This window comes from Elephas maximus, chromosome 3, assembly GCF_024166365.1.
Source record: "Elephas maximus indicus isolate mEleMax1 chromosome 3, mEleMax1 primary haplotype, whole genome shotgun sequence".
Classification (NCBI taxonomy): domain Eukaryota; kingdom Metazoa; phylum Chordata; class Mammalia; order Proboscidea; family Elephantidae; genus Elephas; species Elephas maximus.
The window spans coordinates 189,414,908-189,485,329 of record NC_064821.1 but is presented as its reverse complement, the minus strand read 5'-3'; the positions used below and the strand labels follow the sequence as shown (position 1 = coordinate 189,485,329).

Sequence of the window (70,422 nt, the reverse complement as noted above, 5' to 3'; positions counted from 1 at the left end):
CAAGGGGTGGGACACTGGTTGGTTGCAATCTGAGCTGCCTGTGTATGTTGCATTCAAAGCCACAGGTTAGAAGCTTCTCTTGAGCAAGAGATCATGCCCAGTAATTGCCTCAAGATGAATCAGAGAGAAGATTTCTTCACCCATGGTCAAATGTGAGTCCTGGAGTGCCTTATATAAACCTTCCTGGCCCAGCATGCCTCACCAGTGTTCCTCCTTCCTACAGCTCCGGTGTAGCCTGTGCATTGAGGGGTAAGTGCCCTTTCCTTGGTTGAGTCCACAGGGTAGTGATTGCAGGTGGCCACTTTGCAGACTTTTGGAAGCCACAACCCCACATTTGCCTGAGCACCTCTGGGTTGACTGCATTTTGTTCCAAGTAGAGCAGCTCTTGATGTGCTACGCAGACCCAGCCTTAGGATTTAGGGACAGTGGGAGCCCTGGTGGTGCAGTGTTTAAGATCATGGCTGCTAATCAAAATGATGGCAGTTAAAATCTACCAGCCATTCCTTGGAAACCGTATGGGGTCCTATGACTTAGAATCGACTCCACGTCATCGGGTTTGGTTTTTTGGTTTTAAGGTGGGGTGTGATGGTGAAGGTCTGTTAGGGGTGTGACACAGAGACCGTCACCTGGGACCGTAAAGAGCCAGATCAACCAGAGCTCTTCCCAGGTTAACTTGAGTGAGCTATGCCCTCCTTATAATCCTCCTTCTTGAATGGGGTGGCATGAAACACCGTGGGCCACCAGCCTGATTCTTTTAGATTTTAGTTGGTATTATATGTCCTTCTCCCCATCTTATCCACAAATGAAAAATTCAGCACCACTCAAACACAGAGCCAAGAGAGCACAATACAGAGCTGGGGAAGACATGCTTTCCTCTAAATCCTTGATGCAGAAAGAAAGGAGAGGGCGCATATGGGGTAGAGGGCAGGGCTGGACTTCCTGCGTTTCTTCACAGGTCAACTCAAGGCCAGGAAGATGTCTACGACGCTGGAAGAATACATGGAGGGAGTCATTAACGTCTTCCACCGGTACTCCGTGAGGGTGGGGGATTTTGACACCCTAACTAAGGGTGAACTGAAGCAGCTGATCACAAGGGAACTTCCAAAAACCCTCCAGGTAGGTGATGGCCTCTCTCCTCTCAAGCTGCCCCCCTCTTCTCTACTGAGGACAGTGTCAAAGCTGGAAGAATGATGGTGGGACAAGGACTAGGGAAGAGGGCAGCCCAGGTTACAGCCCCAAGGATGTCCTCTGCTGGCTGTGAGTCAGGTGCTCCTCTTCCTTCTCTCCATGGCTCACCTATCACCTTAGACTCCTCGTACTTCCTCTCTCTGGAATCTGTTTCCTTAAACATGAAGCGGGGAGACACAGGGGAGGGGCTGGATTAGGTGAGCTCTGGAGTACCTTCCAGGTCGAGCCTTGTGTGATTCCTGGATGATTCTCCACAGTTTCTTCTTTCCTTCCTTTGTTTACTCACATGAGATTCTCCCCCACAGTTTTGGCTAATGAGTTAATGTTCCTGGGTCCCCCTAAGCTGAGCTTCGAGGGATAGGGGGCCTGAGAAAGGAGGGGAAGGGTCTTGTTTGAAGGTTCTGAGCTCACAAACTCTGCTACCCCTTTCTCCTAGAACTCCAAAGATAAAGCTTCCATTGAGAAATTGTTCCAAGAGCTGGATACTGATCGTGATGGACAGATCAGCTTTGGGGAGTTTATGAAGCTGTTGGTCCAAGTGCTGGTGACAGCCCATAACCATATCCACCAAGAATAGGAAGCTCTCTGAGGGTTTCTTTCCTAGAAACATCTCCAAGAGGCTCCTCACTTCATCACCAAAGACTAGCCTTGCCTGAGGGGGAAAAAAAATTTGGAAGTGATAGATAATAAATGTACTTTTAAAACATTCTTAACAGTCTCTGAATCCTTTTTTTCTTTTCATGCCCATAGTCCTCAGGCTTGATCATGCTCAGCCCTCTAGAAGTTTTCATTTAGATCCCTTAGATCCTTCTTCCCCGTTTGTTCATCAAATATTTATTGATTTTCTACCATTTGTTCCTTCATTTATTCACTCTTTCAACTAATATTCACTGAGCATCTATGATAGTCAGAGACAAAAGAGACAAAGCCCCTGTCCTGTTGGAGCATGGATTCTATTGAAGCTTGCATTTTATCTCATTCTAATCCAGCCCCTCTCCTGCCTGTCCCCACTTTCCATACAAGGAAACAAATTCCAGAAACAAATCCAACTCTATTGAATTCTACTGGAAAGGAGCACTGATGGCTAAGTGGTTAAGTGCCACAGTGGTTTGAATCCACCAGTCGATCTGGAAATCTGCTTCCATAGAGATTACAGCCTTAGAAGCCCTATGGGGTAGTTCTATCCTGTCCTATTCCATTGGAATTGACTTGATGGCAACGGGTTTCATTTTCTATCAGAAAATGAAAAGATAAGTGAAAAGATAAAAATCACTGGTAGGTGGTGACAAGTGACATGAAGAAAACTACAGTAGGGGAGTGGGGCTGGGGGAGAAGTGGTGGAGGAGGGGGTGCTGGTTTTGATGGGATGATCAAGGAATGCATTTAAGCAGAAATCTGAAAAAGATGAAGGAGGGTGGCTTGCAGATATCAGGGGACCAAGAGTTCCCAGCAGATGGAGACTAAGATCTTGAGCTGGGCAATGCTTGACCTGCTTAGAGAACAGTACCAAAGCCAACATTCCTAGGCTGGAGTGACTGAGGCAGGAGTGGTGGGAGAAAAGGCATAAAGATAATAGGGAGCAGATAAGCAGGGGCTTATAAACCGTGGATGGCATAAACTATTAAGTTCTTGACTACTAGACCAAAGATTGGCAGTTTGAACTCACCCAGAGGCACCTTGGAAGAAAGACCTGGAGATCCACTCTGAAAAATTAGCCATTAAAAACTCTATGAATCTACATGACACTGCAAAAACTCAGCAACAAAAAGACAAATAACCCAATGAAAAAATGGGCAAAGGATATGAACAGACACTTCACTAAAGATGACATTCAGGTAGCTAACAGATACATGATGAAATGCCCATGATCATTAGCCATTCCAAACCAAAAAAACTCAGCGCCATTGAGTCAATTCCAACTCAGAGTGACCCTATAGGACAGAGTACAACTGCCCCATAGAGTTTCCAAGGAGCACCTGGCGGATTCGAACAGCCGGCCCTTTGGTTAGCAGCTGTAGCACTTAACCATTAGAGAAATGCAAATCAAAATTATAATGAGATTCCATCTCTCTTCAACAACAACAACAACAAAAAAAAAAAACAAGGCTGCCATTAATCGAAAAAACACAAAATAATAAATGTTGGAGAGGTTGTGGAGAGACTGGAACACATATACACTGCTGGTGGGAATGTAAAATGGTACAATCACTTCGGAAATTGATTTGTTTCTTCCTTAAAAAGCTAGAAATAGAACTACCATACTATCCAGCAATTCCACTCCTTGGAATATATCCTAGAGAAATAAGAGCCTTCACATGAACAGATATATGCACACCAATGTTTGTTGCAGCACTGTTTACAATAGCAAAAAATGGAAGCAACCAAGGTGCCCATTGACAGATGAATGGATAAATTATGGTATATTCACACAATGGAATACTACTCATTGATAAAGAACAGTGATGAATCTGTGAAACATTTCGTAACATGGAGGAATCTGGAAGGCATTATGCTGAGTGAAAATAGTTGCAGAAGGACAAATATTGTATAAGACCACTACTATAAGAACTGGAGAAATAGTTTAAACAGAAAAGAAAATATTCTTTGATGGTTATGAGAGTGGGGAGGGAAGGAAGGAGAAGGGTATTCACTAATTAGATAGCAGACAAGAACTAATTTAGGTGAAGGGAAAGACCACACACAATACAGGAGAGGTCAGCACAACTGGACTAAACCAAAAGCAAAGAAGTTTCCTGAATAAACCGTACACTTCAAAGGCCAGTGTAGCGAGGGTGGGGGTTTGGGGACCATGGTTTCAGGGGACCTCTAGGTCAATCGGCATAACAAAATCTATTAAGAAAATTTTCTGAGTCCCACTTTCGAGAGTGGCGGTTGGGGCCTTAAACGCTAGCAAGCGGCCATCTGAGATGCATCAATTGGTCTCAATCCCCTTGGAACAAAGGAGAATAAAGAACACCAAAGACACAAGGTCATTATGAGCCCAAGAGACAGAAAGGGCCACATAAATCAGAGACTACATCATCCTGAGACCAGAAGAACTAGATGGTGCCTGGCTACAACCGATGACAGCCCTGACAGGGAACACAACAGAGAACCCCTGAGGGAGCAGGAGAGCAGTGGGATGCAGACCTAAAATTCTTGTAAAAAGACCAGATTTAATGGTCTGACTGAGACTAGAAGGGCCCCAGAGGTCATGGTCCCCAGACCTTCTGTTAGCCCAAGATAAGAACCATTCCCAAAGCCAACCCTTCAGATATGGATTGGACTGGGCTATAAGAAAGAAAATGATATTGGTGAGGAGTGAGCTTCTTGGATCAAGTAGCCACATGAGACTATGTGGGCAGCTCCTGTCTGGAAGGGAGACGAGAAGGCAGAGGGGGACAGAAGCTGGCTGAATGGACACGGAAATAGAGGGTGGAGAGAAGGAGTGTGCTGTCTCATTAGGGGGAGAGCAACTAGGATTATATAGCAAGGTGTACATAAATTTTGTATGAGAGACTGACGTGATTTGTAAACTTTCACTTAAAACACAATAAAAATTAAAAAAATAAAAACTTACTGAAGAAGGGGAAAAAAAAAAGCGCTATGAAGCACAGTTCTACCCTGCACACCATGGGTCGCCATGAGTCAAAATCTACTGGACAGCAAATAACAATATAGACAGTGGGGAGGACTTTCCGTGCTAGGGAGCTGCTGGGAGTTTTGGGCAGGGAAATAAGATGACTCAATTTATGTTTCAAATAAATCACTTTGGCTGCCTTTGTGGAGAACAGATCTTAGGAGGCAGGCAAGAGTGGAAATAAGGAGACCAGCTAGGGAAGGGCTCCCCAGACCAGGGCTGTCCAGTACAAATACAGTGTGAGACACATATGTAGTTTTAAATTTACTATTAGCTGCCTTAAAAAAGTGAAAAGAAACAAATTAAGCTAATTTTAATAACATTTTATTTAATCCAAAATATTATTTCAACAATAAAAAATATTGAGTTTTTTTTACAGTCTTTCCTTTTAGTCTAAGTCTTTGAAATCTGATGGGTATTTTATACCATGCATAGCAGAAATGACTACAGAGTTATGTGAGTGGGCTACATGAAGCCCCAGTCTGCAGAACAACAAGGTCAGTCTACTCTAAAGGCCTATGTTGAAAGATACGGTCTGACTGCCTGCCCTTGGTTACTTGTTTAATACTGAGCAACTTTATCTAAAAAACCAAAACCACACCCATTATTACCATGGAGTCAATTCTGACTCATAGTATCACTATAGGACAGGGTAGAACTGCCCCATAGGGTTTCCAAGGAGAAGCTGATGCATTGGAACTGCCAACCTTTTTGGTTAGCAGCTGTTGCTCACCGTAGCTCTTAACCACTGTGCCGCCAGGGCTCCTTAACTATCTTAAAAAAAACAAAACAAAACAAAACTATCTAAGCTGCTCTTAAAAATATTTGCGGTCTTGGCTTTGGTTTAAAATAGCTTCTGATACGCATAGTCTATTTAAAAAAAGTCAGTTGCCTTTGAGTCAACCCTGACTCGTGGCGAATTTGACTCATGGTGATCCCATATGTGTTAGAGTAGAACCGTGCTCCACAGAATTTTTTTTTTTTTCAAATAATTTTTATTGAGCTTTAAGTGAACTCTTACAAATCAAGTCAGTCTGTCACATATAAGCTTATATACACCTTACTCCATACTCCCACTTACTCTCCCCCTAATGAGTCAGCCCTTCCAGTCTCTCCTTTAGTGACAATTTTGCCAGTTTCTAACCCTTTCTACCCTCCTATCTCCCCTCCAGACAAGAGATGCGAACACAGTCTCAAGTGTCCACCTGATACAAGTAGCTCACTCTTCATCAGCATCTCTCTCCAACCCATTGTCCAGTCCCTTCCATGTCTGATGAGTTGTCTTCAGGAATGGTTCTTGTCCTGGGCCAACAGAAGGTTTGGTGACCATGACTGCTGGGATTCTTCTAGTCTCAGTCAGACCATTAAGTCTGGTCTTTTTATGAGAATTTGGGATCTGCATCCCACTATTCTCCTGCTCCCTCGGGGGTTCTCTGTTATTCTCCCTGTAAGGGCAGTCATCGGCTGTGGCCAGGCACCATCTAGTTCTTCTGGTCTCAGGATGATGTAAGTCTCTAGTTCATCTGGCCGTTTCTGTCTCTTGGGCTCATAGTTGTCATGTGATCTTGGTGTTCTTCATTCTCCTTTGATCCAGGTGAGTTGAGACCAATGGATGCATCTTAGATGGCCACTTGTTAGCATTTAAGACCCCAGACGCCACATTTCAAAGTGGGATGCAGAATGTTTTCATAAATAGAATTATTTTGCCAATTGACTTAGAAGTCCCCTTAAGCCATAGTCCCCAAACCCCCGCCCTTGCTCCGCTGACCTTTGAAGCATTCAGTTTATCCCAGAAACTTATTTGCTTTTGGTCCAGTTCATTTGAGCTGACCTTCCGTGTATTGGGTATTGACCTTCCCTTCACCTAAAGTAGTTCTTATCTGCTAACTAATCAGTAAATAACCCTCTCCCACCCTCCCTCCTCCCCGCCTCGTAACCACAAAAGTATGTGTTCTTCTCAGTTTATACTAGTTCTCAAGATCTTATAATAGTGCTTTTATACAGTATTTGTCCTTTTGCCTCTGACTAATTTCACTCAGCATAATGCCTTCCAGGTTCCTCCATGTTATGAAACGTTTCACAGATTCATCACTGTTCTTTTTCGATGCGTAGTATTCCATTGTGTGAATATACCACAATTTATTTACCCATTCATCCATTGATGGACACCTTGGTTGCTTCCAGCTTTTTGCTATTGTAAACAGAGCTGCAATAAACATGGGTGTGCACATATCTGTTTGTGTGAAGGCTCTTATTTCTCTAGGGTATATTCCGAAGAGTGGGATTTCTGGGTTGTATGGTAGTTCTATTTCTAACTTATTAAGAAAACGCCAGATAGATTTCCAAAGTGGTTGTACCATTTTACATTCCCACCAGCAAGTGTATAAGAGTTCCAATCTCTCTGCAGCCTCTCCAACATTTATTATTTTGTGTTTTTTGGATTAATGCCAGCCTTGTTGGAGTGAGATGGAATCTCATTGTAGGTTTTATTTGCATTTCTCTAATGGCTAATGATTGAGAGCATTTTCTCATGTATTTGTTAGCTGCCTGAGTATCTTCTTTAGTGAAGTGCGTGTTCATATCTTTTGCCCACTTTTTGATTGGGTTGTTTGTCTTTTTGTGGTTGAGTTTTGACAGAATCATATAGATTTTAGAGATCAGGCGCTGGTCAGAGACGTCATAGCTGAAAATTCTTTCCCAATCTGCAGGTGGTCTTTTTACTCTTTTGGTGAAGTCTTTATATGAGCATAGGTGTTTGATTTTTAGGAGCTCCCAGTTATCTGGTTTCTCTTCGTCATTTTTGGCAATATTTTGTATTCTGTTTATGCCTTGTATTAGGGCTCCTAACATTTTCCCTATTTTTTCTTCCATGATCTTTATCGTTTTAGTCTTTGTGTTTAGGTCTTTGATTCACTTGGAGTTAGTTTTTGTGCATGCTGTGAGGTATGGGTCCTGTTTCATTTTTTTTGCAAATGGATATCCAGTTATGCCAGCACCGTTTGTTAAAAAGACTATCTTTTCCCCAATTAACTGACACTGGGCCTTTGTCAAATATCAGCTGCTCATATGTGGATGGATTTCTGTCTGGGTTCTCAGTTCTTTTCCATTGGTCTATGTGCCTGTTGTTGTACCAGTACCAGGCTGTTTTGACTACTGTGGCTGTATAATAGGTTCTAAAATCAGGCAGGGTGAGGCCTCCCACTTTCTTCTTCTTTTTCAGTAATGCTTTACTTATCCGGGGCTTCTTACCCTTCCATATGAAGTTGGTGATTTCTTTCTCCATCACATTAAAAAATGTCATTGGAATTTGGATCGGAAGTGCATTGTATGTATAGATGGCTTTTGGTAGAATAAACATTTTTACTATGTTAAGTCTTCCTATCTAGGAGCAAGGTATGTTTTTCCACTTAAGTAGGTCCTTTTTAGTTTCTTGCAGTAGTACTTTGTAGTTTTCTTTGTGTAGGTCTTTTACATCTTTGGTAAGATTTATTCCTAAGTATTTTATCTTCTCGGGGGCTACTGTGAATGGTATTGATTTGGTGATTTCCTCTTCGATGTTCTTTTTGCTGATGTAGAAGAATCCAAGTGATTTTTGTATGTTTATCTTATAACCTGAGACTCTGCCAAACTCTTCTATTAGTTTCAGTAGTTTCCTGGAGGATTCCTTAGGGTTTTCTGTGTAGAAGATCATGTCATCTGCAAATAGAGATCATTTTACTTCCTCCTTGCCAATCTGGATGCCCATTATTTCTTTGTCTAGCCTAATTGCTCTGGCTAGGACCTCTAGCACAATGTTGAATAAGAGGGGTGATAAAGGGCATCCTTGTCTGGGTCCTGTTCTCAAGGGAAATGCTTTCAGGCTCTCTCCATTTAGAGTGATATTGGCTGTTGGCTATAGATGCCCTTTATTATGTCGAGGAATTTTCCTTCAATTCCTATTTTGCTGAGAGTTTTTATCATGAATGGTGTTGGACTTTGTCAAATGCGTTTTCTGCATCATTTGATAAGATCATGTGGTTTTTGTCTTTTGTTTTATTTCTATGGTGGATTATAATGGTTTTTCTGATATTAAACCAGCCTTGCATACCTGGTATAAATCCCACTTGGTGGATTATTTTTTTGATATGTTGTTGAATTCTATTGGCTAGAATTTTGTTGAGGATTTTGGCATCTATGTTCATGAGGGATATAGGTCTCTAATTTTCTTTTTTTGTGATGTCTTTACCTGGTTTTGGTATCAGGGAGATGGTGGCTTCATAGAATGAGTTAGGTAGTATTCCGTCATTTTCTGTGCTTTGAAATACCTTTGGTAGTAGTGGTGTTAACTCTTCTCTGAAAGTTTGGTAGAACTCTGCAGTGAAGCCGTCCGGGCCAGGGCTTTTTTTTTTTTTTTGGGAGTTTTTTGATTACCGTTTCAATCTCTTTTTTTGTTATGGGTCTATTTAGTTGTTCTACTTCTGATTGTGTTAGTTTAGGTAGGTAGTGTTTTTCTAGGATTTCATCCATTTCTTCTAGGTTTGCAAATTTGTTAGAGTACAATTTTTTGTAATAATCTGATATGATTCTTTTAATTTCAGTTGGGTCTGTTGTGATGTGGCCCTTCTTGGTTCTTATTCTGGTTATTTGTTTCCTTTCCTGTATTTCTTTAGTCAGTTTGGCCAATGCGTTATCAATTTTGTTAATTTTTTCAAAGAATCAGCTTTTGACTTTGTTAATTCTTTCAACTGTTTTTCTGTTCTCTAATTCATTTAGTTCAGCTCTAATTTTTATTATTTGTTTTCTTCTGGTGCCTGATGGATTCTTTTGTTGCTCATTTTCTATTTGTTCAAGTTGTCGGGACAGTTCTCTGAGTTTGGCTCTTTCTTCTTTTTGTATGTGTGCATTTATTGATATAAATTGACCTCTGAGCACTGCTTTTGCTGTGTCCCAGAGGTTTTGATAGGAAATATTTTCATTCTCGTTGCATTCTGTGAATTTCTTTATTCCCTCCTTAATGTCTTCTATAACCCAGTCTTTTTTTCAGTAGGGTATTGTTCAGTTTCCAAGTATTTGATTTCTTTTCCTAATTTTTCTGTTATTGGTTTCCACTTATATGTCCTTATGGTCTGAGAAGATGCTTTCTAAGATTTCGATGTTTTGGATTCTGCAAAGGTTTGTTTTCTGACCTAATATGTGGTGTATTCCAGAGAATGTTCCATGTGTGCTAGAAAAAAAAAGTATACTTTGCAGCAGTTGGGTGGAGAGTTCCGTATAAGTCAATGAGGTCAGGTTGGTTGATTGTAGCAATTAGGTTTTCCGTGTCTCTGTTGAGCTTCTTACTGGATGTCCAGTCCTTCTCCGAAAGTGGTGTGTTGAATTCTCCTACTATAATTGTGGAGGTGTCTATCTCACTTTTCAGCTCTGTTAAAATTTGTTTTATGTATCTTGCAGCCCTGTCATTGGGTGCATAAATATTTAGTATGGTTATATCTTCGTGGTCAATTGTCCCTTTAATCATTATGTAGTGTCCTTCTTTATCCTTTGTGGTGGATTTAAGTTTAAAGTGTATTTTGTCAGAAATTAATATTGATACTCCTGCTCTTTTATGCTTATTGTTTGCTTGATATATTTTTTTCCATCCTTTGAGTTTTAGTTTGTTTGTGTCTCTAAGTGTAAGGTGTGTCTCTTGTAGGCAGCATATAGACGGATTGTGTTTCTTTATCCAGTCTGAGACTCTCTGTCTCTTTATTGGTGCGTTTAGTCCATTTACATTCACCGTAATTATAGGTAAGTATGCGTTTAGTGCTGTCATTTTGATGCCTTTTTATGTGTGTTGTTGGCAACTTCATTTTTCCACTTACTTTTTTGTGCTGAGATGTTTTTCTTTGTAAATTGTGTGTTCCTCATTTTCATAGTAGTTGACTTTATATTTGCTGAGTCGTTATGTTTTTCTTGGGTTTTATTTTGAGTTATGGAGTTGTTATACCTCTTTGTGGTTACCTTAATATTTACCCCCATTTTTCTAAGTAAAAACCTAACTTGTATTGTCCTGTATGGCCTTGTATCCCTCTCCATATGGCAGTTCTATGCCACCCGTATTTAGTCCCTCTTTTTGATTATTGTGATCTTTTACATATTGACTTCAATGATTTCCTGTTTTGAGCGTTTTTTTCTTTTTAAAATTAATCTTCATTTGTTTTTGTGATTTCCCTATTTGAGTTGATATCAGGATGTTCTGTTCTGTGACCTTGTGTTGTGCTGTTATCTGATATTATTGGTTTTCTGACCAATTTCCTTTAGTATTTCTTATAGCTTTGGATTGCTTTTTGCAAATTCTCTAAGCTTGTGTTTATCTGTAAATGTTTTAATTTCGCCTTCATATTTTAGAGAGAGTTGTGCTGGATATATGATCCTTGGCTGGCAATTTTTCTCCTTCAGTGCTCTATATATGTCATCCCATTGCCTTCTTGACTGCATGCTTTCTGCTGTGTGGTCTGAACTTATTCTTATTGATTCTCCTTTGTAGGGGACCTTTCTTTTATCCCTGGCTCCTTTTAATATTTTCTCTTTATCTTTGGTTTTGGCAAGTTTGATGATAATATGTCTTGGTGATTTTCTTTTTGGATCAATCTTAAATGGGGTTCAATGAGCATCTTGGGTAGATATCCTTTCGTCTTTCATGATGTCAGGGAAGTTTTCTGCCAACAGGTCTTCAACTATTCTCTCTGTGTTTTCTGATATCCCTCCCTGTTCTGGGACTCCAATCACACGCAAGTTATTCTTCTTGATAGAGTCCCACATGATTCTTAGGGTTTCTTCATTTTTTAAAATTCTTTTGTCTGATTTTTCTTTAGCTATATTGGTGTCAATTCCCTGGCCCACCAGATTTCCCACTTTGCATTCCAACTGCTCAAGTCTGCTCCTCTGACTTCCTATTGCGTTGTCTAATTCTGTAATTTTATTGTTAATCTTTTGGATTTCTGAATGCTGTCTCTCTATGGATTCTTGCAACTTATTAATTTTTCCACTATGTTCTTGAATAATCTTTTTGATTTCTTCAACTGCTTTATCAGTGTGTTCCTTGGCTTTTTCTGTAGATTGCCTTATTTCATTTCTGAGGCCATCCCTGATGTCTTGAAGCATTCTGTAAATTAGTTTTTTATATTCTGCATCTGGCAATTCTAAAATTGTATCTTCTTTTGGGAAAGATTTTGATTCTTTAGTTTGGGGAGTTGTAGAGGCAATCATGGTCTGCTTCTTTATGTGGTTTGATATCGACTGCTGTCTCCAAGCCATCACTAAGATATTGTAGTGATTTATTCTATATTTTCTCACTGAGTCTTATTTTGTTTTGTTTTCTTTCAATATACATAGATGGGCTACTAGATTGTGGTGTCTTGATTGTTGTAGGCTTTGAATCACTTATTTCCTATTACCAGCTGGTTTGGGCCGGTACCAGAAATATAAGCCTAAGAGTTCAGTCACTATTCTTGTGTAGAATCTGAATTTGGGTCACCAAGTGTGTGGTGTAGACTGTCACCTATTCACTTAGAGGAATAGTGGTGATAGTTGTGTGCACCAGATTCTAGTAGCAGCAGGGGGTCATATTCTGGGGTGCAGGATGCTGACAGGCTTCCCCCAAGTGCCAGTTGGGGAGGTGTGTCTCTATTCCTAAAGCCCTTTTGTGGGTGGGCTCTGCAGCTGTACCTTAGGCACCCAGTGCATGTACCTCTACAGATTGGTAGTAGTCACTATCCTCAGACCCCTATGGTAGGAGGTGAGGTGGTTTGGGTGGAGCGTCAGCCCTCAGTTCCCTGTTGTGGGTCAGTGAGGGCTCTGTCGAATTCGCAGAGATATCAGACCTGGGAAACTTGTCTTTCCAGTAATCTGCTAAAACAATTACAGTCAGATCACTATCAGAATTGCCTTTGCATTATAATAGCCACCTTGTTCCCTGTAGGGATGAAAGCCCAAGACTGTGGATCGCAAATGCTTGGCTGGAGCTGGTTCTGTATTTTTAGTCCAATTTCAGGAAGTCAGGGGAGGATTCTTAGTCCCTGGGTTTTTTGTAGCTGCTTCTCTCAGGCCAGGAGAATGGGTTGGGAAAAGACAAAACAAACCAACAAAGAAAAAAAAAAACCCACAGAGCACTTCACTCTCTGGCCCAGGAAATTCCAATGTTAATGAAGCCGCCTGGCAAGGGGATGGGAGGGTTCAGATAAACAGGAGAGAGTAGCACCCCGGAATATAGACAAAGTTACTTATCTTGCTTGAGATGACTGTTTTATCTGAGATTCCTGAGGGGCATGTCGACTGTGTGCGCTGGCTGGGTAGAGATTGCCCCCGAGGGTCAGGCCCGCATCCCGTGCTTGTACTGTCTCAGAAGCCACGGTTAGTTCCTCCGCTCCCAGTCCAAAGCCCAGTGCCAGGGTTCCCCGGATGGGACGCCGCACTCGCGGCTCCAAACCAGTTGCTGCCTCCCGACTACTTCTCCTCCTGTCAGCTGTGTTGCTGTGCTGCCTGTGTGCACTGGCTGAGCTTCCCCTGAGGTCAGTTCAGGGGGCTAGGGCTGCATCCCATGTTTGTGCCATCTCAGGATGCCCTGCTCAGCTCCCCTGCGCCTAGTCCAAAGCCCGGCGTCAAGGTTTCCTGACTGGGACACTGGCTCCAGGCTCCGAAAACAGTTGCTGCTTCCCCGTGGTTGTTCGTTCTCAGTCTCTGTCACTCAGGTCAACTCTTTAGATCTGTGTTTGATGGTCAGGGTTCGTAGATTGTCATGTATGTGATCGATTCACTTGTTTTTCCGAGTCTTTGTTGCAAGAGGGATCCAAGGTAGCTTCTACCTAGTCAGCCATCTTGGCCCCTGTCCCCACAGAATTTTTAATTGCTGATTTTTTTGGAAGTAGATTGCCAGCCTTTTCTTCTGAGGTGCTTGTGGATGGGCTCAAACCTACAACTTTTTGGTTAGCAGCTGTGCGATGTTAACTGTTTGTACCACCCAGGTACTCCATACTAAAAAACGCATTGCCTTTGAGGCGATTCCGACTCATAGTGACCCTGTAGCACAGAGTAGAACTGCCTATAGCGTTTCCAAGGCTGTAAATCTTTATTTTTATTAAAAAATAAAATTATTTTGCTTTAGGTAAAAAAAAAAAAAAGTTTACAGAGCATTTTATTTTCTTACTCAATAGTTTGTACACAAAGTGTTTCATGACATTGGTTTCGTTCCCCACAATGTGCCAGCACTCTCCCCCATTTCCACCATGGGCCCCCTGTTTCCTTTGCTCCTGAACTGTTACCCCTTCCTGCCTTCTCATCTTTGCTTTTGGGCAAAGGTTGCCCTTTCTATCTCTTATAGCTGACTGTTCTAAGGAACACTTTCCTCTCAGGTGTTATCATTTGTTTTTCGGACCTGTATATGGTTTGGCTGAAGGGTGGTCTCTGGGAATGGCTTCAGATCCAGTTCAGAAGATTGTTTAGGGCCATAGTCTCTCAGGTGGAGGCTCAAATCTTTACAGAAGCAGACTGCCACATCTTTCTCCCTTGGAGCTGCTGGTGGTTTAGAACCACCGATGTTTCGGTTAGCAGTCGAAAGTTTAACCACTGACCACTAGAGCTCCTAGGGACTCTATTTAAAAAAAAAAAGAAACCAAACCCGTCACTGTCAAGTCTATTTCGACTCATAGCGACTCTATAGGACAGAGTAGAACTGTCCCATAGAGTTTCCAAGGAACACCAGGTGGATTTGAATTGTTGCCCCTTTGGTTAGCAGCTGTAGCACTTAAACACTACACCACCAGGGTTTCCAGGTACTCCATAGTAGAATTAAAATCTGTTAAAAACAAACAAGCAAATAAACAAACAACTAGCAAAACAAAACAACCAACCTACAAGAAAAAAACCCAGTGTATTTGCCAAAGTGAAAACATTCACCAACCATGACTTTGTTTCAAAATAGCCAATCAAACCATGAATTGGGCCTAAAGCATACTTAAAAAAAAATTTGAAGGCCACCAAATGTGGTCAAAATCTGTCAGTCAGGGGCACCTAAGAACAATGAAGAGAGTCCTAAACTTGGAATCCAATGAGCTAGATTAGGTTCTCAGAAACCCTGGTGGCGTAGTAGTTAAGTGCTATGGCTGCTAACCAAAAGGTCAGCAGTTCAAATCCTCCAGGCGCTCCTTGGAAACTCTATGGGAGAGTTCCACTCTGCCCTATAGGGTTGCTATGAGTCAGAATCGACTCTATGGCAGCAGGTTTGGTTTTTTTTTTTTTTAGATTAGATTCTCAGCTCAGTTGCTTCCTGTCTCTGAGTTTGGGTAAGTGACTTCCTTCTCTGAGCCTCAGAGACAACCTCTAGTCCCTTCATGCAAATACAGAGACTGGATTCCATGACCATGGCATGTGTCATGAAACAAGCAGATGAACATGAGGACTGTCAGAACCACAGAACCTCAGAGAACAGACCTGACCTCTCCAGCATCTCACCATCCCCCTCCTGTCCACACCTCTCCTGCCCACCCCCATGAGCCCTAGACTCCAGGCACTCTGGGACTTTCAGACTTCTTGGATTTTACTCTTGCTGTTCTATTGTTCTCTTTGTCTGAAGTGCCTTTCTTCCCTTCATTCACAAACTTTAAAAAAAAATTTTTTAAATAGCTTTAACAATTTATTGTTTGAAATTTGCCCCTAAACATACTTTTTTTTCATAAACTGTAATGTGACCTTACATCTTTTCAATTATACTTTTTTTTTTTTTGCTGGCTATTTTGTTTATTTTATTTTCTATGGACTTTTATTTTAAATTGAAAAAGTATAGATAACACAACATTTGCCAGTTCAACACATTTCACAAGTACAATTCAGTGAGACCAATTAAGTGTCTACTCTGTTCTAGGCATCGGGCTATGTGGGCCCTTCTCTATCTCTAGAATTCCTACATATCCACCAAAGCCCAACTCAAATGTCACATCCTCCAGGGAGCCCATCCCCTCTTATCTCCCTCTCACATTTCCACGCTCCAACTGAAAGTAGATTTTACGCCCCTTCCAAATGGGAATTCTGTGCTTTTGGGGTTGACCTGCCTGTGTTGTGCCCTCTTGGGCTTCTGCTTGGATGATTAGTCTGACAGCACTCTCTGGGCAAAGGTGTTACTGTAAGACAAAAGACTCCAATGCCACTCTCCTGGGCACTGTGTGTGTAATACCTTTCCCTGTCAGGAGGACATTTTAGGCAGACTGCTGGCACACCACAAGCTAAGCCTATCTTAGTTTGCTAGAGCTGCCATAATAAAATACCACAAAGCTGGTGACTTGAAAGAGCAGAAATTTACTTTCTCACAGTTCTGGAGTCTAAATGTCCAAATCAGAGTCTTGGCCGTGTTGAGTCCATCTGTGGGCCTCTCTCCTAGTTTCTGGCAATGGTTGGCAATCCTTGGGGTTCCTTTGTGCTTGTAGATACATCTGCCTGCCTCCATTGTCTCATGGCATTTCCCCCATTTATCTGTCTGTCTGACTGTTTTCCATTTTTATAAGACTCCACTCAGAAAGGACTAGGTTTAGGACCCACCTTGCTCTGGTATGATCTCATCAACATAACAAAAGAAAACTTCTATTTCCAAACAGGGTCATATTTACTTGTATGGGGATTAGGACTTTAGCATAACTTTTTGGGGGACACAACGCAATCCATAACACTGCATATCAGGGCTTCGGAATCAGGTAAAGGAGCTGGATTCAATGGGTGGTCAACAGAAGTGCCTGATACAAGAGAATGGCTAGGACTCTCCAGTTTGACTTGGTCAACATAAAAAGCCTTCAAAGTTCAAAGAAAGCAAACTAGGCTGTAGAAATCTGGAGGACAAGGACCCTGGCTTCCTATGCTTCTCTGATTTCTTCCATTGCCTAATGCAGTGCTGGGCAAGCGGAAGTTCAACTCTTGCTTTTTAAAAACTCAACTCATGCATTAACCTGACAAAACTGTCCTTAACTCTCCTTTCCTCTACCCTCTCAGAAAAAAGGCAACTCTCCTGTGCTCCCAGGGCACCTTGCTACCTTGCTTTTCTTTTGCCTACCACATTATATTGAAAATATCTATTTTGGTGTCCACCACCACACTAGACCAGGGGTTCTTTGAGGCAGGGAACTTGGCACCGTATCTGACACAAAGATCAGGCTCAATAAATTCCCGCAACAGCCTCCCAACTGGCCCCTATGCTTCTACTCTGTTGTTGTTATCTGCTGTCAAGTCGGCTCCAACTCGTGGCAACACCATGCACAACAGAACAAAATGTTGCCTGGTCCTACACCATTTTTATCATCTACTTTGGGGAGGCAGCTATTCCCCAGTTGTATTATGAGTGTCTTTCAACCTAAAGTGCCCATTTTCTAGGACAATACTAGACAATGTTCTGTTGTGATCCATAGGGTTTTCATTGGCTGATTTTTGAAAGTAGATTGCCAGGCCTTTCTTCCTAGTCCATCTTAGTCTGGAAGCTCTGCTGAAACCTGTCCACCATGGGTAAACCTGCTAGTATTTGAAATACTGGTGACATAACTTCCAGCATCATAGCAACACATAAGCCACCATTGTTGTTCTTAGGTGCCGTCAAGTTGGTTTCCATTCATAATGACCTTACGTACAGCAGAACAAAACACTGCTGGGTCCTTTGCCATCCTTACAACTGTTGCTATGCTTGAGCCTATCGTTGCAACCACTGTGTCAATCCATCTCGTTGAGTTTCTTCCTCTTTTTCACTGACCCTCTCCTTTACCGAGCATGGTATCCTTCTCCAGGGACAGATCCCTCCTGATAACACGTCCAAAGTATGTGAGACATAGTCTGGCCATCTGTAATGGATTGAATTTTGTCCCCCCCAAATATGTGTCAACTTGGCTAGGTCATGATTCCCTTGCATGATTGTCTACCATTTTATCAATTAATGTGATTTCCCTATGTGTTGTAAATCCCATCACTATGATGTAATAAGATAGCTTAATGGCAGTTATATTGATGAGGTCTACAAGTTTAGGTAGTGTCTTAAGCCAGTCTGTTCTGGGATATAAAAGAAAGAAGCAAGCAGAGAGACATGGGGACCTGAAACCATCAAGAAAGCAAACCATCAAGAAAGCAGTGCCAGGAGCACAGTGCTTCCTTTGGACCTGAGGTTCCTGTGCTGAGATACTCCCAGACGAAGGGAAGACTGATGCATCACAAGGACCTTCCTCCAGAGCTGACAGAGGGAAAGCCTTTCCCTGGAGCTGGAGCCCTGAATTCTGACTTCAAGACTACATGACTGTGATAGAATAAACTTCTCTTTGTTAAAGCATTCCACTTGTGGTATTTTCATTATAGCAGCAATAGATTACTAAGACACCATCCTTGCTTCTAAGGAACATTCTGGTTGTACTTCTTCCAAGACAGACTTGTTCTTTTGGCGGTCCATGGTGTATTAAATATTCTTAGCCAATGCCACAATTCAAAGGCAACAATTCTTCTTCAGTGTTCCTTATTTATTGCCCAGCTTTTGCATGCATATGAGGCGATTGAAAATATCATGGCTTAGGTCAGGCGCACCTTAGTCTTCAAGGTGGCATTTTTGCTTTTCAACACCTTAAAGAGGTCTTTTGCAGCAGACTTGCCCAATACCATGTGTCCTTTAATTTCTTGACTGTTGCTTCCATGGGTGTTGATTGTGGATCCAAGTAAAATGAAATCCTTGACAACTTCAATTTTTTCTTCATTTATCATGATGTTGCTTATTGCTCCAGTTGAGAATTTTTGTTCTCTTTATGCTGAGCCACCCTAGTAGGACAGAATGACAGACAGATGGTGGAATTTTACTCTAGATGCCCCCAATCCGTCCTCCACCCAGCAGCCAGAATGATCTCCTTCAACCATAAATCATATCAAGTCACTCACCTGATTAAAACCCTCCAATGGTTTTCCAGTGCATGTAGGATAAAATCTTTGTAGAGATGGCTTCCTGTCATTCAGATCTCATTTCCATTGCTACCTCCTTAGGGAGGCCTTGCTGGTTCCCCACCTCACCTAGTAGTCACCTTATCCTGATATCCTCTCTTCTTTTCTTTGTTAAACTCATCATCATCTGAAATTATCTAGGTTACTTATTCCTTGACTTGTTTATTGACTAATTCTTCCCGAGATGAGCAAGAGAGCAGGGGTCTTACCTGTCTTGTTTACCCAGCACCTTTAGCAGTGCCTTGTGCATAGTTACTATTCAATGATTATTTGCTGGATGAATGAATAAACAAATGAATGTTGGGTTAGTTGAATTGAATTACTATTTTCTAATGGAGAGAAATGAATAGGTGATACAGAACACAAGTAGATGCTATTGGTGGTAGTCATGGTGGGGGTCTGGCAGCAAATAAGCCACACCACCAAGGGTTTTGGATTTCTTGCTATGGGGTCAAATCTTCTCCCCAGACCTCGGTAATATTCGATGGCAGTTATCATGACCACAGAGCTCTGGTGGTGCAGTGGTTAAGAACTCAGGCTTCTAACCAAAAGGTCAGCAGTTTGAATCCACCAGCTGCTGCTTGGAAATCCTATGGGGGCAGTTCTACTGTGTCCTATAGGGTCACTATGAGTCGAAATCAACTCAACGGCAGCAGGTTTGGTTGGTTTTGGTATCATGACCACCTGCTCCTCTTTTCCAGGCTCAATACCCCAATCCCTTCAACTGTTCCCCTTGTGATTTTCTCTTTTCATTATTAAGGGGAGCCTTAGAAGCTGAGAATCTTCTGTTCTGAGGGAAGCCTCCATGAGTGGATATGACATCTACTTATTTTCAAAGGCATTTCTTTCCCTGAAAGCGCCCCAGTTCCTTGGGTCTGCACCCCACAGAGAACAGGAGGGTGAAAAGTAGCAAGTGAGAAAAGGCTTAGAGAGAAAATGTTGAAAGAGTAGAAGGAAAAAGAGAGAGGCAAATCAAGAAGGAAGTGGGAGAGGCGGGGGAGAGAAACAGACTCCAACTGAGGCTGGGGCTGCCCCCTGCCACATGTCAGAACCCTGATACCCCTCACATTCCTGCCCCAGGGGAGCCCCATTCCTCTTCTTTCCTCATCTCAGGTCTTGGAAACAGTGTCTTTCCTCACTGTGCAATTTACATGTGATAATTTTGGGTACATGGGACAATCTCAGAGAGAAAAGGGAAAACTCAGAGGGACTCACAGAAAGAGGCCAGTTCGCTGTCCTTTTCTTGAGTCTGGAAGGGATCTCTGAAGATGAGGAGTATGAATCTAGCATGGTCAGGGAGCTGAGGGGAGTCTTGGAAGAGAGGACAGTGGTAGACCTGAGCCTCAAGAAGGAACAGAACTTGAGCAACCAGTTGTTTCAGCCCTGTTGTCACTTTGGCAATTGAAATGTCAAAATCTATGACACAGGGCTTTCTAAAATATAAGTTTTCAGCAACTGTTGTGATGGGCAGGGTGTTGAAGTTGGATTCTGGAGTTTACTTCAGAGCAGGGCTTGTGTCAGGGTTGTGTAAGATTGCCTCACTGGGTTGGTGAAAGCTGAGACCTTTCTTCCTGCAGGACCTTGGGAAACAGCACGAAATTCTCTTACTTATCTTACAGGGGCTGCAGACCTGCCCTGCATAGTTGACATGGAGCTGTGGTAGTGTGAGACCGTGGCTGGATTCATCCTTTCTGAGAAGTGCCACTTCAGGCTGTTTTTACCTCTCCCCTGAACAATTGAGGCAGCCTCCTAATGGGCCTGGGGTCTGCAGTCTGACCTCCCACCTCAAATCCAGCTCATAAACCACAGGTAGACTTTTCTGACATACAAATATGATCATATCACCCAAATATGACCATATCATTTCCCTCCCTAAAACCCTCACTGCTTCTACCCTCTGTTCTCTTACTGAATAAAGTGTAAGCTCCTGGGCCTAGAATCTAGCCATTGCCCCACTCTCCATATCACCCACCTCTCCCCCTCACATCCCCAGTGCTCCTCATTTCTGGACAAACTTTCATCTGCCCATTTCCAGGCCATTGGCCACATGGTCTCATCTTTCTGAACATCTTCATGTCCATCCTGGCAAGCCTACAGCTCCAAACCTTGGGACACTCCCCCTCCAAAGAGATGTGCCCAGTGAAGGACATTCCTCCGACATCAAAGTTCCACTGGCCTGTATACCCCTCTTGCCTTTCAGTTTCTATATTAGAATCATTTCAAGCACTGTCTTGTCTCTCCTGCAGGCCTAGGAGCTCCTCGATGACTGGGTCAAGCCTTATTTATCACTGGGGCCCCTCTGAGCATGATACAGTGTCTGACATACAGTGAGTTCTCAGTGCCTGTTGAATGAAGGAGTGGACAAAATGAATGACAGGATAAGTGAATTAATTTCTCCCCCAAATTCTGGAGCCAACTCACATCACCCAGGCCTCAGAAGCACATTAGAGAGCTGTTAGGTATCTGGGCAGAGTCTAGCAGTTCAGGTCACTGATGGTTCTTCCTTGTTCCTTCCAGAAAGATATCCAGAAGTTCAGGTTTCACTTACTACCCCAGGCTGGAGGGCAACTCCCTTTTATAGAAACTGGGGGTAGAGTCATCTGATGACAGGTCCTGTCTTGTCCTTCAGTCACTAAGATGCTGGGAAAACCCCTGAAGTGAGTTTCAATAAAAGTACTCATTAATCATAGAGGTAGCCACAAATTCTCAAATGGGAATGGGACTAATCTTAACTTTGAGATTGAAATTCTGTCTCTCTTAGCTAAGGAGATAGGTCTACTTCCCTCTACTCAACAGAACCAGTGTTTTGAATAGAAGGGGTTAATAGGATGGAAGGTATTAAGTTGCCTTGACCAGCTCTGTTAAATGCTATTTAAGGAAAATCCCACAGGGCCCTGTAAAAGTGGCTTGCTGTCAAACCTTCCCCTGGGGTCTAGAACAAGCCTCCTAAAATCAGGCTGAGTTGGCAGATGATAAGGCAAAAGGGAGAACTCTCGGCATCTAAGGTCTGCCCTCCCTGCCATCTTTCTGCTTGGCTGCTCTACACTGTCCTGATTCCAGGTCACCAGACAGCAGGAAACTGCCCGTTCCTCTAAGCCATCCCTAACTCACACACTGCCACCCTCCCTGCAGAGGACCCACTCTGCTCCAACCTCAGCTCCACAGGGTCCTAGGACCATCCTACCTTCACTTGTTCACCTATAGATTCTCACTGAGACCCCTTCCCACACAGGGACCTGGGGATGGGAAACAATCAGCCATAGTTCCTACCTCAGAAGCTCACAGTCCAGAGTACAGACAAGGGATTATAATTCCATATATGAAGTGCAATAGTAGAAGTATTAGAGAGTTACAGGGAGCCTGGAGGAGGCGGCTCCTGTATTCTTGAGAAGGATGGGTGGTTGAGGAAGTCCTCATGGGGGCAGTGGCACTGGCTCTGAGCCTTAGTGGATCACAGGGACTTTCTAGAGACACCAGGATGGGGAAGACCATTCCTGATGAAAAGGTGCAGAGGCTGGAGAAAGCTATGATATAATTGTTTTGAATAAATAGATAGATATATAGGTGGACGGGCGGGTGAAAGGACGGATAATAAAGGATTTGGCTTATTCTGTGTCTCTAAGGGTGTGGGAGGGAAACTAGGATTAATACCTGGAAGTCACAAGGAGACTGATTTTGACTCAGTGAAATGAAGGACTTTCTAAGAGTCAGTGCAATGGAGGAAGTTCCCTTTTCCTGAGGAATTAGACCACTTATCAGGTGTTGGGGAGATTGACTCAAGAATGGAGTTGGAACAGGTTGGGTTAAATTAGTAATTAAAAAAAAAAAAATTCTTTTTATTTTTTAGGACTGATCATTTTCTTCAAATGGAAGCTTCCAGAGTGTGGCAGATAATGCCAGAACTAGTCTGAATGAACAAATTGTGGGAGGGGGCTTTAGATTCTTGTAAACTTGCTTCCCACTTCCTTCCTGTTTGAGAGTCTATGCTGATAACCCAGAAACTTTCTGTTTGCTAGTTTCAATCCCACTCTCCTGCTCCCCCATTCCCCACACCTTCCCCTGAGAAGAGAGCATGGAACGCATAGGAAATTGTGAAACATTTATTCATTTAATATTTGTTGAGCACCTACTGTGCATCAGGCAGTATTTGAGATGCTGGGAATAAAGCAGAGAGCAAGACAGATGCCATGGACTTTGCCCTCATGGAGCTTACAGTCCAGTGGAGGAGGCAGAGTCATAAGCAGGCATTTCCTGCACATAATGATAAGTAGTGGTGGCAGAGGGGAGTCGGGGGTACACTTGCCAAAAGCATCTAGTTCTGGCAAAGCCAGTAATAGATCCCAGGCTTCTCAGTTCTCAGGTGTGTTCCCTTTCTCCTGTACCCAGCTGCACTGAGAAGGGGATAAAGATGGTGGCTGCTCTCTGGACATGTGGGGAGAGGTAGAAGGGCTGAAAGGAGGTGGGTGCCCCCAGGTGTTAGGTCCCCAAGGCAGGCATAGAAGGGACTGCTCAGGGTTTCTAAACTCTGCTACCCAAGCTCACAGCCTGGACTCATTCCTGGAAACATTCTCATGCCCTCTAGTGTGAGCCCTTAAATCCTCCTACCCATAGCAAAGCCCTCTGAGCCCTTGGAGAAGGGACCTTGCCCAGGTCAACTGCAGGCAGGTTGGGACCTGGTTACAGCCAGGCAGTGGGGAGGGCTGAAATCTGATCCTCCATTTCTTCATTCTCAGCAATGGGGAAGGAGCTGGGAGATGCACATGGTGGAGAAGATGGGATTCAAGCACCTTTTTCTCACTGCGCTCTTTTGACCAACTCTACCACTGTATGACCTCGGACTAGTCCCTTTTCCACTCTATGCTCATCTCCTTCCTCTATAAAATGGGGGAATAAATGCCTACGAATCTTTGTCCAGATCCTCAAATTCTATTTTCTATTTGAGTCTTCTCTGTGCTGGAAAGACAGGGCAGGGCAGAGAGCCATGATTTGGGCTCTGGTCTATGCAAGGCCCACTCTGGCCTGGCTGTGACTTGGGAAGGGACTCTATGGTGACACTGTCAGGCCAGAGGACAGGGAGAGATGGCAGAGGAGTCACTGGATGCGCTGGAGGTAGCCTGACACAGTGAGCAGCAGCTGCAGCCCCAAGGAGCTGGGGCATCAGGTTGGCTGCAGGTTCTGCAGTGAGGAATGAGAGGCCTTGCTGTCTTGAGTGCTCAGCTACTGACCAGAGACTAAAGGAATCTCTGGTCCTGTCAGGTTGGTCAGCTTGCTTTCGAGGCTTACAATCAGAATCTTCAGGCCTGAAAAGCTTTCTGGATCCAAAGTGCAATCTCCTCATTGTAATCTTCTAGCCTTTTAGCTGCAGAACTGGGATTGGAACTCTAGACTGCTGACTAGCAGGCGGCTGCTCTTTTCACTCATTTTTTTCATCCAGAGGCACATTGGAAGAAAGGCCTGGTGACCTACTTCCAAAAAATCAGCCATTGAAAGCCCTATGGAATACAGTTCTATTTTGACACACTTGGAGTTGCCATGAGTTGGAATTGACTCTGTGACAACTGGTTGTTTTTCTTTTTTTTTAATCCTTCTGCCCTTGTGAACTCTTTCCTTCACTTCAACCCCCTTGTAGCCACAGTTTGGATACTAGGTCTGTGCACCCCCAATGGCTCTCTTAGCTCCAGAATGAGTTTGTGGGTAAGCACACCTAATTTGTCCTTGTTCCCACTGCCGAGTCCCCACGCCAGCATTCCTCTCCAGACACAACACTGTCTAGGTCCATTTCTGGAAGCTTCCAGAAGGAAGGGTTGGTTGTACAGATAGCACTAGGTGAAGAGGGGGCTGGGGCTGAGTGATGAGGTGGCTGGAACGTTGAAGGAAGGGAGGCCTCCTTTTGCTTTTGTGGTGACAAGGGCCAATTTGGCAGGCTAGATCAGGGAGGTCCTGAGCTGAGGTGGGGTGACTAGGATCTGAGCAGTGGGGTCTAAAGTCAGAGGTGTGGAATGGTCAGAGAGGTGAGCCCAAGGTGAACTTTCATTGCTGCTATTTCTCATTTTGTTATTACCAAATGAAGCAGTTGGGCCGTAGCTAAGATGCAGGGCTGTGCAGTGCTCAGACCCCTGGGTAGGACAGGTCGGGATGAGGGTGGGTAGAAGAAGCAAGCAGAGCACTGGTTTAGAGGTAGGCTTTATTGTTCACCCCCAGGCCCCGAACCCACAGCTAAGGCTGTGTGGCTCGACTACTCTGTGGGAGTGAAGCCATTTCCCCTTCCCTATAATGCAGAACCCTGGCTGGTCCCAGGGAAGGGTGCCTCCTGATTAGTGGCTGTGGCCGTGGCCGTGGCTGTGGCCGTGGCCGTGGCTGTGGCCGTGGCCTTGGCCAGGACCAGACCCTTTTTGCTTGTCATCCCCTTTGCACTTTCTATCCTCTCCAAGCCCTTCCCCGTGGCTGTGGTGATGCCCTCTTGGGTGGCCCTCATGCATCTTTTCGTGCGAAGCTTCAGTCAGCTTTGCCACCAGGACGATGTACTCCTCGAAGCTCAGCTCCTTGTCTTCGTTGGTGTCCAGGTCCTCCATGATGTCGTTGATGACTGCATCATCCTTTTTCTCTTTCTGTGGGTGGGGCAGAGAGGGTGGTCAGGGCAGGGTGTGGCCACTAGTGGGGACTGGGCCCGTAGCAAATGACAAAAGGCAAATGCACAAGGAAACTTGGCCTCTGTGGCTCAATTTAAATATTAAAAATGTGGACTGAGTGCCCACGGTGTTGTGGATGCTAAGCATGTGCTAGACACTTCCCAGTTTCTTCCCCATACAACCTACAACTTAGGTTCCCTTGTTATCTCCATTTACAGAAGAGGACGCCAGGTTCCAGTGATTTGTTCAATGTCACACAATAGAAAGAACATCTCACTGGGTCTTTATAACAACTTGCATAGGTAGAATTCGTATCTTCCTTGAGGAAGACTTGAGGAAACTACGTCTCAGAGAAGCTGATTTTTTTCAGATTGACAAGGCTTGGAAGCAGAAGAATGGAATTTCTGGACTTCACAACCTGATCTTGTCTCATGCCCTCCACTCTTCTCTGTTTTCTCCTTTCCCTTCTCTCCTTTCCCCTCCCTCTTGAGGTAACTAATTAGTGAAACAATTTCCTTCTCCTAACAAAAGGGAAGCACCTTAGGAAACAAGATGGTGGGGGATCTTGTGTGGGGGCAGAAAGCAGTGTGGATGCTCTGCTGACCCCAAAGTGTGTACTACAGTACACCAGGGGAGACAAGAGGTGAGGTGCAGTATCCAGGTGTGGTAGGAAAGAGGTGGTGTCAGAAGAACCAGGTTCTATTTCCAACTCTGCCACCTACTGGCTGGGGCACCTCAGGTAAGTCTCTGGCCATCTCTGGGCCCAATTCCCTCACCTGTGAGCTGTGGGGGTGCCTAGCTGATCTCCCAGGCTCCCTCCTGCTCTGGCAGTGCTTCAGTGTGCTGGACTTTTTTGGACTTTAGCCATTGCCTGATCAGAGTACTAAACCCTCAACATGCATCCACCAAGTCTCTGCTTCCCTTCCAGGCTTTCTGCAGGGGCGGGTCAAGCTGGGGGAGCAAGTGTGGGGTCATATGTGGGAGAACTTTGCCCAGTAAATCTGAGGGACACATGACGTCTTGGTCATACCCTCTCTCATCTACCCTGACATGCACTTCTTGCCAGAGATCCTCTGTCAGCATCTCTCACATCTCTTACTGCTGCGATTCTCCACCTCACCAAGGCAGGCGGGGCAGAAAAGGGCTGGTGACCTCACGCAGGACATCCTGCTCCAGACATGGAAATGGCACTAGGACTCAGGTGTCCCATCTCTCTTAGTCCAGGCCTTTGTTTTGCCCAAATTCATAGGGTGAAAAGAAGACAAAAAGGAGAGTGGAACTGATTCCCCTTTCTTCTGAAACTGTCCAACCATTTTGAGGGCAAGGAAAGAAACTCACACTTACTGAATGCTTTCTACATGCCATCTGTGAGCAGGGGGTTTTTCCAAACACTGTTTTTATTGATTATAGGCCCTTGGGATTTGAAAAGCCCTCACATGTCTTCCCCTCCAAGTTTCCATCTGAAGCTTGGAATCCCCTCAGCTTCCTGTCAAGGGTCATCCTGAGTTGTCTCCTTTCTCAATATTCAGGTCCCAGCTCAATTGTCACCTCCTCAAGGAGGCCTTACTTGTTCACACCAAATAAGTCACCTCTACCCCATCCATGGAGCCCTGGTGGCATAGTAATTAAGAGCTATGGCTGCTAATCAAAAGGTTCGCAGCTCAAGTCTGCCAGCCATTCCTTGGAAACCCTATAGGGCAGTTCTATTTTGTCCTATAGGGTTAAATCAACTCTATGGCAATGTGTTTAGTTTTTTTCTTTTTCTTTTTTGAGTGACAGGGCACTCATTACCTCTGGAGGCTAAGTTGAAGGAGCTAGAATTTTCTCCATGACCACTGAAGACTGCCCCTCCCACCATCTTCTTTCAGCTCAAACTGCTGTGAGGCTGGGCCAGGCCTACCTTGAGGAAGTTTGCCAGCTCTTTTTGCACCAGCTGTTTGAATTCTTTCTGGTTCAGGGCGTCTCGATGCTCTAGCCGTACCGAGTACTGGTGGAAGACATTGATGATGGTCTCTATGTCGCGTTCCAGCTGCGACAGTTGGTCTGCCATCTTTTCGCACTCTGAGTAATGGAGAAGCAAGGGGTGGGGGGATGCTTAGAAGAAAAGGGTGTCAGCCTCCTGAGTGCCTCCCACTAGCTGTTCACAGGAAAGAGGGGTGAAACACACACACACACCAGGCTGCAACTTAACTTGGAGACGACCCTGGCTCACACGAGTGAAAAATGATTTTTAGAATAAAGGAGGATAGGCAAAAAGCAAAGTATTTGAGGGCAGGAGGCTCTAGTAGAACTTGATGTAAGAAAATGTCGAGGAACCTTTAAAGTGGGGGGGGGGGATGGTGAACCAAGGAGGGCTTCGAAGAGAAGAAGTGGGACGAGGAGAAAAGAAAGAATTGGCAGCAGGCTCCCCGCCAAGGGCTGCTGGCAGCTCACTTACCACGCTGAGGAGCCACACAGGAGTTTGAAGCAGCAGAGCGGGCCTGGCATTTATAGGCAGCCCCTGGCCGGAATACTCATCCCTCTCTCAGGGATGATTGCTTCACAGGTGAGCAGTGTGGTAACGCTGGGCTGGGCTGTCCCTGCCAGGAAGGCAGATTGGGGCCTGGGGTGGGACAGGAAGTGTTCACATAGATCCTTTTGCCTTTTTGTGAAATTCCCAGCCCTGAGCCTAGAGCCGGTTTGGGAGGAAGCTGGTGGTTAGTTCACTTCCCTTCCGCCTAGGCCCCCTGGCCTCCCCGAGCAAGCTAGTGAGCAAGCGTCCCTTTCCTCTGGCCACTGTTCCCTCTGCTCCTCCCCCTGCCCTGTTGAGGCTGTGGGGCACCATGCACTCATGGGGTCCCCAGCCCTTTCTGCTCCCCCATGTGGGCAGCCTGGCCATACCGTTCAGCCCAACAAGTATGGACTGAGCCTTTCCCAATATTTGCCTGGCACAGTGATAAGTGCTCATAGGAGGGTGAGAGATTGGTTGGGGTTCTCAGATTCATAGGGTGTCAGCCAGGGTTAGATGGACCTTCAGAGGGTGAAGGTGTGGAAATCGACACCCAGAGAGGGACCTGACTAAGGTCACATAGCTGGCTGGAGACATAGCAGGAACCAAGCCCTAATATCCTGGTTAAGGATGATTCCAGTTACACCACCCTCTGCAATATGAGTGAGAGATTCCCAGGGCAAATATTTCTAAATATGCTTCTAGTGTCTATCAGCATTGCTCTTCTAAATTCTGTTCCCAACGTGGGGTCCATGCCCTGAAAGAAAACAACCTAGTTAGAAGACAGCTATCTTTATGTAGCCTCCTGGTGGGCAAGATGGTTCCTTCCCCTGCTACAAACACCTATTGGCTCTCCATTGCTCATGGGAGAGGGTTGAGATGGCTTAACCTCACTCACACAGCCCTCTAGGAATGGGCCATCCCTGTCTAGCCAGCACCCCTCACCCTTACTATGGACACACAGAGCCCATCTCCTGTCTTGCCACCTCCAGGCCTTTCTCTTGGTGCTCTCACCCCAGTAATGCCCTCCCTTACTTCACAAGGTGAAACCTGACTCTTTCCTCCCTGCTCAGTTCAAAGGCTCCCTTGCCCAGGAATCCTGCTCTGTTTTTCCTGATTGAAAACCATCTCTTCCTCCCCTGCATTTTCTGGCTTTTTCCCCCCCATACCACTGCTAGCTCCTGGAGTAAAGTGTTGATGTATCTTGCCTATGTCTGATAATTACCAGTAGGCCCTCTATTATCATCATCTATCAGTTGCTCTCTAGTTGACTCCAGCTCATGGTGACCCCATGTGTGTCAGAGTAGAACTGTGCTCCAAAGGGTTTCCAATGGCTGATTTTTTGGAAGTAGATTGCCAGGCCTTTCTTCCAAGGTGTCTCTAGGTGGACTTGAACCTACAAACTTTCAGTTATCAGCCAAGTGTGTTAACTGTTTGCACCACCCCAGGACTCTGTAGGAAGGTTCTTATTAATGTTTGTGTTCCCCTAGCACATAGCCCTGGGCTTGGCACACGGAAGACACTCGCGTTTGCTGGATGATTGCACACCCTTTCTGGCCTCCCTTCCCCTCAGCCCAGGAAGTGTGTATGGGGGACCTACTGTGGGCATCTTCCCTTACTGTCTTGCCAACCCCCAATCTCTTCCCCTCCACCAGAGAAAATGTTTCTCATCTTCTACCTCTAGCCATTCTTCCATTCAGTCTTTTCCTGCATCCTTGCCTCATGGCCTCAGCCCCTGCAGACCTCTCTGCCATCTGAAACTTGTGGCAGCCCTGTGTGTGCTACATCTTGGCCCTGAGTCTCGTGTTGCTGGGATGGTACTTGGTTAACAGCTCAGACTGGCTGTGTGGCCTTAAGCAATGCACTTAACCTCTCTGTGCCTCACTTTCCTTATCAGTAAAACCAAATAATAACAGGACCTACTCATTGTGTTATGAGGAATAACTGAGATATACATGTAAAGCGTTTACAACAGTGCCTGGGCCCTGGGAAGATCTCAGTAAATAAGAGCTTTTATTAGTAGTTATATTTTCTCTATATTCATCCCACAAATATGGGTTGAGCTCCTACTATATGCCAGATACTGATGCTACGTGCTCAGCAAACTTGGTGGATGGGTGACAGTCCACAGGGGATTAGGAAGACTAAGATGCAGGATTATGTTTCTATGTACTAAAAATCAGGTGCATTCCCTAAAAGAACCGACGCTCCATTGTTTAAGCCCGTGAGGAATCACAGACAACAGCAGCAGCAGATCATTTCCTTCTTACTCACACTGTTGTGAAATCTCTTGTTTTAGGCAATTCAGCAGGCGCCTTTTTTCTTGGGTGCCTCTCCTGTGTGTTCCCACAGCGCCCTCTGCTGCCCCAGGTCCAAAATCTCAGACACAAACGCTTGCAGAAGAAGGCACGTTGAGTAAAGGCGTGAAGCAGGCTGGGTGTAAGAAAGTCAACAGTATCAGTAGGGTGTCTCCATGGCAACTGATGTGGGACCTCAGTGTTGGGAAGACAGTACAGAATGGTGGAGACAGTGGCAAATGACAGTTTTCATAACTTGCAGTGACAGCTAGTACTCAGCCTCAGCCAGGTGCTGCCACCACGTGGGGAAGAGAGTTCTGCACCCCCAAAGGTCAAGGAAATAAACAATTTTTATGTGAAAACTCCTGTTTATAAAAATTGTCAACTAATTTTGAAGGAAACCAAAACAATAACAATGAAGCAAAGTGTGTGAAGAAACAAAGCATGACTGTATACAGACAGTGTGCGAACTCTGCTCTGTCATGAAAATTCTTGGCTTTCAGGTCTGTCTCCTCCTCTGCTGTGGGTCCCTGAGGGCAGGGATGTGGCCTGGTTCACCTCTGTGTCTGAGGTTTGAGCTCAGGGCCTGGTTCTGGAGATGCTGGATAAACACTCACTGAATGAATAAGCAGGAGTCGTGAGGGAATGAAGGCATTCTTTTATTGTAAATGTAAATGTGAATGTAAAAATGAACACTGGTTCTGTTGCTCCTTGCCCTATGGTTTTCCACAGAGCCACATACAGTGTTGATTCAAGATACAAGTACAGTGGAGGAGGGGAATAGAGGGGAAAACGATCAGCAGTTGGCATGAGTGAGCAGACAGCCAGGGCTCCAGTGAAGACTGGAGTCTGCACTTGGGGGATCCCGTGTTGACAGTGGTTCCCCTTGCCTCAGAAGCTCACAGTGGTGGGGCAGGTGATCATTCAGCTTTCAAGCTGAGCCGTGGATTCTGACCCAGGAAGGCGGCTATCCCTAGCTTGATAAACAGGCACCCCCAATCTCCACCAACCTCCTTGCTGCCAACCATGGCCAGAGGTTGGAGTGAATGGTGGTGGGAGGTGGGTCTTCTCCTCACAGTACTGATTCTCCAGGGAAATCTAGAGCTTCCTGCTAGCAATTGTCCTGGTTCTGGTAGGTTGTCACTGGGAGAAAAGAGTGTGGTTTTTCTCAGCTGGGTTAAAAACGCAGGCAGGCAGGCAGGCAGGCAGGCAGGCAGGCAGGCAGGCAGGCAGGCAGGCAGGCAGGCAGGCAGGCAGGCAGGCAGGCAGAGGCTCCTGCAGCTACAATCAAATCCTTGTGCTCCTTCTTTCATCCCCTGGACCAAGAGAGAATCTGAGTGTCTCCTCTTCTTCAAAGCCCTCCTGCTGTTGCTGTTCAGTGAGTTTTGCCCCTTCAATGGGGGTGTTATAATTTTTGTTTTCTGTATGGGGGACCGGGGTTGGTTTCCCAGCCAATGCACCTCATGCATAGCCACCACCTGTCTGTCAGTGGAGGTTTGTGTGTTGCTATGATGCTGAACAGGTTTCAGTGGAGCTTCCAGACTAAGACACATTAGGAAGAAAGACCTGGCAATCTATGTCCAAAAATCAGCCAGTGAAATCCCTGTGGATCAAGATGGTCTGATATCATCGTGCATGGGATTACCATGAGTTGGGGTCAATTTGACAGTAGCTAAAAACAATAAAAATACCAGGCACCCAGTGGGCCCTTCCCCAGGATCTGTGCCCTTTAGCCTCTGGGACTCCTGTTGAAAGTTTACAGTGGACTGAGGGCCAAGAACTGGGTTCTAGTCCTAGCTTTGCCGAACTTGCTACTGGAGGTTTTGGGAAGTCATTTCCCAGTCTAGGCCTTCATTTTCTTATCTATAAAACAAGGAGATTGAATCAGCTGGTCTTTGAGTCATTTCTAGTGCTGTCTCCAGGTTTCTATGAATTAAAAAAAAAACTGTGTTCTAGGTGAAAGTTTGCACAGCAAATTCAGTTACCATTTGACAATGTCTATGCAAATTGCTCAGTGACGTTAGTTACATTTTTCAAAATGTGTCAACATGCTCTCTAATTACGTTCTGGTTGTTCAGTTTCCAGTGCTCTAGTTTCCCTGCCTCCTTATCTTCTCATGTTTGCTTTAGAATAATTGTTGACCTTTTGGTCTGTTATAGATGGTTTTTTAATAGAGCACCATATTCATGGGTAATGTCTCTTATTTTGTGTGCCAATCTGTTGTTTGCATAAAAGGTGGTCTGAGGGGGTAGTTTCAGTTCAAGGTTTAAAGGGTGTCTTGGGCGATAGTCTCAGGGAGTCCTCTGGTCTCAACTGATCCAGTAAGTCTGTACTTTTTAGGAATTTGAGTTCTGTTCTCTGTTCTTCTCCTATTCTATCAGGTCCATCTAGTGTGGCCCTAATCAGAACATTTGGTACAGGTAACCGTGCACCTTCTTGTTCTTCAGGTCTAAGGCTAGATGAGACCGTGGCTCATGTAGTTTATTAGCCCTGTAGGCTAGTTTTTTTCTTTGGTTTCCTTCTTTCTTTTTTGCTCCTGATGAGTAGAGACCAATAGTTGTATCTGAGATGGCTGATCACAAGCTTTTGAGACCCCAGATGCTACTCAGTTCACTAGGGGGCAGAACATGAACTTTGTGAACTATATAATGCCAACTGATGGAGATGTCCCATGAGACTAAGGTTCTAAGCCTTCAAATCCAGAAAAACAATCTTGAAAGATGTTTGGTTATATCTGAGAAGCATCTGTAACTGTGTCCTCTATGAATATATATGCACGCATACACATATCTCTATGTACATATACTTCTATCTGTGCACACATAATGTACATACCTGTACCTACCCATACACATATATGCCTATACACCTACATATGTGACCATACACTCATTCTGTGGTTATTATTGGGGTCCTTGCCAAATTACCTGTGTCGTACTCTTTAGCACAAACATCCTTTTCGCTTGCGCACTTCTTGGTGGTATCGTTTACTTTGGTCACGCTGTGCTCATTAAACCCACATTTGGTGTCTATGGGTTCTTGGTGAGCTCCGTAAACACCATAAGCCTCATGGCGCCAGGACCCTGTCTGACTCTGTGTTTACCTGCTGCTCCCCAAGAAGATGAAGTCAGGTTCTCCTACCCCAGAGATTGCAGATAGTATATACAATCTACTGCCCCTTCACCTACTCCTTCTGTTCCTCCTTCCTGCCCTCCTTGTCTCTATCCTAGCCCAGCACTCCCAAGCACTCTTACATGGAGATTTCTGGATCTAGACCTCCTGTTAGGAGACTCTCTGATATCCCCCCACCCTGCTTCCTCTAACCCCCCACTGCTCATTCTGACAGTGAGAGGGCTCAGCCTTCTCCTAAGGCCCCATTGGTATCTTCAGACCATTGTCCTCCACCTTTGGGATCAGTCCACACCAAACCTGACCACCCCCTTGCATCCTCATGGCCTTCATCGGCTGGCCATCCTCAAGGTCTCTGAGACACACTGCTCGTAGCTGCCCCCTTCCCTGACCTCATTCTGGACCGCTTTGCCATATACAGTGAGGCCCCTCTAGTAGCCTGTCTTCTTAGATCCTGAACCCTGATCTTTTCCAAGTTTGAACACCTCCCCCGTCCCCACTTTGGTTGCCCTTGATCACGGACCTCATAATTTCTGGCAACTTTACCTTCCAAATCAAGAATGCTACAGTTTCCTTTTCTGCTCTCTGGTTTCTGTTTTTCCAGTCCTCCCTCTCCTCCCATATCCTGACGAACCTGATTTTTAAATCCTCTCTATTAGTCTCTGGGAAGCTGGTGGTGTAGCGCTTAAGTGCTATGACTGGTCAGCAGTTCAAATCCACCAGGCGCTCCTTGGAAACTCTATGGGGCAGTTCTATTCTGTCCTATAAGGTCGCTATGAGTCGGAATTGGCTCGACGGCAGCAAGTTGTTTTTTTTTTTTTTCTAATTAGTCTCTGGGTGGTGCAAACAGTTAACATCTTCAGCTGCTAACCGAAAGGTTGGAGTTTTGAGTCTACCTAGAGGTACCTTGGAAGAAAAGCCTAGTGATCTACTTCCAAAAAATCAGCCACTGAAAACCCTGTGGAGCGCGGTTCTACTGTAACACACATGGGGTCTCCATGAGTTGGTTATGCCCTCTAGGTTCCAGATTCCTCCAAAATCCTGATAAGTATCTGTTCTTGGTTTCCTCTGCCTCACAGCCAACCTTGTGAAGTATACAGTCCTTTATAGTAAACACATACATTTGTGAGTTGGCATTATAATTACTGGCCTTTGAGTCTGTCTGCTTCACTAGATTATCAATTCCTTAAGAACTGGGTTCTTGTTATACTCACCCCTGGATAATAAGCTTTGCATAGAGGTCTGATCATTTGCAGAATAAAGCGAGGGAATGAGTTGGCTCTGATACAGCCTATGCTTAGAAGATTGTTATTTCCTGTAATTAGGAAGTTGTACAACATGGGAGAATACAGAGAAGGAAAAGAAGGAAGTGGAGAGGAGTGAAGGAGAAATAGGGAGATTCCTGGTGGGTGAGACAGGGTGCTAGGGTTATCAAAGGGTGCATGCTGCCACCTGGTGGTGTAACTGGATCAGGATGTACCCATTGCAGTCAAGTGGATTCTGACTCGCAGAGCCTGTGGCAATTCTTTGGCCTCTGGTTTTTCAGCTTTTTTGTTTTTAGGACCCCTTTGTTGCAGTTTGGAGCCCTGGTGACAAAGACGGTAAGAGCTCAGGCTGCTAACCAAAACGTTGGCAGTTAGAACCACGAGACGCTCCTTGAAAACCCTATGGGATAGTTCTGCTTGTCTTATAGGGTCACTATGAGTCAGAGTGGATTTGATGACGAAGGGTTTTTTTGTTTGTTGTTTGTTTTGTTGCTGTTAGTGAGCCCTGGTGGTGTAGTGGTTAGAGAGCTGGGCTGCTAACCAAAAGGACAGTGGTTCGAACGCACCAGCTGCTTCTTGGGAGAAAGATGTGGCAGCCTGCTTCCTTAATGGGTGTTGCTGTTGTTGTTAGTTGCCCTCTAGTCAGCCTCCAACTCATGGCAACCCCATGCACAAGGGAAGGAAACAATGCCCAGTCCTGAGCCTGGCTGATTTTCAGGAGTAGATCTCCAGGTCTTCTTCCTAATTCACCTTTGTCTGAAAGCTTCACTCAAATCTGTTCAGCACCATAGCACAGACAGACAGGTGGTGACTGTGCAGAAGGTGCACTGGCAGGGAATTGAACCTAGGTCTTCTGCGTGGAAGGTGAGAATTCTATCACTGAACCACCATTGCCTCCAGGACCCATTTACACTTAAAAGTTTTTGAGTATCCCAAAGAGCTTTTGCTTATATGGATTATATCTATCAATATTTACCAAGTTAGAAGAAATTAAGACAAAAATTCAAAATATTTCTTAATTTAAAATAGCAACAATAAATCCATTGCATATTAACACTTTTGTTAATGAAAAATAATTATATCAAAAGTTAGTGAGAAAAGCAGTGTATTTTTTACAAATCTCTTTAATCCATGGCTTAAAAGAAGATAGGGGATGCTCATACCTTGCTTATTCAATGTGTTGCTGTATGTCGTTTTGGTTGAAAATATGAAGAAAACCTGGCCTCAAACCGATAAGTAGTTGGAAAGGAGAGGAATGTTAACAGCCTATTAAAATAATTGTGGCTATTCTTCTTCTGCACTACACCAAAACTCAACAACCCGGTAGTTTCTTAAAGGTTAGTTGCAATGTGGAATCTGAAACCACATCAAGAATTCTTTGTACTCTGTTACACTAGAATCCATTGGTTTATCTTGAACTTTGAATGGATTTTTTCACCCTAGCATGATTTTGTAACTTCGTAGAGAGGTGATTTGGAAAACATTGGTTCACTGAGTTATGCAGATCTTCCAAATATTGACACATTTCATTATCATATATATATATATATATATATATATAATAGAAATCACTTTCTAAAATATCACTACTGGTCTCATCAGAAAAGTCTTTAAGTATTGGAAAGCTATCAAACTCAGGGTGGCAGACACAAATTTTCCCAAATTCTAATTTCTGCTTGAAAGCTCCAATTTTATTATGGAAACAAAGCCTGTCAGTTTTCCAGGCTCTCCTTGTTCAATTCTGAGATGTCTGCCATGTACCCAAGTCTGAATATTCATCGTTTGTTATTTGTTCTTTCAAGTAAAAATGGTTTTCCATGAGAAAAAGTGGCCAGTTTAGCTTGCAACTCAATTTCACAAGTGCTTTTCCTAGAGACAAACATGGCTGAGATTTAATAAAATTAATAGCTTTACTTCTTCATCAAGAACATTTTTTTTAATTTCTTGTGCTTTAGATGAAGGTTTACAGAGCAGATTAATTTCTCATTAAACAATTAATACACATAGTGTTTTGTGACATTGGTTGCTAACCCCACAATGTGTCAACGCTCTCCCCTTCTCGACCCTGGGTTCCCCATTTCCATTTGTCCAGCCTTCCTGTCCCCTCCTGCCTTCTTGTCCTTGCCCCTGGGCTAGTGTGCCCATTTAGTCTCATATATATGGTGGAGCTTCATGTATTATTGTTTGTTTTATGGGCCTGTCTGATCTTTGGCTGCAGGGTGAACCTCTAGAGTGACTTCAGTACTGAGTTAAAGGGGTGTCCAGGGGCCATATTCTTGGAATTTCTCCAGTCTCTGTCAGACAAGTAAGTTTGATCTTTTTTTGTGAGTTTGAATTCTGTTCTTTGTTTTTCTCCAGCTCTGTCAGGGATGCTCTATTGTGACTACAGTCGGTGGTAGTAGCTGGGCACCATCTAGTTGTCCTGGGCTCAGTCTGGTGGAGGCTGTGGTAGTGGTGGCCCATTAATCTTTTAGACTAATCTTTCCCTTGTGCCTTTGGTTTTCTTCATTATCCTTTCCTCCAGACGGAGTGGGACCAGTGGAGTATCTGGCCACTCACAAGCTTTTAAGATCCCAGATCCTACTCACCAAAGTAGGATGTAGAACATTTTCTTTATAAACTATGTTATGCCAATTGAGCTAGGTATCCTCTGAGATCAAGAACGTTCTTAAATAAAACTTATTTTGAAAGAATACATTGATACAGTTTGACGCTATCCCCCTTGATTTGTTCTAGGTCAGTAGCAGTTTTACTTACCATTGTTTTTGGGTCATTAGTACAAATAACAGCAGAGTAAGGGCATATTTTTCTGAAAAGAGTTTTGACCTTGTGAACCTCCTGAAAGGCCCTTGAGGACCCCTAGGTTTCCCTGGACCATGCTTGGAGAACTACTGCCTTAGGAAACGGGTTACCTGATGCATGCCTGCCTGCCTGCCTTTCTTCTTTCCCTCCCTTTTACCACACCTTTTTCATTAGCATTCTCTACTATGCCAGGTACTGGGCCAGGCACTAGAAGAGAGAAAGTCTTGGGAGCTGCCCTCACAGAGATGATACATAATCACAACTTTTTATTATGATCACAACCATATTTATGCCTATTCCCAAGAAAGGTGATCCAAGCGAATGCAGAAATTATATAACAATATCATTAATACCACACCCAAGTAAAACTTTGCTGATGATCATTCAAAAACGGCTGCAGCAGTATATAGACAGGGAACTGCCAGAAATTCAGGGTGGTTTCAGAAGAGGACGTGGAACCAGGGATATCACTGCTGATGTCAGATGGATCCTGGCTGAAAGCAGAGAATACCAGAAGGATGTTTACCTGTGTTTTATTGACTATGCAAAGGCATTCGACTGTGTGGATCATAACAATTATGGACAACATTGCAAAGAATGGGAATTCCAGAACACTTAATTGTGCTCATGAGGACCCTGTACATAGATTAAGAGGCAGTTGTTTGGACAGAACAAAGGGATACTGAGTGGTTTAAAGTCAGGAAAGGTGTGTGTCAGGGTTGTATCTTTTCACTATACCTATTCAATCTGTATGCTGAGCAAATAATCCGAGAAGCTGGACTAGATAAAGAAGAACGGGGCATCAGGATTGGAGGAAGGCTCATTGAAAACCTACTTTATGCAGATGACACAACCTTGCTTGCTGAAAGTGAAGAGGACTTGAAGCACTTACTAATGAAGATCAAAGACCACAGCCTTCAGTATGGATTGCACCTCAACATAAAGAAAACAAAAATCCTCACAACTGGACCAGTAAGCAACATTGTGATAAACGGAGAAAAGATTGAAGTTGTCAAGAATTTCATTTTACTTGGATCTACAATCAACACCCATGGAAAGAAATCGAAAGAGGCATTGCATTTGGGCAAATCTGCTCCAAAGGACTCCTTTAAAGTGTTGAAAAGCAAAGATGTCACCTTGAAGACTAAGGTGCGCCTGACCCAAGCCATGGTATTTTCAACCACATCATATGCATGTGAAAGCTGGACAATGAATAAGGAAGACCAAAGAAGAATTGATGCCTTTGAATTGTGGTGTTGGCGAAGAGTATTGAATATATCAGGACTGCCAAAAGAAAGAACAAATCTGTCTTGGAAGAAGTACAACCAGAATGCTCCTTAGAAGCAAGGTTGTCGAGACTGAGTCTTAAGTACTTTGGACATGTTGTCAGGAGGGATCAGTCCCTGGAGAAGGACATCATGCTTGGCAAAGTATGGGTCAGTGGAAAAAAGGAAGACCCTCAACAAGGTGGATTGACACAGTGGCTACAACAATCGTCTCAAGCATAACAATGATTGTGAGGATGGTGCAGGACTGGGCAGTGTTTTGTTCCGTTGTGCATAGGGTTTCTATGAGCCAGAACCAACTCAACAGCACCTCACAACAACAACAACTTATGAATGGAAGCAGCAGTCAAGAAATCAAACGACATATTGCATTGGGCAAATCTGCCGCAAAAGACCTCTTAAAATTTTAAAAAACAAAGAAAAAATCCATACGTCATTTTAATGACTAAAGTGTGCCTGATCCAAGCTATGGTATTTTCAGCCACCTCATATGCATGCAAAAGCTGGACAATGTAAAAGGAAGACCGAAGAATAATTGACGCATTTGAGTTGCGGTGTTGGTGATGAATAATGAGTATACCATGGACTGCCAGAAGAATGAACAAATCAGTCTTGGAGGAAGTACAGCCAGAATACTTCTTAGAAGTGAGGATGGTGAGACTTTGTCTTGCTTACTTAGAAATATTATCAGGGGGAGGCCAATCCCTGGAGAAGGACATCATGCTTGGTAAAGTAGAGGGTCATCGAAAAATAGGAAGACCCTCAAAGAGATGAATTGATATGGTGGCTGCAACAATGGGCTTAAACATACCTACTATTGTAAGGATGGCACAGGACTGGGCAACATTTAGTTCTGTTATACATGGGGTTGCTATGAGTCGAAGGTGATGCGACAGCACCTAACAATAACTAACAACTTATGATGAGTTCTGTGAAGGACAAGAGGGGGCTTTGAGGCTCAAATAGTCGTGAAGGTCAGGCTGAGGTGAAACCTCTAGGCTCAGGTGAGGAGTGAGATGGAGGTAGCAGCATGTGTGAAGGCCTGGTGGTGGGAAAGCACTTAGAGATGGGCAGAAAATGAAGGGAGCCCACTCTGGCAGAGGGAGGTGAGATGGGGCTGGCGAGCTTGATAAGGGCCAGATCATTCAGGACTTAGTAGATGCTGTGAGGATTTTAATCCTAAATTCATAGAACCAGAGAGAGAGAACCACACCACACTCTTCCTCCTTCCTTATGCCCTTGTCAGAACAGAAATTTGTCTTGGGCAGCCCCACAGCCTGTTAATCCTCCCACATTTGTTGGTCTCTGCCTACTTCCTCTCCTTCTCTAGATCGCCACCACTCAATTTGTCCTTGGACTCCTTATCCCTTAAACCCTGCTTGCAGAGGGAAACCAAGTTTCCTTGACTCCCTCACTCTATGTCCCCAAAGGCAAGTCCACAGTCCCTTCTCATTGTAAGAGTTTTACTACTGTTCAAGACGGAGACAGCCAGAGGCATGGAAAAACAAGCTTGAGGAAATCATCAAGGTTCAGGAAGCCTATGGCATCCTTGCAGTCTTAGTCCCTAGGCTACCCTTCTTGGTCTCCCTCAGCCATGTCTCTGGGTCTGTCCCCCTTGCATCTTCTCCCCAGGACAAAGCCCAGTCAACACCCACTGTCTTTCAGACGGCTCCAGAGCACCTCTTCTTCCCAGGTCTGGGTCTGGGTAGATGGACTGAGGAGAACAGAACCTCATAGAATGTGGTGGGCATCAAAGGGGCTCCTTGTCTTGTGTGGGTAAAGGGTTTATCTGGGGGCCTTGAGACTGAGGGTGAGATGGCAGCTCCACAAAAGTCAACTTTTCTAAGTTTGGAGTATTTTCTCAGAAAGGTCTATTTGACAGGATCTCCAGATATCCAGAGGCTGCCCTCACCCAGTGGATGGTGAGAGGCCCTGCGGGCCCTGGTGGACACACCCATCGTATTGCATTTTTGAAAAGTTATCATGTGGAGTGTCCTTGGTGAAGATTCAAGGGTTCTGGGAGACCAGAGGTGCAGACTGTGGAACTTAGGGGATGCCTATTATACAGTCTTGGGCTATTTTTTGGAGAAGGAGCTGGGATTCTTGATTTATGGGGGGCTTGTTAAAAAAAAAAATTTTTTTTCTTGTTGTAGTGGGTGACAGTTTGATATGGGGGAAGGGGTGCATGGTGGGAAGGAGGAAGATGGACATACAGGATACAGGGTCAGAATTAGGCATTGTGAGCTGCCTGCTAGGAATTTATGTTTCTATTTCTGTCCCACTATCCTGCCCCTGGAGTCCCTGTGAAACCCTACTCTGCTGCAGCTTACCCCCTTTGTTTGCAGTCCTTGCAAACAGCAGCTTCTAACTGCGGTTTGTTTCGACAGCCAGATCTTGGCGTGTGTGCAGATCAAGGGAATTGTGTCCTTGCCTGGCCCCTGGACCTGAGCATCACCGGAACAGAACACATTCTCCAGCGCACAGTTCCACCTAAGCCCCTTTGGAAAGCGAGAAGCCCTGCAATGAGAACTTCCTAAGAAGAGTAACTCAGCATAACTCAGCACCTGGATCTCCAAATTTGAGTATGGGAGGGCTCGGGGTGTAAGGTTTCAGGTGCCAGTCCCTGCCCCCTGGGGACTTGAGGACATAAAAGTCTTCAATCCCCTTAGGCGGGGAGCACGTGATCTTCTGGCCACAAGGCCCCACATTGCTTCTTGTTTGCACAGACAATAAATTTGCTAATTTCTGTTTCCCTTGCGATTGGTGTCCATCTTGCTTCAATTGGCTAATAGGACAGGACAAGAATGTGAGTTTGGTTACAAATTTGGTGACTCTGCTGCGAACTGTGGACTCTGAAACCTGGGCAGTGAGTATATGGACCTCCGGGCCCCTTAAGGCATGCCGTGATCTTATTCTGTCAGTAAGGAGTCTTGGGCGGCCACAGTGATATCTGCCCAGGACGAGGTCCACTGGGTCCCCACCTCAGCTTGGGAACAGAAACTGGACGGCAGAGGGTCCGAGTGCCTCTGTGGGGGTAAGCGTGCTTGACCAGGTTATTCCACTGGTCTTGGGGGCTTGAGTACCCTGGAGGAACTAGGCAAGAAGAGGGTGGCAAAGCACAGTCATAAGACCAAACCCCAAGGGTTCAGGTCCCTTTGCAAAATGAAGGAAATAGGGGTTGTCCTCTGGGACCCACTCTTGCCTAGTTAGGAGTCCCTCAAACCCATCAGTGATCTGAGGGTTTGAGTCCCTCCGTGAAACACTCTTCTCTCTCTCTGGTCTTTATCCTTTCTCTCTCCTTTCCACGTAGAAAAGAGTGGCTTTTCACCCCTGAGCAGACTGTAACCCCAAGAGTTGCCAACCTTGGCAGTGAGGTTGGTTGAGAATCATGGCACCCACCCCTAACTGAACACCAGAACCAAAAACCTAGTCTTGGTAAACACTTAGAGGGAATGGGGAAAAAAGAAATTGATCTTATGACTCCCCTCTGGGGTGTGTCATAAAGAAATGGGATTTTTTTCAAATCGAAGGGAATGAAGAAGAAAAAGATAATTTTCTTATGTAATATTGCATGACCTCATTATTGTCTAGGGGACCAAGGAAAGTGGTCTGTGAATGGCTCACTGGGCCACAACACCATCCTTTGGCTACATTTATATTGTAAAAGAAAAGGTAAGTGTGATGAAAAACATTATATGGAAGCCTTTATATCACTGCATAGTGATAAGGAAACTCAGAAGGCTTGCAAAATCTGTGTAAAAAAGGAAAGGAAAAAGTCCACCCTGTCACCAGCAGTGCTAACCCAGTGCCGACCCAGTGCCTGACTCATAGCGAGCGGACAACCCTTTGAAACCCTTGGAGCCGCCTGTGGCCTCTTCCACCTTATCCTCCTTTTCCCTCTCCTGCCTTAGCTACTGGGGTGTTCCCTAGCGGTGTGCTCTCCTGCGCCAGGCAGGGGAAGAGGCAGCTGGGGTGGGAAGAAGCAGGTGGGCTGGTGGGAGGGGGGAGGGAGCAGGCTTCTGCCCCCCTTCTCAGGGACCGTTTTTTCCTGGAGGTGGGGGAGGGTGGAGAATTGAACAAGAAAGGAGGGCTGTCCAAATGTCCTGGAGATCTTCCCCTGTTGCTGCTACATATGAGGGGGGGACACCCTATCAAGGGACAAATATGGCCAGGGTGCCTCGAAGCCAGCATCCCCCCTGCCAAGCTCCAGCAGCAGATGGGAGCCTGGTTTGAGTCCATGTTCCCTTTATTACAGTGGACCTGATTGACTGGAAGAATTACACTCTGGGATATCACAAGAACCCTTATGAACCGTTTGTTACCATCTTTAACTCTTTTGATCCCTCATGGGCAGACTGTTCATCTCTCTTAAGCAACCTCCTCTCCCTGGATGAGAGGCGGATGGTCCTAGACAAGGCCGGAGAGGGCGCCCAGAGATGACATGACACTAAGCCAGTTGAAGATGCAGTTGATGACATCTTCCCCCTTCGAGAGCCCTGCTGGGATCACAATCACATGGCAGAATATGGTATGCTCACCAATTATCAGGACTGTCTCTTAGTGGGTCTTAAAAATGGAGTACCTAAGCTCTTAAATTGGAATAAGGTATATAAAATTAAACAGCATAAAGATGAGAATCCTTCAGCTTTCCTTGAAAGAATTTATAGAGTCTTTTTTTTTTTTTTTAGACAATATACTGATCAGAAGTCAGAGGACCCAGCAAATGCTCAGATGCTCAATGGTATTTTTATAAGACAATGTGCCCCGGACATTGGGAAAAAACTTCGTAAGATAGAGTGGGGAGTAACTACGAGTATCAGATACCTAGTCGAGATGGTATTCAAGGCCTGTAACAACAGGGAAGACAAAGAAAGTGCCAGGCTGCCCTACTAGCAGCAAAGTACTGGCTAGGCCCCCTGAGAGGAGAAGATCTGTGGGCCCTAGCAGGGCCAAACCCTGGCCCCCACTGGGAAAAAAAAGTGTGCATATTGTAAGAAAGTGGGGCACTGGAAAACAGAGTGTCCCAGGAAAAAGAGCGAGCAACAAGTAACAATACCAGGCCCCTCTGGTTGAAAATTCCAATCTGCTGTCACTCTAAATCCAGCCACTCTTCTCCCCAGTCTGTCCCTGTGACTGTGTCCAGGTGGTAGACCTGACTGTGTCCAGGTGGTAGACCTGATCTATGCCAGCTGCCCAGACCTGCAAGATCAACCTCTAGTGGAAGCTGGCTTAGAGATCTTTATGGATGAGAGTCGCTTCATAGAGGGTGGCCAATGGAGGGTGGGCTATGCAGTTGTCAGCTGCACTGAGGTCCCTGGAGCAAAAGCTCTCCAAAATGGAACCTCAGCCCAAAAAGCTGAACTGGTCGCTGTGATCCAGGCTTTCCGGCTGGCCAATTCAAGTGGGTGACCATTTACACAGACTACGAGTATGTATTTCCAGTTTTACATGCATATGGGGTTTTGAGGAAGCAGAAGGGGCTTTTGAATTCGGCCGGTAAAGAAATCAAACATGGCCAACAGGTTTTACAACTCCTTGAGGCAGTGTTACACCCTGCTCTGGCTGTGGTACACTGCAAAGGACATCAGCAGGAAGATACAGCAGTGGCCCAGGGCAACAGAAGGGCCAATTTAGAGACCAAGCAAGCAGCAAGAACAATGACCTCAACAGTAGTGGCTGCCCTCTTTCCATACCCTAGCTTTGCCTCAAGCCACAGAAGACTCTGGGTACAGTGAAAAAAAAAACTTTATGTGGCCCATTAGTGGCAGCTCCAGAAAAAAGGATAAATGGTTCTGCACAAGGGGTGGGAGGGTGTTCATCCCACAACACAGGATCCCCAGCATCCTAAAGCACCTATACGAGGTCACCCACTATGGGCAGGAAGCGATGTATGATTGGGTAAAGGGACACTTTTTTGGCCAGAATTCACGGGCTGTTGTCAGAGACATTGTTGGACAATGTGTCACCTTTCAGAAAAATAACTCCAAGACCTTCTTGGCAGTTTCAGAGGGGACCGAGTACGAACAATATACTCTGGGAGAATATTGGCAGATAGACTTCACTGAGGTGCCCCAGGATCCAGGTATCTGCTGGATGTTTGTAGACACCTTTTCCAAATGGGTTGAAGCATTACCCTGCAGGGCTGAGAAGGCCACAGAAGTTGCCAAAACACTACTGGAAGACATCATCCCCAGGTTTGGCCTTCCCCAAATTGTCGGGAATGAACACTATCTGAGGGTTCGAGTCCCTCTGTGGTCTGCTCAGGTCACACAGTTTATGGCCTGACAGCTAGGGATTAAGTACCATCTTCACAATGCCTGGAGACCCCAATCCAGTGGAAAAGTAGAAAGAATGAACCAGACTATTGAAGCCCCTCTGCCCAAATTTTGTCAGGAGACCAAATTAACATGGCTTAAGGCCCTTCCTTTGGCACTGTTTAGGATTAGGGTTGCACCTCAAACCAAACTTAAAGTAAGTCCTTTTGAGCTTATGTATGGGTGTCCCTTCCTCTGTAACTTTTTGGAGGGCTTAGGTACTTTGGATTCTGAAGACACCCTGAAGACTGAGAACATGCATGAGCAAGGCCAGCTCACTATTAAACAACATCTGTGTTCTGTGGTGGGGGTGCTTGACTCTCTTCACAGGTATGCAACGTGGCAGACTCTTTCACAACCTGAAGTCTCTCTCCACATTTCAAGGCCTGGGACCTGGGATGCTGCAGACCTGGCAGAAAAATGGAAGAGACCTCTTGAGGTGTTGATGTCAACTCCCACTGTAGCCAAGGTCCCTGAAAAGGGAGTGGGGATCTACCACTGCTGCATCAAATCAACTCCTACTCCTGATATCAACCAGCAGACCCTGCAAAACAGTAAAAATTGGCAGGATGGCTTTAGAGGATTTAAAGTGGTTGTTTAAGAGGAAACAGGCAACGTAGACAATTATGACTGTGCTATTCGATTGTCATCCCCTGGTGGCTATGCAAGTTGTTTTAGCCTTATTGGTAGTTATTTTTTGGCTTTATATGACCTGGTGCTTGTCTCCCACCTGACTCAATGACTGTCAGCTGGCTCCATTCATAACTCTGTTCACATTTGCACCCACCTGTGACCTTATATCCTGTTTATCTTTTATGTCTCTCTGGGGGAGAGACAGGGCCCCCAGGATGGCAGGATAACTGTCTCGTAAGTGCCTTGAATGCTTGGAGGATTACTGGGTCTCCTTTGCCCCCCGCACCAGACTTGGGACAATGTGGGGGCAGTCCCAGTCATCAGTTGCACCCAGGCATCCCTACCTGCTAGGGATACCACCGGACTCCCCGCACAATGGATCTCCCTCTGGGCCCATCTTTCATTCACTCCCATGTATAGGATTGACATTTCCTGGGTTGGGGGCTGAGGCTGCTCTATCTGTTGGAGGCCTGATGATCAGCAGTTTGATTCCTCTGGTTGAAGTGGGGACTTTGTCGGGCGGACTGTCTGGTGCCTCATTGACTGGAGCTAAAGCCCCAGACGGTTGGAGCAGGATGGCTTGTATCCAGGCTAATCTAACCAACCAAGTCTGTTGCACAGGGGCACCTACTGAGGGAAGATATCCAAGAATTTCCCAAGAAATTTTTAATTGCTCTGTAACTATTGCTTGCCAAACACATGGGGGCTACACCCCCAGACGCGCTCAGTTACCTCCGAAGCATATTTATAATGCCACAGGAGAGAATAAAAAGCCCTGAACTTGCAGAGCAATGCTTGGCTCGAGCAGGCTAACATCACCCTCAATAACTGCACCGTCACTGAATCTTTTACGTACCCTTTTTTTAATGGGTATGTCTAGATATGTGATCCAGCTTATACCGCAATGGCCACAACCCAGCTTATCACTATCCAGGCTACGGATGGGCAGCTCCTTGTGTTGACCCTGTTGCTGCCACCGGTTGGTGCGCCCTGGGATTTTTGTCCCCCTTAGGAACCAGTGTCTGTATATACTGGGCCTCCAGCTGAGCCTCAGGTTGTAGATGAAGGAGGGCACTGGGTTTGATCCTGACTGGGGCAGGTGCAGTAACAGGGCTGCTGGCCCCTTGGGAAGGATTTGCCTATCATAAAGTCACCCTCCATGATCCGACTTTGTCCATAGAAAGTATCGCACCATCCACTTCTCCAGCCGTTCAAGATCAACAAAAGAGCCTTGACTTTCCGGTGAGGGTGGTCTTAGATCATCTTATTGCTCTGGACTACTTGCTAGCTGAACAAGGAGGCATTTGAGCAGTAGCTAACACCTCTTGCTGCACTTATATCAACACCTCAGGAGAGGTGGAAATAAATGTGAAAAAGATTTATGATAAAGCTAAATGGCTGTACAGGTTCAACCGAGGCCCAACTTCACAGGATATCTGGGATACGGTAAAGTCTGCAATTTCAAGCTTAACATGGTTTCTTCCCCTTCTAGGACCCTTGGTCACCTTTGTCCTGCTGCTTGTATTCAGGCCTTGTTTGTTTACCTTTTAGTAAAGTTTGTTTCCTCCAGGCTTCAGGATTTCAGCCCATCACTTGAGAAGAACAATACACAGGTTCCATGATGGTCCCTAACATTTCACTGTCTTAGCCTGAAGTTACAGGAGATGAGACCTCTGGCCCTAAACCCCTTTTAAGAATAAAAGGAAACTGTTAGATGGGGGACTGAAGCACCGTTCAGCTGTAGCTCACCGCCCCCCACCCCAGGCTCTGCCGCGGCTTCCCCCACTTTGTTCCCTGTCTTCGCAAACTGAGGCTTCTAACTGTGGTTTGCTCCAAGCCCACCGTCCTTGCACACCTCGGTCTCTAACCTTGGTTTGTTCTGAATGCAGATCTTTGCCCATTCATGTGCCAAGATCTTGGTGCATTGTGCAGATTGAGGGAATTGTGTCCTTACCTGACACTGGATCTGAGCATCACCGGAAGGGAAGACATTCTCCAGCACAAAGTTCTACCCAAGCCCCTTTGGAAAGTGAGAAGTCCCACAATGCAAACTTCTTATGAAGAGCGACTCAGCATGACTCAGCACCTGGATGTCCAAATTTGGGCATGGGAGGGCTCAGAGTGTAAGGTTTCAGGCACCAATCCCTGCCCCCTGGGGACCTGAGGACATAAAAGGTCTCCAATCCCCGGGGGGGGGGGGGGAGCATGTGGCCTTTTGGCCGCTAGGCCACACATAGCTCCTTGTCTGCACAGACAATAAATTTGCCACTTTCTGTTTCCCTTACAATTGGCATCTATCTTACTTTGATCAGCTAATAGGATAGGATAAGAACCCATGTTTGGTTACACCTGGGTGGTGCGTGTGTTTAATGCACTCTGCTGCTAACCAAAAGATTAAATGCTTGAGTTCACCCAAAGGTACCTCAGAAGAAAGGCTTGGCAATCTATTCCACAAAACCAGCCATTGAAAACCCTGTGGAGCACAGTTCTACTCTGACACACATGGGCTTATTATGAGTTGGAATGGACTAGACAATTGGTTTTTTTGTTTGCTTGTTTATCCTGCCTCTGTTGATGACCTGGGTGAAATGGGGCTCTGGGATGTAGCTGAGTGATCTCAATCCACAGTCTTCAAACTCCTGAAAATACCCAGATGTCAGAGATGCAACCCCCAGGTCCCACAGGTGTCTCAAGATTGGCCTGGTTTACTGAGAGCTGGGATGAGGAAGGAGCTAGGGAGTGTTGGGCAATCCCACCCTTTCCCAGGGAGGAGGTGTCTGGGCTTATTCACAGGGTGGGTCACCAGTGCTCTCAGCCAAGTCTGGTCACACCTGAGTTTCTCTCGGTGCTGTGGAAGCAGCCAGCTCAGGGCTCTGTCCCTTCCTCCTCTTGTCTTTTATTGGGGGTCCTGGGCTCTCCTCTTCTCTGGGAAGTCAGAGCCTGAGTGTTCCCATTCCAGGAGGGTGTGCCCTCTAGTGCAAGGAGGCTGAAGGCCTGAGGAGGCAGCAGTAAGGGAAGAAGGGCAGGGCCAGGAGGCCAAGTCTGAAAGGGAAGGAGCTGCCAGCCAATGAGGGGTGAGCGGCCTGCACCCTGACCTGCCGGGGCTGGGACAGCACAGGAGCCACAGGTATTTCTGAAAGTGAATGAGTGTGTTTCTTCTTGAGAAGTCCTTTTCCATCTAGGGGACTGGACTCTATCAGGTTAGAATATTACACATGGTAGAGAAGATTCTCTGGTCTCCCCTCCTGGACCTTCCCTTCAAAATAAGAAAACTCTCTATTTTAAATGCTTCCAAATGAATTTGGTTCTACTTTTGTGCCGCACCCACTCCCCACCATTCTTGTCTCCGCTCTAGCCCTTCCCATATGAATTTGGATTTCTTGGTTCAACCACTCCGGGGTCTTACTTGCCTTTTCTATAAAAATGGGTGTTAAGGCTCCTATATTACAGAATTAACATTGGGATTAGATAAGATCACATGGGCCGGTGTCAACACAGGCCTTGCACACAGTACACACTCAATGGAATTGAATTGCCCAGGGTAATAGGAAGGGGTGTCTAGCCTCATTATCCAGTTGATGACCATTTGTTATGTGCTGGGGACTCTGAGATGCCTGTCAAGGCCCTGGCCCTCAGGACACTCATTAAACAGCGGGCGAAGCAGATGGGTGCACCACGTGGAAGGGTGGGTGCTCCAGCTGGCGAGTAAGCACAGTCTCTTTAATTGTCTGTGTCTCTCCCAGGGCTGCAGTCCACGCTGTCCTCGTCTGTGTCCTGGGACCACGTGAGAATGCTGCCATGGCTTCTTGTCTTCTCAGTTCTGGGTCTCAGGGCCTGGGGTGAGTTTTCTTTCACTGGATCAGAGGGCAAATGGGAAGGGTCATTCTTAAGTCTTGCCATAGGAATTCTTTAAGTGCTTGCCCTTAAAAAGAGAAAGAGTAGCTTTGCATTTAGGGCACAGGACTTGGAGTCTATAGGCCTGGATTCATATCCTTGCCCTGCCTATGACAATGATTTTAAACAAACTCTCAGCCCCTTTAAACCTTAATCTCCTTCCCCTATCTGATAATTGAGATAAGATTTATGACTTCCTAAACTTATTGTATAGGAAGAAAGGCCTGGTGATTTACTTTTGAAAATCAGCCAATGAAAATCCTTGGGTCATAATGGTCCAATCTGCACCCAATCACAGGGATGCCATGGGTCCTAGCGGCATTTCCTTCCATTGTGTTATGGGGTCACCATGAGTCAAGGGCAACTTGGCAGCAGTGGTCTTAGGCATTTAGTGCTGCTATAACAGAAATACCCCAAGTGAATGGCTTTAACAAAGAGAAGTTTATTTTCTCACAGTAAAGTAGGCTAAAAGTTCAAATTTGGGGCATCATCTCCAGGGGAAGGCTTTCACTATCAGCCTTCTCATCGATCTTCCCCCAGACTAGCAGTTTCTCTAGGCAGGGACACTGGGTCCGAAGGATGCACTCTGTTCCTGGCACTGGATTCTTGGTGGTATCATGTCCTCCTGTCTTTCTGCTCACTTCTCTCTTTTATATCTCAAGAGATTGCCTCAAGACACAATCCAATCTTGTAGATTGAGTCCTGCCTCACTAACACAACTGCCGCCCATCCTCCCTCATTAACATCATAGAGGCAAAATTTACAATATCTAGGAAAATCACCCAATACTGGGAATCTTTTTTTTGATACATTTTTTGGGGGACATAATTCAATCCATGACAGCAGTGAACAACAGCAATAAACTGATTGTGAGGTTTAAATGAGGTAACACATGTGAAGGACTTAGCACTTGGGTATTAGTGCAAATAAGTAGCAGCAATGATTGTATTTGTATTGTTATTACATCAATCGCGATCTAACCTAGGGTTTGAGTTTGTGCTTGTAAATAAGAGAAAGTCCCATGGCTGTAGGGGTGTCTTCTACACACCATGCCCATCTCCATAGTCCCTCACACAGAAGCACTGGCTAGCACATACCCCCAAAATATATCCTGGAGGAACTGACTTGATTCATGCAGGTAATTGGAATCCCTTCTCCAGCACTCTTCTCCGTTGCATTTATTTTTAGGTAGAGAGTTCCCCAAATGAGAGCTTCATGGTTTTGAAGTGTTGTGATACACTTTCAGATTGTTTTGCATCAATTGCATGTGTAGATGCAGCTCATGAGAAAAGGATAATCATCCTATTTAATTGGCTGTTTATATACATAAAATATTGCTATTTCACAATCATTTTGGGGGATTACCTGGAGTTCGTGCTGGCAAAAACAGCACATCTGCTGCTCCTGGAAGTGGTCCTTTACTCAGCCCAGAGGCGTTTCCTGGAGGAGGCTTGGGGATTTGGGGAGCCAGAGGGGGAGTGGAGTACAGCTTGTGCCTCTTTGATGGATGGTATTCGGGTTCTCTGAGAGCTGATGCAGAACAGAATGCTCTTTTGCAAGTGATTCCTCCTGGAATGCAACACAAACTAAAGATCTCTCAGAGAGGCTTCAGTATCTGTTTGACAATGTTTCTCAGCTCATTGAAAAGGGCAAACTGGGCCTGAGTGATGAGGAGGCTTGGGGACTGGTTGGGCTTTCTCATGTGAACAGAAATGTGTCTCAGGTCTGCGAGCCACGTCGTGGTTGGAATCGGGGCAAATGGGGTTGAGACCTGAGAGGGGCACGGGCAAACCAGCTGCACTGATTGTCCTACGTCTTTAGGGTAGAGGAGTGGTTCTGGGAGGGAATACAAACCCAGGGAAGGGAGAGACAGCAACGACACTCAGGGACTGCCTAGTCTGAGGAAGAAAGCCCATTCTCTACCCTCTGGGAGTCCTCAATCTGAGGATAGGGAGACAAAGCCCTACCATAAGAAGCCCTCAGAGTGAGGGGGAGACACAGGCTCCCTGGGGGAGTTTTCAAGCCGAGGAGGTGATTTGGCCTCTCAGGGAACCCTTGGGAAAGGACAAAGGATGCAATCCAAGTCACAGAGAAAATTGTCAGTAAGCACAGTGCATATTGAGGGCATTAGTGCTGAGATGGAACAGAGAGAAGACCCTCCAGGGCTTTCCCTGGGATGAGTGGGTGACCAGGAGATGCTTCTTGAAGTAGGGCCTGGGGCAGAGCAGGGGAGAAGCAGAAAGATGGAATCTGCCCCAGGGAATGTTTTGGGATAGTGAAGCAAAGCATCTGGGCTCTTTTGGCCAGGGGCAGGCTCTGTTTTGAAGTGAGTGTGGGTGAAATAGGGTATGGAGGTGAGAAGGAAAGGGTGTGCATGCTTCAGAACCTTTCCTGGGGCTCTTTCACCATTGTGGGGCAGATACAACCTGAAGTGGCTAATGTGCCTTAGATGGGGCAGGACGTGCTATATGATGTCCCTGTGGTTCCCCCATAGATGTCTGCACCATGGTCTCTCGAAAGGAGTGGGGAGCAGAAACTGTTGACTGCAGCACCCACCTGACAATGCCAGTGGACTTCCTTGTCATACACCACATCCCTCGACTGGAGTGTCACGATCAGATAGTCTGCAGTCAGAGGCTGCGAGAGCTGCAGGCCCACCACATCCACAACAACAGCTGGTGCGATGTGGCCTACAAGTAAGAGGCTGGGCCTGGGCCTGGAGGCTACTGTTAAAGCTGCTCCTCAGCGTGCTTCTCCCATCCCTTCTCATCTCTGTCCTCCCCACTTTCTGGGTTGTCATTCTATTGATTTTCTATTGAATAAAATATTTAGAAATTCCAAATCTTCCAGAATTTTCAATGAGGTCCCTGACTGTGAGATACCTTAAAGGAAGCAGGGAAGGTTAAGTATTACTAAATTTCTACGCCTCTCCGAATCGGTCACACAGCACATCACAGGTTACAAAAGGCTGTCACACGCATTAGTGTGTTTGCTCCCCTGAGAGCTCTGTGAGGTTGTAGGGCAAATGTGACTATCTCCATGCTACAGGCAAGGCAACCAAAGACCGCAAGGTTGTCTGATTTCCTCAAAGTCACACAGCTGCAAAGTTGTGGAACCCAAAGGGCTCAAAACTCTTTCTTTGCCCATTGCACCTTCCTCCACACCACATGTATGAGCTTTTACCTTGGTCAGGTAATTTTCTGTCTGTTACCCTAATGACCACTCTAGTGGACCCTATTGGTGGCCGGTAACCCATGCTCTCGGCCTTCTACCTCTGACTGCATGGTTATGGCTTCCTGCCTCAAGTGTCCACTATACCTCTTTGCTTTTTTGCTCCAGTGCTTTTCTCTAAGTCCCTGATGGTGAAAGGGAGCTAATACTCCCCTAGGGGACAGGAGTAGGTGGATACATTCCTCAGCCTCCAGCTCTTCTGAGGGACAATTATAAAGTGCACACACATGGTCACCAGAGGAAACTGAGCCCTGGTTGCCCAGAAGGGTTTCCTGGAGGGGGCTTGGGGATTTGGGGAGGCAGGGGGGCAGTGGAATGGAGCTTGTGCCTATTTGATGGCTGGTATTGGGGTTCTCTGAGGGCTGATGTGGAGTGGAATGTTCTTTTGCAAGTGATTCCTCCTGGAATCAGCCCAATTCTGCACACTTTGTTGGGTCTCTTCCTTCTGTCTCACTCTCCTTGCTTCCTCACTCTGGCTTCTGGGATCTTCTCCTCCCTCCCTTCCCCAAATAAACTGCCTGCATCCAAATCCTTGTCTCAGGTGCTACTTCATGAGAAGTCCATCTAAGACAGTCTCCCGGTGGTGAGAAATCAAATGAACAGATGTGTGGAGATAACATTTTGGAGGAGGGAGGAGAGCCACACTTAAAAACACGTGTGGAGGCTGAGAAGATTCTTACATTGTGTACAGGCTCCAGGACTTCTCTCAAACATGCAGAATAATTTATATAAAATTTGTGTGTCTGAACAAGGGAGGGGGGAGGAGGGAGGGAGCACAGGAGTGGGTTTGTCTTAATTCTAAGCACTAGTATCAATGACTTGGTCTATCTGTTGTTTGGAAGGAGTTCATGCAAATTCCTTTCTGTGAACATGGTTTGAGTCCTTCTCCCTTTGGAGGATGGGTAAGTGATTTCCTCTCACAGGGAAGTGACATGATGCCAGGTATTAAACATGTATTTCCTTGCTCCACAGCTTCCTGGTTGGGGACGATGGCAGGGTATATGAAGGTATTGGCTGGAAAGTCCAAGGCTGGCACACCCAAGGCTACAGAAATATCTCTCTGGGCTTTGCTTTCTTTGGCACCAAAGAAGGTAATGATCATCCTGGCTGACCCTTCTTCAAAGAGTTGTCAGCACTCTTCACCCACTCCTTTGTTCCCACACTCTGCTGTTTCTCACCTTTCTCTGATGATTCACTCTCTCCTGAAATTCTCTTTTCCCTAGTCTTCCATGACATGGCATTCTCATGGACCTCATCGTGCTGCTCTGCTTTCTTCTTGGTCTTCATTGCAAGCTCCTCTTCCTCTAGTTGTCTCATAAGTGGAGATATTGTCCAACCTTCTATCTGAAACCCTGTTCTCTTCCTGTTCTCTTCTAAGAAGGCTTGGGGCTTCAGCTCTTACCTCTATGTCAGTGACTAACATCCTCTTCTCCAGCCTGGCATTTCTACAGAGCCAGGCCATTACTTCCTGTCAGACATATCCTCCTCTTATCTCTCTTACTCCTAGGTTTCCATACATTTTTTTAAACCATGTTGAAGCCTCCAGTTCCTGAAACCTCTTCCACTTTCTTCTGTCTATTGCTAACCCTAACCCTAACCCACTTCCACCTTACCGTAAATGTTCTAGGATCATGACATTGAATGTGTGCACCCTTTAACATAAACAAACCTCTTGCCCATATAGTTTCTCATTTTCTTCTCCCAGTACCCTTTCAGATAGTCAAGATAGTTATCATGATTGCTATTACACAAATGTGCAGCCTGAATCTCAGAGAGGTAAATGACCCAAGGTGACACAGCTATAAGGAGAGGAATCAGAAGAAGAGCCCATGTCCATGATGTCCAACTCCATCTGTTTCCAGCAGAGCAGAAGGCTGTTTATGTTCAGCCTGCTCTTATTTTCATTACCATTCATTGCAACCTGGATATCCACTTGTTAGCTGCAGGATCTTGAGCAAATTACTTAACTTCTTGGACCTTCGAGATCCTCTTCATGAATAATGGGGGTAAATAATAGCATGTACTTCAGAGGTTTGTGGTGTCAATTAGATGAGTTAATCCAGGTAAAGGGCCTGGTATGTGCCAGAGGCCGCTACAGAAGGGAAACCCTCACCTGGCCAGGTGGGTGCTCCTGAGCATTGTGCTGCCTCTCAGCTCTTTCATGGAGAGAGGGAGTGAATGAATGAAGCCATAGCAAGTCCTATGGAAAGGTCTTCATCCTGGCTCACTAAGAGTTTTGCCCAAGCGGATCCTACACTTTAGTCTGTCTGACCTGAGAGAGGCTGCTCCCCTTTCTTCCCCTCCAGCAGCTATGCAGAGACTGGTAGGGCACCTCACTCTCCCCTCTCATAGCTCCCCTCAACTAAGGCCAGACCTCGGTTTCTCATAGATCTCTCTTCCAGGCCACAGTCCCAAACTTGCTGCCCTGTCAGCCATGGAGGGCCTAATCTCTTACGCTGTCCAGAAGGGCCACCTGTCATCCAGGTACTCTCAGCCACTTCTTGTAAAAGAAGAGAACTGCCTGGTGTCTCCACAGAAGGAAGGTTCAAAGAAAGGTAAGATCTTCAATCCCACCTTGCCCTCTCTCCAGGCTCACCCCCTACTAACCTCAAATGCCATTGGAAGTGATCCCTCTAGTCTGGCTCTTACTGGATATCTTCTGACAGGGAACTTGCAACCCAACTCTCTTCAGAGGGACGTTCCAGGACACCTCTTTATTCCTCAGATTCCTAGAATGCTAGAGCCGTGGCATTATTCCTGGTGGAATACATAGGCACTCATTTCTTTAATCATTCAACAGTTATTTACTGAGCACCTACTAGGCACTGAGGGCGTACACTCTGAGGGTATGCACAAAACACACAAAAATCCCTGCCCTCATAAATTTTCAATCTAGAAGGCAGAAAAAGTCAATAAACAAATACAATATGAAAATGTTTGGTATGTTATGTGGTGAAAGGTTTATGGAGAAAAAAAAAGCATGGAAAGAGAATATATAAATACACATTTTATATATTCATGTCTATATATACAAACACACATATTTCTGATTACAAAAACCAGAACAACACTAATATAGTGAAGGTAATAAAAGGTAGATACAATTTTGGTCTTAACAAATAGCAACATCAAAAACAGTAAAGTTAATAAGTGCTTCCAGCCTTTTGTTAGATTTAATAAAGGTTTTCTTTCTTTTTTTATTAGCTGTATTATGTTAAAGTGCCGAATAAATTTGATCTCTGCCTTTGGACGGATACTGTCAATATTAATGACCCCAGACATTGACGGAGAGGTGTATGGACTATAAATGACTCTCAAAGGCACATTTTCAGATGAAAATTAATCTGATTTCTCCATAGGACCCTGTCACATACGTGTACACATGCACGCACAAGCACTCACACGTGCGCACACACATAACAATCCTGAGGATAAATAAGTGTACTGTGTCCTTGGAATGAAATATCCATGTCCCCTCAGGGCCAATGCTCCCATTGTCCTTTGAGTTTCATTGGTCGTATCAAAATCTGTAGCTCTCTGGTTCCTGTCTCTTGACTCCAATCACTTGGCGCAAACATACCCCATTCCAACTAAAAAAAACAAAAACAACCTATCACCATCAAGTCAATTTCAACGCATGATCATATGTTACAGAATAGAACTACCCCATAGGGTTTTCCTGGCTGTAATCTTTTTTTTTTTTTTTAATTTTTATTGTGCTGTTAAGTGAAAGTTCACAAATCAAGTCAGTCACTCATACAAAAATTTGTACACACCTTGCTATACACTCCTAATTGCTCTCCCCTAATGAGACAGCACGTTCCTTCCCTCCACTCTTTCTCCCTGGGTCCATTCGGTCAGCTTCTGGCCCCCTCTACCCTCTCATTTCCCCTCCAGACAGGAGATGCCAACACAGTCTCATGCGTTTAGTTGATCCAAGAAACCGGCTCTTCAGCAGTATCATTTTCCACCCCATATTCCAGTCCAATCCCTGCCTGAAGAGTTGACTTTGGGAATGGTTCCTGTCTTCGGCTAACAGAAGGTCTGGGGACTATGGCCTCTGGGGTCCTTCTAGTCACATTCTGACCATTAAGTCTGGTCTTTTTACAAAAATTTAGGGCCTGCATCCCACTGCTTTCCTGCTCCCTCAGGGGTTCTCTGCTGTGTTCCCTGTCAGGGCAGTCATCGGTTGTGGCTGGGCACCATCTAGTTCTTCTGGTCTCAGGCTGATGTAGTCTCTGGTTTATATGGTCCTTTCTGTCTCTTTGGCTCCTAATTACCTTGTGTCTTTGGTGTTCTTCATTCTTCCTTGCTCCATGTGGGTTGAGACCAATTGATGCATCTTAGATGGCTGCTTGCTAGGGTTTAAGACCCCAGACACGACTCTTCAAAGTGGGATGCAGAATGTTTTCTTAATGGATTTTATTATGGCAATTGACTTAGATGTCCCCTGAAACCATGGTCTCCAAACTGCTGCCCCTGCTATACTGGCCTTTGAAGCATTCAGTTTATTCAGGAAACTTCTTTGCTTTTTTTGATTTAATCCAGTTGTGTTGAGCTCTTCTGTATTGCCTGTTGTTTTTCCCTTCACCTAAAAAAAGCTTATCTACTATCTAATTAGTGAAAATCCCTCTCCCTCCCTCCCTCCCTCCCTTCCCCTTCTTGTAACCATCAAAGAATATTTTCTTCTCTGTTTAAACTATTTCTCCAGTTCTTATAATAGTGGTGCTTATAATAGTGGTCTTACACAGTATTTTTCTTTTTTGTATTTTTTAAAAATAATTTTTATTGTGCTTTAAGTGAAAGTTTACAAATTAAGTCAGTCTCTCACATAAAAACTTGTATACACACCTTACTACATACTCCCAATTACTCTCCCCCCAATAAGACAGCCCGCTCCCACCTTCCAGTCTCTCTTTTCATGACCATTTTGCCAGCTTCTAACGCCCTCTACCCTCCCAGCTCCCCTCCAGACAGGAGATGCCAACATAGTCTCAAGTGTCCACCTGATGCAAGTAGCTCACTCCTTATCAGCATCCTTCTCCAACCCATTGTCCAGTCCAATCCATGTGTGAAGAGTTGGCTTCAGGAATGATTCCTGTCCTGGGCCTACAGAAGGTTTTTCGTCCATGACCGCTGGGGTCCTTCTAGTGTCAGTGAGACCATTAAGTCTGGTTTTTTTATGAGAATTTGGGGTCTCCATCCCACTGTTCTCCTGCTCCCTCAGGGGTTCTCTGTTGTGTTCCCTCTCAGGGCAGTCATCCATTGTAGCCAGGCACCATCTAGTTCTTCTGGTCTCAGGATGATGTAGTCTTTAGTTCATGTAGCCCTTTCTGTCTCTTGGGCTCGTAAGTACCTTGTGTCTTTGGTGTTCTTCATTCTCCTTTGATCCAGGTGGGGTTGAGACTCATTGATGCATCTTAGATGGCCGCTTGCTAGCTTAAGACCCCAGGCGCCACTCTCCAAAGTGGGATGCAGAATGTTTTCTTAATAGATTTTATTAAGCCAATTGACTTAGATGTCCCCTAAAACCATGGTCCCCAAACCCCTGCCCCTGCTTTGCTGATCTTTGAAGCATTCAGGTTATTCAGGAAACTTCTCTGCTTTTGGTTTAGTCCAGTTGTGCTGACCTCCCCTGTACTGAGTGTTGTCCTTGCCTCCACCTAAAGTAGTTCTTATCTACTATCTAATTAGTAAATACCCGTCCCCCACCCTCCCACCCTCCCTCCCTCCCTCCTCTTGTAACCACAAAAGAATGTGTTCTTCTCAGTTTAAACTATGTCTCAAGGTCTGATAATAGTGGTCTTATACAACATTTGTCCTCTTGCACCTAATTTCACTTAGCATAATGTCTAGATTTCTCCATGTTATGAAATGTTTTATGGATTCATCATTGTTCTTTATTGATGTGTAATATGCCATTGTGTGAATATACCATAATTTATCCATTCATCCATTGATGGGCACCTTGGTTGCTTCCAACTTTTTATTGTTGTGAACAGTGCTGCAATGAACATGGGTGTGCATATATCTGTTCATGTAAAGGCTCTTATTTCTCTAGGATATATTCCAAGGAGTGGGATTGCTGGATCGTATGGTAGTTCTATTTCTAGCTTTTTAAAAAGGAAGTGCCAAATCGATTTCCAAAGTGGTTGTACCATTTTACATTCCCACCAGCAGTGTATAAATGTTCCAGTCTATCCACAACCTCTCCAACATTTCTTAGTTGGTGTTTTTTGGATTAATGCCAGCCTTGTTGGAGTAAGATGGAATCTCATTGTAGTTTTGAGTTGTATTTCTTGAATTGCTGACCATTGTGAGCATACCCTCATGCATTTGTTAGCAGCCTAAATGTCTTCTTTAATGAAGCTCCTGTTGTCTTTTTGTGGTAGAGTTTTGCAGTGTCATGTAGATTTTAGAGATCAGGCACTGATCTGAAATGTCATAGCTAAAAACTTTTTCCCAGTCTGTAGGGAGTCTTTTTACTCTTTTGGTGAAGTCTTTGGATGAGCATAGGTGTTTGATTTTTAAGAGCTCCCAGTTATCTTGTTTCTTTTCTGCATTTTTAGTAATGTTTTATATACTCTTTATGCCACGTATTAGGGCTCCTAGCATTGTCCCTATTTTTTCTTGCATGATCTTTATTGTTTTGGATTTTATATTTAGGTCTTTAATGCATTTTGAGTTAGTTTCTGTGCATGGTGTGAGGTATGGGTCTTGTTTCATTTTTATGTGGATGGATATCCAGTTATGCCAACACCATTTGTTGAATAGACTGTCTTTTTCCCATTTAACTGACTTTGGGCCTTTGTTAAATATCAGCTGCTCATATATGGATGGATTTATGTCTGGATTCTCAATTCCATACCATTGGTCTATGTATCTGTTGTTGTACCAGTACCAGACTGTTTTGATTACTGTGGCAGTATAATAGGTTCTAAAATCAGGTAGAGTAGGCCTCCCACTTTGTTCTTCTTTTTCTGTAATGCTTTACTTATCTGGGGTCTCTTGCCCTTCCATATGAAAATGGTGATTTGTTTCTTCTTCTGATTAAAAAATGTCCCTGGAATTTAGAGTGGAATTGCATTGTATCTATAGATGGCTTTTGGTAGAATAGACATTTTTACAATGTTAAGTCTTCCTATCCATGAGCAAAGTATGTTTTTCTACTTATATAGGTGTCTTTTGTTTTCTTGCAGTAATGTCTTGTAGTTTTCTTTGTATAGGTCTTTTACATCTCTGGTAATGTATTCCTAAGTATTTTATATTCTTGGGGGCTACTGTAAATGGTATTGATTTGGTGATTTCCTTCTTGAGGTTCTTTTTGTTGGTGTAGGGAATTCAAGTGATTTTTTTGTATGTTTATCTTGTATCGTGATACTCTGCTGAACTCTTCTATTAGTTTCAGTAGTTTTCTTGAGGATTCTTTAGGGTTTTCTGTGTATAAGATCATGTCATCTGCAAATAGAGACATTTTTACTTCTTTCTTTCCAATCTGGATGAGCTTTATCTCTTTATCTATCCTAATTGCTCTGGCTAGGACCTCCAACACAATGTTGAATAAGAGTGGTGATAAAGTGCATCCTTGTCTGGTTCCTGTTCTCAAGGGGAATGCTTTCAGAATCTCTCCATTTAGGATGATGCTGGCTGTTGGTTTTATATAAATGCCCTTTATTATGTTGATGAATTTTCCTTCTATTCTTATTTTGCTGAGAGTTTCTATCATGAATGGGTGTTGAACTTCATTAAATGCTTTTTCTGCATCATTTGATAAAATCATGTGGTTCTTGTCTTTTGTTTTATTTATATGATGGATTACATTAATTGTTTTTCTAATGTTGAACCATCTCTGCATACCTGGTATGAATCCCATTTGGTCATGGTGAATTATTTTTTCGATTTGTTGTTGAATTCTATTAGCTAGAATTTTGTTGAGGATTTTTGCATCTGTGTTCTTGAGTGATACAGGTCTGTAATTTTCTTTTTTTGTGGTGTCTTTTTTTACCTAGTTTTGGTATGAGGGATATGCTGGCTTAGTAGAATGAGTTTGGGAGCATTCCATCCTTTTCTTTGCTCTGAAATACATTTAGTACTACTAGTGTTACATCTTCTCTGAATGTTTGGTAGAACTCTGCAGTGAAGCCGTCAGGGCCAGGGCTCTTTTTTTGTTGTTGGGACTTTTTTTATTACCTTTTCAATCTCTTCTTTTGTTGTGGGTCTGTTTAGTTACTCTACCTCTGTTTGTGTTAGTTTAGGTAGGTAGTGAGTTTCTAGGAACTCATCCATTTCTTCTAGGTTTTCGGATATGTTCGAATACAATTTTTCATAGTAATCTGTTATGATTCTTTTAATTTCAGTTGGGTCTGTTGTGATAACACCCATCTCATTTCTTATTTGGGTTGTTTGCTTCCTCTCCTGTTTTTCTTTTTTCATTCTGGCCAATGGTTTATCAATTTTGTTATTTTTTTCACACAACCAGCTTTTGGTCTTGTTAACTCTTTCAGTTGTTTTCCTGTTCTCTAAGTCATTTAATTCTGCCCTAATTTTTATTATTTGCTTTCTTCTAGTGCCTGAGAGTTTCTTTTGTTGCTCTTTTTCTATTTGTTCAGGTTGTATGGATATTTCTTTGGTTTTGGCCCATTCTTCTTTTCGTATGTGTGCATTTCTTGATATAAATTGACCTCTGAGCACTGCTTTTGCTGTGTCCCAAAGGCTCTGGTAGGAAGTGTTTTCATTCTCATTGGATTCTGTGAATTTCTTTATTCCATCCTTAATGTCTTCTATAACCCAGTCTTTTTTGAGCAGGGTATTGTTCAGTTTCCAAGTATTTGATTTCTTTTCTCTGCTTTTTCTGTTATTAATTTCCACTTTTATAACCTTATGGTCAGAGGAGATGCTTTGTAATATTTTTGATGTTTTGGATTCTGGAAAGGCTTGCTTTATGACTTAATATGTGGTCTACTCTAGAGACTGTTCCATGTGCACTAGAATAGAAACTATACTTTGCAGCCATTTGGTGGAGTGTTCTATATATGTCTGTGAGGTCAAGTTGGGTGATCGTGGCATTTAGATCTTTCGAGTCTTTATTGAGCTTCTTACTGGATGGCTTGTCTTTCACCAAAAGTGGTGTGTTGGTTTCCTACTATAATTGTGAATCTGTCTATCTCACTTTTCAGTGCTGTTAGAATTTGTTTTATATATCTTGCAGCCCTGTCACTGGGTATGTAAATACTTAATATGGTTATATCCTCCTGGTAAATTGTCCCTTTAATCATTATTTAGTGTCCTTCCTTATCCTTTGTGGTGGATTTAACTTTAAAGTGTGTTTTGACAGAAATTGACATTGCCACTCCTGCTTTCTTTTGATCTTTGTTTGCTTGATATATTTTTTTCCATCCTTGGAGTTTTAGTTTGTATCTCTAAGTTTAAGGTTTGTCTCTTGTAGGCTGCATATTGTTGGATCATGTTTTTTTATTCATTCTGCAACTCTCTGTTTCTTTATTGGTGTATTTAGTCCATTTACTTTCAGTGTAATTATGGATAGGTATGAGTTTAGTACTGTCATTTTGATGCCTTTTTTTGTGTGTGTTGTTGACAGTTTCATTTTTCCACTTTTTTGTTTTGAGGAGTTTTTCTTTGTAAATTGTGTGTTCCTCTTTTTCATTGTAGTTGAATTTGGTTTTGCTGAGTATGTTTATCTCGGTTTTTATTTTGAAGTGTAGGGTTGTTAGTCTTCTTTGTGGTTACCTTAATATTTACCACAATTTTTCTAAGTATAAACTTAACTTGTATCTCCCTATATCACCTTGATTTCCTCTTCATATTGAAGATCTATGCCTACTTCATTTAGTTTCTCTTTAGTGATTATTGTCATCTTTTACATACTGACATCACTGATTCTCTGTTTTGAGTGTTTTCTTTTAAATCTTATTTTATTTTTGTGATTTCCCTGTCTGAGTTGATATCTGGATGCTCTGTTCTGTGTCCTAGTGTTGTTTTGGTATCTGATATTATTGATTTTTTAACCAGAGAAATGCCTTAATATTTCTTGTAGTTTTGGTTTGGTTTTTGCAAATTCTCTAAGCTTGTGTTTATCTGTAAATGACTTAATTTCACCTTCATAGTTGACAGTTTTGCTGGATATATGATTCTTGGCTGGCAATTTTTCTTCTTCAATGCTCTATATCTGTCATCCCATTGCCTTCTTGCCTGCATGGTTTCTGCCGAGTAGTCTGAACTTACTGATTCTCCTTTGAAGGTGACTTTTCACTTATCCCTGGCTGCCCTTAAAATTTTCTCTTTATCTTTGGTTTTGGCAAGTTTAACGATAATATGTCTTGGTGACTTTCTTTTGGGATCTACCTTGTATGGGGTTTGATAAGCATCTTGGATAGATATCCTTTCATCTTTCATGATGTCGGGGAAGCGTTTTGCCAGAAAATCTTCAACAATTCTCTCTGTATTTTCTGTTATCCCTCCCTATTCTGGTATTCCAATCACTTGCAAATTATTATTCTTGATAGAGTCCCACATGATTCTTAGGATTTCTTCATTTTTTTAAATTCTTTTCTCTGATTTTTTTTCAAATATATTGGTGCCAAGTGCCTTATTGTCCACCTTCCCAATTCTGCATTCCAATTCCTCAATTCTGCTCCTCTGACTTCCCCTTGAGTTGTCTAATTCTGTAATTTTAGTGTTAATCTTTCGAATTTCTGAATGCTGTCTCTCTATGGATTCTTGCAACTTATTAAATTTTTCATTATGTTCTTGAATAATCCTTTTAATTTCTTCAACTACTTTGTCTGTGTGTTCCTTGGCTTTTTCTGTGCATTGCCTGATCTCGTTCCCAATGTCACTCCTGATGTCTTGAAGTGTTCTGTATACTAATCTTTTGTATTCTGTATCTGGCAATTCCAGGAATACATTTTCATCTAGGAGCGTCCTTGATTCTGTTTTGTGAGTTTGTTGAAGCAATCATGGTCTGCTTCTTTATGTGATTTGATATCGACTGCTGTCTCCAAGCCATCTATAAGTTATTGTAATAATTTATTTTATGTTTGTTCACTGTGTCTTATCTTCTTGCTTTTTTTGTTTCAATATACTCAAATAGGCTACTAGGGTGTGCTAACCTGATTGATGGAGATTTCAAAGGACTAATGTCCTTTTACCAGATGGTTAGAGCTGTTACCAGGTATATGAGCCTAGAAGTCCATTCACTATTCTTGTATAGATTCAGCTCAAGTGTCCCGACAGTTGGTCACCTGGTGTGTGGTGTAGGCTCTCACCTACTGTCTTAGAGGAGTAGTGGTGTTGGTTGTATGCACTGATTTCTGATAGCAGCAGGGGGTCACACTCCAAGGAGGGCAGGGTGCTGACAGCCTTCCCCCAAGTGTCAGTAAGGAAGGAGCATCTCTGTTCTTTAGAGTGCTCTGGTGGATGGGCTCTGTAGCTGTACCTTAGGAACCCAATGCTTGTACATGTAAAGATTAGTAGGTACCACTATCCTCATACCCCTTTAGCTGGTAGCTAGGTGGCTTGGATGGAGCCTCAGCCCTCAGGTCCCTGCTGTGGGTAGGTGAGGGCTCTGTTTAATAGGCAGAGCGGTATCAGACCTCCAAAACCTACCTCACCACCACACAGCTGAAACAATTACAGTTAGATCTCTAACAGATTTGCCCTTGCATTATAATAGCCACCTGGTTCCATGTGGGGTTGACAGTCAAAGTCTGTGGATCGTTTATGTCTGGACTGGAGCTGCTTCTGCTCTGAGTTTCCAGTTTAGGGGGGTCGGGAAAGTATTTTCCCCCATTTGTTAATTTGCTCCTTCTCCCAGGCCAGGAGAATGAGTCAGAGAGAACCCGGCACTTTCTATCTCAGGCCCAGGGAATTCAACTGCTAATGAAGCCGGCTAGGATGGGGAGGGATCAGATAGATAGGAGAGAGTACTTTCTAAAGAAGGAGCTATTGGGTCCATGGGGTAAGTTAGACAAAATCACTTACCTTGTGTTGAGAGCTGCTGTTTTATCTCAGATTCCAGAGGTGTGTGTAGCCTGTGTGTGCTGGCTGGTCCCCGCCAAGATTGCCCCTGGGGATTAGGGCTGCGTCCCACACTTGCCTTCTTTAGCTGAAGCGGCTTTGTTCTAAACCCTACAGCAGACCCATGGCTGTCACACCAGGAGGTTGGGGTGCGGGCACTTTGTTTGCCTTCTTTCTATGAAGCAGCCACTTCCTAAACACTGCAGGCAGCCCTGCTGTAGACATGCCACAGGGTCAGGGGTGCACTTTTTTGCTTGCATTCTTTCACTGAAGCTGCTGTGTCTCAGGAAACTACCATCAACCCTGCCGCTGCTGCACTAAAGAACGGCACCAAGGAATTGGAGTTGAGCCACTGCGTGGGTTTGGCAACTCGTCACTGCTTCTGCTCCGTCTCTCAGTCCCCTGTCACTCAGATTGACTCCTTAGTTCTGTGTTTGATGCTCAGGGTTCGTAGATTATCATATATGTAATTGAGTCACTTGTTTTTTCGGGTCTTTGTTGCAAGAGGGTTCAGTGGAAGCTTCTGACTAGTTAGCCATCTTGGCCCCCTTGGCTGTAATCTTTATGGAAGTACATTAGCAGACCTTTCTCCTGTGGAGCCGCCAGGTGGATTTGAGCAGCCAACCTTTAGGTTAATAGTTAAGCAGAAACTATTTGTGCCACCCAGGGCCCTAAGTGGCCATTCTGAGAGCTGCTGGGCTCTCCTAAGTCCCACAGTCAGGGTCAGGCCAGGTTGCCCAGAGAGTGGTGGGGATGTTGGGGGGAGACTGAGGAATATGTTGGCCTTTGGTAGTAAGGTGGTTGACAGATGGGTGGGCAAAATGAATCCCCCTCTGTGTTTTTTGTACCGCTACAGCTTGCCCCAGCATTGTTATGCGGTCTGATTGGGAGGCCAGGGAGTCCCATTGTGCCAAGATGAACCTCCCATCTAAGTATGTTATCATCATCCACACCTCTGGGCGGACCTGCAATGTGTCTGATATGTGCCGCCGGCTGGTCAGAGATATCCAGTCCCACTTCATGGACAGACTCGACTCATGCGACACTGGGTATAAGTAAGTGGGCCTGAGGACACGTGAGTTTCTTTCCCCTTGGGTCCAGAAACTTAGTGTTGAAGGGGAAGGGAAGGGGAATGAATATATACTGAGTGCTCACCATGTGAGAGGTGCTTTATGTATGGTCACATTGGCTAGGGTGTGGTGGGGAGAGGTGGAGGAATTTAAGAAGTCAATGGAGGTTAATGGTTAATGACTAGGATGCAGGACTAGATAAGGAAGGGCATTTGGGAGATACAGCTGGCAAGCCTTTTTAATGAGTGGATGAAGCAGATGAGCTGATGATCTTATTCCTGCCTGGGTCAATGGGTTGTTGGGTGATGGTGCCTTTTATGAAGATGGAGAGCCCAGAAAGACGGGAACAGGTGAGGAAGAAGGCAGGTCCAGTGTGGACACATGGAGTTTCATAGATGGCAACTGAAGCTGAGGAAGGGGATGGGTTAGTCCTGGGAGAATGTGCTGAGTGAGAAGAGAAAAGGGCTTAGGGCAGTATGCTAGGAAACTTAAGGAAAGGGAACAGAAAGATGATGTGCAGAGGAGGGAGGAGGGAGGAGTCAGAGAAGAAGAAAGCCAGGCGAGTGCAGTGTGATGCAAGCTGCGGGAGGAGCATGTGTGGAGAATGTGAGAGGGGCTGACAGGGTCAAATGTGAGGAGAGGTCAAGTAAGGTAATTCTGGGAAAATGTACATTGTATTTAGTGGTAGGGAGGTCACTGGTCACCTTGGGGGAAACGGCTCAGTTGGTGTGGTAGAAAAAGGCCAGGTTGTTGGGACTGAAAGTCGTGACCCTCTTCTTTATAGACAGTGGGCTACTTATGGACAGCAGTAGTGTGCTGGGTCTGGGTTGGCACCTACGGCTCATGAAGGAATTGTTAGAGATTCAGGAATTTTGCAAGTCAGATGTTAAATCATTGGTAGCCTGAAATCAGCCATGGCAGGAATATTTACACCACAGTAATCAGCAAACATTATAAATCAGGGGCTTTCCCCCTCCCCTCCTGCCCCGTGAGCTGGTTTATCAGCACACCACTGGCAAGGACTCTGTTTTATTTGTCTTTTTCACTCAGTGCTTATCACCCAACAGATAATCAATGTCTGATGAGTAAAGGCATGAATGAATAATTGGATAAGTGAATGAAACAATTTCTGATTCCCAGAGTACCTCTCTTGCATGCTGATCTCCATCTCCCCTTGCTTCTCCAGCTTCCTCGTGGGCCAGGATGGTGTCGTCTATGAAGGGACAGGCTGGAATGTCCAAGGCTCTCACACTGCTGGCTACAATGACATTGCCCTGGGAATTGCCTTCATGGGTACCTTCACAGGTCAGTAGATTCTTTGGGTAGTAGGAGTTATTGTCTGGTGTTTGAGGGAGAATGTCTGAGAGACATGAAAGACAAAGGCATCAGAGACATGTTAGTGCCTGCCCATGCTGGATTTACCCGGCTTCGAACTTGACATTTAACTGAGTGTGACCAGAGGTGACTCTCAAAGACGAATGCACACCCTAAATCTACCTCCTTCACATCCAGCCAGATGTCTCTTTTTTCTCACACCCAAAGTACACATGGATCAAGCAGACATGATCTTTGTGCATATTTTTAGTGAGGTCAGCAAATGCAGCTCTTGTTTTGGTTACCATGGCAACAACGTGAGGCCACTCTGCCTTATTCGCCAAAGCCACGAATAATCCCCTCTCTCGGCACACTGTGACTTGTCATTGCTCAGAGTTCTTGCCCAGAGTTTGTTCAGACTCAGGGGCCTTTTGATGAACCTCTGGGAAGAGGAGGTCATGTCACTGGGGTTCACTTAGGCTATACTAAAAAGGGCATTGGGTTGGGCTGTGTGGGTATGTGATCCAGGAATATACCTGGAGACAAGACTGGGGCATTGGGACTGGGCATTTGAAGGGTACAGAAAACACCTTGGGCTAACCCAGGGTTTATCAACCTTAGCACTGTTGACATTTTGGACCAGATAATTCTCTGTTGTGGGGGCTGTACTGTGCATTGTGGTATGTTTAGCAGTACCCCTACTTTTACCTACTAGATGTCCATAGCGACCTGCTCTCCCCCGCCCCTGCAATTTAGACTACCAAAAATGTCTCCAGACATTGCCAATTGTCCCCTGGGAGCCTAAATTGCTTCCATTTGAGAACTGGGAGTTAAACTAGGCTAATAAAGGCTTTGAACATCCCTAGAGTAATTGTATCCCAGGCTCTGACGTTTTGATTCAGGTTTCTCCGGAGGTGCTGTGAAAGACTTATTTAATTTAAGTTTTTTAGTAAGAAGTTTGGTACCAAGGAATCTGAAGTCTTGACCTGGTTTTATGCCTGTCTACGGGGTGGTTGGAAACCCTGGTGTGTAGTGGTTAAGAGTTCAGCTGCTAATCAAAAGGTCAGCAGTTTGAATCCACCAGGCACTGCATGGAAACCCCACGGGGCAGTTCTACTCTGTCCAGTAGGGTCCCTATGAGTCAGAAAGGACTTGATGGCAATGGGTTTGGTTGGCTTTTTTTTCGTGGGATGGTTGCCAATGCTGGACTGTGCTAGCTTGGTGATAGTGATGGTGGTAGTGGTGGGGGAGGGGGGTTGTCAAGAAGTCTGTCCTGGGCAGAGAACTCTGGGATCAACTGTCCTGTGACCAAAGCCCAGCTGTGTTTTGCAGGAACTGCACCAAATGCTGCAGCACTGGAGGCTGCCCAGAGCCTGATCCAGTGTGCTGTGGACAAGGGATATTTGACTCCCAACTACCTGCTGGTGGGACAGAGTGATGTTGAGAACACCCTGTCTCCTGGGAAGGCTTTGTACAACATCGTTAAGACCTGGCCTCATTTCAAGCACTGAGGAAGGCCATGCTCCTTCTAGCATTGCTCCCCTCGACTACTGGAGCTCCCTATCCTCTCTCTCACCCTGCTGTGTGCCCTCTCCCCACCAGCCCCATCCTGTCCTCCTTTCTGAGGCTCGCATGATTATGTCCCTCATGCTCATTTTCTCCGGTGGCCCCCAAACCCCACAGCTGAGCAGCCCTCTGAGTCTGGGCCCAGATGCCCTGTCTCTTATCTTCCTTTCCCCCGGACACCCACCTCCTCAGCCAGGTGAGATGAGGGGCCGGTCTCTGTTTTACTTCTCTTTCCCGCTATACTTGTCCCTCTGCCTGGTGTCTGCCCGCAGCTCCGACCCCTCATGCAGGACCCAGATTCATGTCACCAGCCCCCTCCCCTCTGCTTACGGAGTGACTTGTACATATTTGGATGCAGCCCTTATTTAAAGGATCTGTGATTGTTTATAAGCATGTCTTTTTCTCTGCTGGGTGGTGAGTGTCTGGAGGGTAAGGACTATGTCATCTCTGCACCCTCAGTGCCTCAGCAGTGTCTGGAATTTAATACAGATGTTTAAAAAATAAATGAATAAATGAATGAGTAGATCCAAATCTCTGCTCACCTTTCCTCTTGGCTCCATCATCCCCTCTGGGGAGGCGGCAGCCTTCCTGGACAGCCCCCATGTCTGGCAAGATCCTCTCAGATCCATTCCCTCCCACTGTGAGACTCGGCTGCCCCTGGTGGCCTTCCGGTAATGGCAGTTGTGTCTCCAGGGTCCTGTCTCCCTACCTCCCAGAGCTCCCTGAGGGCAGGGACGTGAACGCCCTCTAAGAGCGTGTCCACACAAGCTGCTTAGGGCTGCTCCCCTGCCCTCTGGGCAGGCTTGGCGTTGGGCTGGGTGGGACCCAGAGCCTTGGAACTCTGCAGCCCTCACTGCTGCCTGGGCTCCTCCTGTCCAGAGGGAGCCTCCACCCTCTCAGATAGGGGTGGACTACATGCTGCTCTTTATTTGAAGCACAGGGGCTGTTTCTCATTTTCTCTGGTCCTGATCTGGAAACAAGGGAAAGAGGGGAAAGAAGAAGGATGAATAGAAGGAGCCATACATATACTCGCCTTGCTTTTAAAACAATAAATTTCTCTGTGTTCAGTGTGTGTTCTCATCCATTGCAACAACAGGCATGATCTCGACAGCCCTCACATTGATACAGCATGTCGTCAAAGTCTGTGTCAACGTGACTGTCTTAGCTACCTAGTGCTACTGTAACAGAAACGCCACAAGTAGGTGACTTTAAAGAACAGAAATTTATTTTCTTGCAGTTCTGGAGGCTCAAAATTCAAATCAGGGTCTCAGCCACGTTGAATTCTTTTGTGAGGCTGTCTTCTAGTTTCTGGTGTCTGCCAGAGACCCTCAGCTTCCCTGGTGCCTGTCTTCCTCCTGTGTATGTCTCTGTGGCTTTTTATAACTCAGAAATGATTTGGTTTAGGACTCACTCTGCTCCTGTATGACTTCATTAACATGGCAAAAGGAATTCCTATTTCCAAGCAGGGTCATATGTACAGGCTTAGGATTTCAACACAGAGTTTTTGTGGACATAATTCAATCCTTTACAATAACCTCAAGAACCCTCTGTCATCTGATCTCAGGTCACCTTGGAGGGGGGTAAACAGGGAGGAGATGATTATCCCCATTTCCTAAAGAGGACAAATGGCCCAGAGAGACTTAGGTCCCTTCCTGAACCCAGAAGAGAATTTGCCAGAACG

General features: G+C 44.8%; 3 protein-coding genes across 4 annotated transcripts; 2 read left to right on the top strand and 1 right to left on the bottom strand.

Annotated features, from left to right (window-relative positions):
- Positions 1-114: 114 nt before the first annotated feature.
- S100A12 (S100 calcium binding protein A12) lies at positions 115-1,896 on the top strand. Its single transcript, XM_049880516.1, has 3 exons — positions 115-249; positions 956-1,116; positions 1,625-1,896. Exons 2-3 carry the CDS (start codon positions 976-978, stop codon positions 1,763-1,765), a joined length of 282 nt encoding a protein of 93 aa, XP_049736473.1. The 5' UTR covers positions 115-249; positions 956-975; the 3' UTR covers positions 1,766-1,896.
- A 23,058-nt stretch (positions 1,897-24,954) lies between these two features.
- On the bottom strand, positions 24,955-27,969 carry S100A9 (S100 calcium binding protein A9). Its single transcript, XM_049880513.1, has 3 exons — positions 27,854-27,969; positions 27,317-27,477; positions 24,955-25,395 (listed from the first exon to the last, which is right to left on the bottom strand). Exons 2-3 carry the CDS (start codon positions 27,464-27,466, stop codon positions 25,102-25,104), a joined length of 444 nt encoding a protein of 147 aa, XP_049736470.1. The 5' UTR covers positions 27,467-27,477; positions 27,854-27,969; the 3' UTR covers positions 24,955-25,101.
- A 21,451-nt stretch (positions 27,970-49,420) lies between these two features.
- LOC126073622 (peptidoglycan recognition protein 4-like) lies at positions 49,421-68,686 on the top strand. Of its 2 annotated transcripts, XM_049880510.1 has the most exons (8): positions 49,421-49,473; positions 51,085-51,176; positions 52,010-52,220; positions 53,728-53,846; positions 55,158-55,310; positions 65,648-65,846; positions 67,048-67,166; positions 68,508-68,686. In XM_049880510.1, exons 1-8 carry the CDS (start codon positions 49,421-49,423, stop codon positions 68,684-68,686), a joined length of 1,125 nt encoding a protein of 374 aa, XP_049736467.1. The 2 variants fall into 2 exon arrangements, with proteins under 2 accessions (XP_049736467.1, XP_049736468.1); XM_049880511.1 differs by lacking the exon at positions 51,085-51,176 and having other exon boundaries at positions 49,421-49,469; positions 52,019-52,220.
- Positions 68,687-70,422: the final 1,736 nt, after the last annotated feature.

Coding starts and splice junctions, on each gene's coding strand:
- S100A12 (XM_049880516.1), top strand. CDS start 976: ATGTCTACGACGCTGGAAGAATACATGGAGGGAGTCATTAACGTCTTC. Junction 1,117..1,624: donor AACTTCCAAAAACCCTCCAG/GTAGGTGATGGC, acceptor CCTTTCTCCTAG/AACTCCAAAGATAAAGCTTC.
- S100A9 (XM_049880513.1), bottom strand. CDS start 27,466: ATGGCAGACCAACTGTCGCAGCTGGAACGCGACATAGAGACCATCATC. Junction 25,396..27,316: donor AGCTGGCAAACTTCCTCAAG/GTAGGCCTGGCC, acceptor CCCCACCCACAG/AAAGAGAAAAAGGATGATGC.
- LOC126073622 (XM_049880510.1), top strand. CDS start 49,421: ATGCTGCCATGGCTTCTTGTCTTCTCAGTTCTGGGTCTCAGGGCCTGG. Junction 49,474..51,084: donor GGTCTCAGGGCCTGGGGTGA/GTTTTCTTTCAC, acceptor CTCTTTTGCAAG/TGATTCCTCCTGGAATGCAA. Junction 67,167..68,507: donor CTTCATGGGTACCTTCACAG/GTCAGTAGATTC, acceptor TGTGTTTTGCAG/GAACTGCACCAAATGCTGCA.